At 47.9% G+C, this 54404-nt stretch overlaps 16 protein-coding genes across 16 annotated transcripts; 6 read left to right on the top strand and 10 right to left on the bottom strand.

Moving 5' to 3' along the window:
- Nucleotides 1-842: 842 nt before the first annotated feature.
- Nucleotides 843-2256, bottom strand: F5891DRAFT_1254088 (uncharacterized protein; the record flags this gene model as incomplete). Its single annotated transcript, XM_041369941.1, has 6 exons — nt 843-1010; nt 1123-1212; nt 1257-1375; nt 1427-1491; nt 1593-1798; nt 1999-2256. The coding sequence occupies 6 exons, from the start codon at nt 2254-2256 to the stop codon at nt 843-845; spliced, it is 906 nt and encodes a 301-aa protein (XP_041220635.1).
- Nucleotides 2257-2790: 534 nt separating this feature from the next.
- On the bottom strand, nt 2791-5455 carry F5891DRAFT_984514 (uncharacterized protein; the record flags this gene model as incomplete). Its single annotated transcript, XM_041377452.1, has 8 exons — nt 2791-3165; nt 3215-3441; nt 3494-3803; nt 3855-3970; nt 4024-4360; nt 4381-4420; nt 4606-4702; nt 4975-5455. The coding sequence occupies 8 exons, from the start codon at nt 5453-5455 to the stop codon at nt 2791-2793; spliced, it is 1983 nt and encodes a 660-aa protein (XP_041220634.1).
- Nucleotides 5456-6193: 738 nt separating this feature from the next.
- Nucleotides 6194-9160, top strand: F5891DRAFT_960655 (uncharacterized protein; the record flags this gene model as incomplete). The annotated part of the gene is made up of 4 exons (XM_041375756.1): nt 6194-6580; nt 6632-6853; nt 6971-8730; nt 8782-9160. The coding sequence occupies 4 exons, from the start codon at nt 6194-6196 to the stop codon at nt 9158-9160; spliced, it is 2748 nt and encodes a 915-aa protein (XP_041220633.1).
- Nucleotides 9161-11649: 2489 nt separating this feature from the next.
- F5891DRAFT_1254085 (uncharacterized protein) lies at nt 11650-13265 on the top strand (the record flags this gene model as incomplete). Its single annotated transcript, XM_041369940.1, has 12 exons — nt 11650-11747; nt 11802-11889; nt 11951-11984; nt 12029-12156; nt 12197-12232; nt 12284-12331; nt 12409-12602; nt 12653-12732; nt 12782-12847; nt 12906-12913; nt 13008-13043; nt 13100-13265. The coding sequence occupies 12 exons, from the start codon at nt 11650-11652 to the stop codon at nt 13226-13228; spliced, it is 945 nt and encodes a 314-aa protein (XP_041220632.1). The 3' UTR covers nt 13229-13265.
- Nucleotides 13266-13811: 546 nt separating this feature from the next.
- On the bottom strand, nt 13812-15514 carry F5891DRAFT_984512 (uncharacterized protein; the record flags this gene model as incomplete). Its single annotated transcript, XM_041377451.1, has 12 exons — nt 13812-13889; nt 13990-14044; nt 14099-14122; nt 14347-14468; nt 14576-14662; nt 14716-14730; nt 14847-14863; nt 14893-14930; nt 15038-15086; nt 15146-15201; nt 15378-15442; nt 15500-15514. The coding sequence occupies 12 exons, from the start codon at nt 15512-15514 to the stop codon at nt 13812-13814; spliced, it is 621 nt and encodes a 206-aa protein (XP_041220631.1).
- Nucleotides 15515-15799: 285 nt separating this feature from the next.
- On the top strand, nt 15800-17746 carry F5891DRAFT_984511 (uncharacterized protein; the record flags this gene model as incomplete). The annotated part of the gene is made up of 4 exons (XM_041377450.1): nt 15800-15907; nt 16009-16671; nt 16723-17361; nt 17606-17746. 4 exons carry the CDS (start codon nt 15800-15802, stop codon nt 17744-17746), a joined length of 1551 nt encoding a protein of 516 aa, XP_041220630.1.
- A 2805-nt stretch (nt 17747-20551) lies between these two features.
- F5891DRAFT_1115432 (uncharacterized protein) lies at nt 20552-21261 on the top strand. Its single transcript, XM_041363779.1, has 2 exons — nt 20552-20850; nt 20907-21261. The coding sequence occupies exons 1-2, from the start codon at nt 20602-20604 to the stop codon at nt 21069-21071; spliced, it is 414 nt and encodes a 137-aa protein (XP_041220629.1). The 5' UTR covers nt 20552-20601; the 3' UTR covers nt 21072-21261.
- A 369-nt stretch (nt 21262-21630) lies between these two features.
- On the bottom strand, nt 21631-22160 carry F5891DRAFT_1060040 (uncharacterized protein). Its single transcript, XM_041362855.1, has one exon. It carries the CDS (start codon nt 22011-22013, stop codon nt 21771-21773), a length of 243 nt encoding a protein of 80 aa, XP_041220628.1. The 5' UTR covers nt 22014-22160; the 3' UTR covers nt 21631-21770.
- Nucleotides 22161-27972: 5812 nt separating this feature from the next.
- F5891DRAFT_1194556 (uncharacterized protein) lies at nt 27973-28456 on the bottom strand (the record flags this gene model as incomplete). Its single annotated transcript, XM_041367950.1, has 3 exons — nt 27973-28001; nt 28049-28365; nt 28416-28456. The coding sequence occupies 3 exons, from the start codon at nt 28454-28456 to the stop codon at nt 27973-27975; spliced, it is 387 nt and encodes a 128-aa protein (XP_041220627.1).
- A 3407-nt stretch (nt 28457-31863) lies between these two features.
- Nucleotides 31864-34179, top strand: F5891DRAFT_1175777 (RNA dependent RNA polymerase-domain-containing protein). The gene is made up of 7 exons (XM_041365735.1): nt 31864-31908; nt 31969-32384; nt 32436-32477; nt 32531-32594; nt 32690-33038; nt 33093-33501; nt 33571-34179. The coding sequence occupies exons 2-7, from the start codon at nt 32007-32009 to the stop codon at nt 33808-33810; spliced, it is 1482 nt and encodes a 493-aa protein (XP_041220626.1). The 5' UTR covers nt 31864-31908; nt 31969-32006; the 3' UTR covers nt 33811-34179.
- A 2453-nt stretch (nt 34180-36632) lies between these two features.
- Nucleotides 36633-36809, bottom strand: F5891DRAFT_960668 (uncharacterized protein; the record flags this gene model as incomplete). The annotated part of the gene is made up of 1 exon (XM_041375757.1): nt 36633-36809. A coding segment is annotated over one exon (177 nt), but the record flags the coding sequence as incomplete, so codon positions are not given.
- A 1181-nt stretch (nt 36810-37990) lies between these two features.
- F5891DRAFT_1194554 (uncharacterized protein) lies at nt 37991-39500 on the top strand (the record flags this gene model as incomplete). Its single annotated transcript, XM_041367949.1, has 11 exons — nt 37991-38027; nt 38085-38262; nt 38312-38441; nt 38497-38603; nt 38652-38689; nt 38738-38831; nt 38886-38952; nt 39003-39131; nt 39181-39264; nt 39314-39338; nt 39370-39500. 11 exons carry the CDS (start codon nt 37991-37993, stop codon nt 39498-39500), a joined length of 1020 nt encoding a protein of 339 aa, XP_041220624.1.
- Nucleotides 39501-40263: 763 nt separating this feature from the next.
- On the bottom strand, nt 40264-40748 carry F5891DRAFT_1254064 (exocyst complex component Sec6; the record flags this gene model as incomplete). The annotated part of the gene is made up of 1 exon (XM_041369939.1): nt 40264-40748. The coding sequence occupies one exon, from the start codon at nt 40746-40748 to the stop codon at nt 40374-40376; it is 375 nt and encodes a 124-aa protein (XP_041220623.1). The 3' UTR covers nt 40264-40373.
- An 850-nt stretch (nt 40749-41598) lies between these two features.
- F5891DRAFT_934981 (uncharacterized protein) lies at nt 41599-41928 on the bottom strand (the record flags this gene model as incomplete). The annotated part of the gene is made up of 1 exon (XM_041374033.1): nt 41599-41928. A coding segment is annotated over one exon (330 nt), but the record flags the coding sequence as incomplete, so codon positions are not given.
- A 1353-nt stretch (nt 41929-43281) lies between these two features.
- On the bottom strand, nt 43282-45029 carry F5891DRAFT_984502 (uncharacterized protein; the record flags this gene model as incomplete). Its single annotated transcript, XM_041377449.1, has 4 exons — nt 43282-44366; nt 44415-44483; nt 44534-44578; nt 44663-45029. The coding sequence occupies 4 exons, from the start codon at nt 45027-45029 to the stop codon at nt 43282-43284; spliced, it is 1566 nt and encodes a 521-aa protein (XP_041220621.1).
- Nucleotides 45030-52723: 7694 nt separating this feature from the next.
- F5891DRAFT_984501 (uncharacterized protein) lies at nt 52724-53566 on the bottom strand (the record flags this gene model as incomplete). The annotated part of the gene is made up of 2 exons (XM_041377448.1): nt 52724-52968; nt 53026-53566. The coding sequence occupies 2 exons, from the start codon at nt 53564-53566 to the stop codon at nt 52724-52726; spliced, it is 786 nt and encodes a 261-aa protein (XP_041220620.1).
- Between the last annotated feature and the right edge of the window lie 838 nt (nt 53567-54404).

Here is a 54404-nt window from a genome sequence, read left to right as displayed (position 1 = left end):
AAATCTAGTGCGCGCCACAACTGAGCTTACAAGCTTAGAGCAAGGACGGCGCCATGAGGCAAGATGTTTGCTGCCCTGGTGTTCTTCCTTATTCCTCAGGATGCTTAAAAATTCGTCCTGCAACGACGCGATTCTTTAATTGATATGGCGTCAATTCCTAGCACTATTATTCTCAGGCCAATTATCTCAAATCAAATTCGGCGGGCATTGGAAGTCCTCCAACCCCATCAAGTTTCTCCTTTATACTTCTCGCCGAAACCAACCGGTTGAAGGCGCTGATCCTCCCAGCTTTGTCGTTGATCTCACTTGCTCGTACTCCTCCGAAGGGCTGTTGATCCACCACCGTACCAGTGTATTTCTCGTGGCAACAGACGTTGCCAGCAGCATCAGCTTGTTCGTGGCAGTCAGAAGAGCTTTGCGGTCTGTGACAAAGCTGGAAAGCAAGCTATCAGCCAATGCATGTCGCAGAGTTATGTGAACCTCATGCCGTATTCAACCTCGGAAAGACGCTCCGTGGCACCTTGGAGAGAACTACAGGCGCAGTAGGCCGTGGGCAGGCACCACTTTGGCCCGTGAAGCTCCACGGTGTCGTTCTTCCATACCAACGGACTCTGCCCACAAAATCTCATTCGCCAGACAGACGAGCCGCGCCCTCTCTAGCAATGCGCAGCCGCCTCTTTCAGCCACTGCTCGCGTGTAAGCAGCACCCGGCACTGCCGGAGCGCCCGGACACTAAATTTTATGGTCCCGTCCACCAGCTCGAGGTCTTCGTTTCTAGTTTCTGAAGCCCTGCTGGGGTCACTCATCGCCTCCGATTGCTCGAGCAGGCGTGCGCTGGTAATTTAGATCTCGTGCGACTTAGGAACGGCCTCGTGCGCCTTGTTGAGGACGACTTTGGCGCGCTCAGGGGTTTCTGGATGGGTAAGGGCGGGCCAGAGCTCGACGGAAAGTGGGACCACCTCCACGGGGGAGTATGCAGGTATCCGCAGCTGATTCTTCAAGGTTGACAGCTTCCCGAACGGAGTTAGAAAAATCCTCTAGTGCTGCGTGATGTGAATGGATTGCGGTAAATTCAACGAAAAAAGTATATACCTTTACGCAGGGCGGGTTTCTTCAATAAACGTCACGCCCAAGGTCGGCTGCTGTAGGCCGGGTCTTGACGCTCTGGCCGACGTGCTGATCAGCATTGGCAAGAATGACTTTGCATCCATCCTATAGGGGATACCGGAGACAGCGCAGGAGGTACCGCGGCTCACGTACGTGTAACCGTCCTGCCTCGAGCCGTACATCATCGCTCTTGGAACGCCTTTCGCAACCTGCTTTATGAGTTCCCTTGCAGCAACCGTAAGGCCAGCGCCTTCTCCCAAACGTGCAGCTGCAGTGCAGTGTTTAGGATTTGACTTGATGAGCGAGCCAAACGACATACAGGCAAGCTTTACGTCGCCTACTTCAGCCCCAACCTTGAGAACGACTAAGTGGTGCGAGGTAGCCCTTTAGATCGACAGAGGTAGCAGGGCCGGAGGCAGCGACTGTCCCAGAAATCCACGACGCAATGAGTGAGGTACGATGAGAACTACGAAAAGCAAACTTACTTGGTCGAGCTTTGAGGTCGTAGTGCCGTGGTCAGCAGGAGTCCCGATGACCCCCTCACCTTAGCCTGGGACTTGGTAAGCTCACGCGGAGGGTCCGCAACCTTGGACCCCGAGGGCAGGGCCTTACTTGAGGGGTCAGCAGCGCCTTCGAGATTTACCTTCTTTGCAGGGGCAGCACCTCGCAGGAATCGGCTGACGCGTGGCCTCTAAACCGCATTCAGCAGTCGAGCTTGGGACCGTCTCAATTCACTGCACTTAAGTTAGTCAGAGGCTTCGAAGTGAGGGCAGGCTTCAAAGATGGCAAGTAAAGTTCGACAGCAAGGGGCAAGCGCAAAAGGCCGCGTAGGCAGCTTCGGGGCGAACGGTCGTACCGAGCTTCACAACGTCGCCACGGCGTGAGGCTCACAACCAGCGCCTGACGAGTGCCAAGGAAACAGCCCCAAGAAAGTGGAGAAAGGGGCGCGACTCGAATCAAAGCTAAGCACTCACCCGTCTGCTTTATGCCCGTGGCCAGTGTTAAATTAGGTTGTACTTGAAGCAAAGTAGGTTTTTCCTTCACGCGGAGTTTAAATTGGTAAGCGTCTGGTTTGCAATAGATGATCGCCGTACTGATCGCCGGTCCAAACCCCGTCCTCAAACGCCGGTAATCCGATAAACGAGACATCCTCGAGGACGTTTATAGGGTGTCGTACGATGTCTATGGCCTGGCTTCAAGATCACCACTTTGTCAACATCAGCCTGGAATGTGCCGAAGTCGTGGATTCGCCGATGGAGAACACCAAAATGAACCTCGACGATAGCAACATTGATAATTTCGTTCGCATGCAGTGCAGGTTTTTCATATTTTACAGTGCTCTGTACTATCCACAATATATGCGACTGCCAAAATTTTTTGCTGTTGGTTACGGCCATCTCTCGCCTCCCATAGAAGCAGCCTACATCTAAAAGAGTCGAGTTACCGACAACGAGTTCGAAAGTTGTTCTGAACAACTCGGATTGGGTATAGCTCAGGGCATGCGTTCGTAAATGTCGTTTTGGCTCAACCGAGAGAAAAGTACCGCTCTGGGACTGCCGTTGTAGTAAAATGTTAGTTTTTTGAATCGGACACGATACAAATATGTAAAATAGCATCGAAATTTTCACAAGTGAGATACAACTATTAGCTAATGTGAATATATTATCGGTATACATGATGTATCTATTCAAAATCAAAATCAGATAGTTCGTCGTTGGCTTGCTGTTGCGAGCGCCCGCAAACGACGATGCTGTCTGTGAAGTCGTCTAAAATAACCTTTTCAGCGTCACTTAGCTGATCCAGGCCCAGAACAATCTTTGTGAATGTCGAATGCGTCATCTGGGGGGTAATCCTACCCTTTGTAAGTTGTATCAAGCCCTGCTCCATCAATGCAGACTCTGTAATGGCGCCGGCTGCGCCAATAGCATAACGTATTTGACGGCGTGGGCATTCGTCGAGAAAAGTGTGGAGCCGGAAGGGCGAACACCAGATGAGTTTCGTTAGGACATGAAGGATGAATGGGTTGGTGAATTTCGAGTGAATGACAAGCGCACCGTCCTGTCGAAATAGATTAAAAAAATGTTCTCGAAAATGAATAAAGACTTACTGCAAAAGTGTATTGATGCATGAACGCTAAGTTGTTATCTACGACGAGGCAGCGTATCCGATCGACACGAAAAGTATCTGGGGGGATAGTACAGCCCTGTGGTGGGAAGAGGGAATATCCCATCACGACAGCTTGTCGGATGATCGTTGCGAATGCAGTGCGAAATTTCGTCACTGCGCACCAAACGTTCGCGACGTCCTTTTCGTTAGCTGTCCATTGTGTTGCAACTAGTAGGATCAAATAGTTAGTATAAGTCAGTGTTCGCGTGTTAATTCATACCGAGAAGGGCTGGTATTCTAGATCTTACTTCGGAAATGACCTTTTTGACGATGCGCTTTTTGTCAGCCGCGAGAGATACCAGTGCGTCGTCGGAAAAGACGATGGATAATACGCGTTCCTTTGAGGCCGAGATCGCTTGTTTGCGCGTCTCGGGACTAATGTCAACGGCGGAACCTTCGATGGATTCCGGAGGTGCGACAGTCCCCGTCATCGTTGTGGGCGTCACAACAGGAATGACAAGGCGTGGTGTGGGGGGCAGACGTCGAGTTGCACGACGACGTGCTTTCGATGTCCTTGCAGGCCCTGTAGTCTAGTAATGTCAGGTCAATTTTCGATGATGCAGATACTAACATTGACTTACATGTATCACATGGGAGTTGGGGATCTCTCCCGTCGACATTGGCCGTAAGTGGTGGAGATCCGGTGGCAGGACTGAATGAGTCTGAAATTCCTCATCATCGCCGACCCAACTGGGCGCTATGGTGGAAGGGTAAGTGCTAGACATATGTTATGAGCGCAGGCAGACTTACCTAATGACGGAGCAACATATCCGGTCGAGGATCCAGCGCCAGACGCGAAGTCCTGCTGAGGATACGCGAAGTCCTGCTGAGGAGGCGCAAAGTCCTGCTGAGGAGGCGCAAAGTCCTGCTGAGGAGGCGCAAAGTCCTGCTGAGGAGGCGCAAAGTCCTGCTGAGGAGGCGCGAAGTCCTGCTGAGGAGGCGCGAAGTCCTGATGCTGATAGTGCGCGAGATCTTCATGCTGGTAAGCTGGCTCGCGCTGGTAGGGAGCGGACTGATGCTGATGCTGGGCGAAATCCTGATGATGATGTGCGAGATCTTCTTGCTGATGCTGGGCGAAGTCTTCATGCTGATCGTAAGTAGACTCACGCTGGTGGGGAGCGGACGTGTGCTGATGGTGCGCGGAGTCCTGTGGATGGTGCGGATGGTGGGTAGTGTGAGGATTGAATGGCAGCGGCTGATTTGAGGCGTGAGGGTTAAAAAAAGACATCGGTTCGCGCGGTTGCTCATCGACGAGATTCAATTGACTGTCCACGGGAGCATGAGATGGGTTGAGGCCCGAACCACGAGCAGGTTTCGCAAAGTTAGTCTTACCTTTGCGGGGCGGTGCATGTTTGCTGGCCATAAAGTAGAGGGAGTTGAGGATGCATGGGCGCAGAGAGCAGTCCAATTTGAATTCTACGAGAAGCGACTGTACACAAACAACACCCAAATAAACTACACGTCTTGTGACATGGGGCTGCGAACAGGATAAGGGTTAAAATGAAGGGGCACGATGTAAAAAGAACAGCTGCAGATGTGAAAAATGAATACAAATGAGAAAGGGGCCATGATGGATTTGCTAAACTGTAGCATGCATGTTACAATGCGTTCTTATCGATTGATCAGTCGAGCGCATAATGACCGGACACGTGTATACATACCTCAATTGGAAGTGCAGGGCTCATACAAATAACGGCGTACGGGAAGGGTGTGCGGACTGTGCTGCCGAATTGACCGAAACCTGTGAGTTATCTTCCTGATCTGCGGATACCAGATTATCTCTAATCGAAACCCCAGGCTCAGGCGATGGTGATCCCGATCCTTTGGCTCCAGGTTGCAAGAAATCCTTCTTGACACGTGCACCTAAGATCTTTGAGAACTGCTCAGCTTGTAGCGAGACAACGCGAAGAATCTCCATTTCATCCTCGTAGACAGCTTGAAGGTAATCTCTGTCGTCATTGACATCAGAACGGTCACGCTCAGAAAATAGCTTCCTAAAGATGTTTAAGTCTTCTTGAGCGAATCCGAGCCGTTCTTCGTTGTCGACATGCAGAGCATCCAGGAACTCAAGGAAGCGCTCGGTTTCCTCGATTTCCCATGCGGTCACCAACATGCGCTGGCGTGCAGTCTCACGAGCAGCAAGCTTTGCTTGATACCCTTTGTACAAGGTTGCAGGACGCATTTGCGTGAGGCCATTTTCCAATGTTCCGGCATGCTTTCAATAATTTAGTCTCTACAATTAAATAAAAGAAATACACGATACCTCGAGAAGTGAGTCAGAGGATACGTATGGTTTGCATTCTCGCCCGGTGACACGAGCTGCATAACGGACCTCAATTGGAGCCGGAGAGGGGGGGTACGGAATGAACTTGTTGCTCATTCTCTCGCGGATAAAGCCACGTCGAGAAGCGCGTGCAGGATTTGGAGGTGTAGACGGATTATAGAATAGGCTGTCCGTCTCCGATTTGGCAGCTGCAATCTGAGGTGTCTTTGACAGTGAGGATATGCTTCTTAGTGAAGCACATATGTCAGAATGCCTCGTATTGGGAGAGCTTTCTGACTTGAGACTGGAATCAAAAAGAGATGATCCAGGAGTGGTAGCACGTCCGCCTGACAGAGGTGAAGATGGAGGACTGCTTGATGGAGGAGGGCAACTACCGCCTCGAGAAACGGGGGAGGAACTGACTTGTGGAGAAGAGACTGTATGAATCATCATGTACAAAGGGTGGACTTGGGAGAACCTGCGGAAGGCTAACTGGGAAATCTGCAATTATATGAAGCGACCTGTTGGATTATCACAAGGTTGACATCAGCCGGCGGAGTCTAAAAGACTGAATCGATTTGCGCACTGCGTAACGCCTAGCACTCAGCAAAGGGCAGCAAATGTGCGTATACTTATCATTGTCACTCAATAGTGCTGATGATCAATGGACATACCTGTACCAGGTTTTGTCCCAACTGCAGTAAAGAGTTTCCTACAATCGAGGCCATTACCCTGCACTTGAATTCTCAGTCTACCTGTTGGCCGCACGAGGAACGTCCGCATCAATTCCCTGTTCCCCCTGGGTTGCGAGGTTCCCAATCGTCAAAACCTTCTACCACTACTGGTTATTGTCATCCGCACTCGGGATATGTCTTTGGTGTTGGCAAGAACCTGTTTGACAGGCTGCAAGACGATCAGTATAATTATCGGCGAGAAATAAATACGTATTACCCTTTCCATGATGAAGGAGAATGGGAGTTGGCAAAGTTCTTGGTTGAAAACTTAACTCAAGCTCAGATTGACAAGTTTTTAAAGTTAAAATGGGTAGGAGAGACTTTGAGTGCTGCTCGACAGGCCTGACTCCGTTGTTTCCAGTTTCACACTCGCCCAAAACCATCCTTCACCTCCAAGGAGCAACTTCTAGATTGGACCGATGCACTACCCTCCTTTGTGCCATGGAAAGTTTCGAACCTAGAGTTTACGGGCTACAAGACGACTTATCCCGTGCAACTTATTTGGCGCGATGCTCTAGAGGTTGTCAAACAACTTTTCAGCGATCCGGTTTTCGCCAATCACATTACCTTCCAGCCACACGTAGTCAATACAGGAAGTCAACGCGAGTATGGAGATTATATGAGTGCCAATATGGCATGGAAAATCCAGGTTAGTTTGGCCCTTTAAGTCTACTACTTGAAGTTAATTCTATATACCTAGGACTATCTGCCAGTAGGTGCTACGCAAGTACCTATCATCCTGGGATCCGATAAGACTCCTGTCACGCGGATTACTGGAGGGCTCGAGATGCACCCACTTTTCATCACCATCGGTAACATCGATTCGGAGGTTCGCTCCAAGGCCACCCTGCGAGCTTGGCGCTGTATCGCCTACATGCCTGTTAGCAAGTTTCGCGTGCATTCCGACTATCAGACCATTCTTCAGGCGCGGCTATGGCATAAGTGTGTTGATCTCGTCTGCGCCAACCTGAAGGTTGCAGCGAGTGATGGCTGTTTTATGCCTGATCCTTCCCGACATATTCGATACGTCTTTACACCACTCATCGCCCATGTATGTGACCTTCCTGAGGCCTCCATGATTGCTGCAGTCAGCAAGAATGTCTCTCCAATCACTATGGCGACACAAGACAAATTCGGTGACGGAATTCTCTATCCTCCTCGCACTGGGAAGCACACACTACAACTTATACACGAGATCGCCAAAGAGATTGATCCTTGGGATCTCGACAAATTTCAGAAGGCAGCAAAAGCTGCCCATCTGTCTGGGGTCCACATGCCATATTGGCTTGATTGGTCGTTTTCGTGTCCATCCGTCTTTCTCCCTGGCGAAGTTTTACATACCCTTCATAAGTTTTTTGCAGATCATCCACTCAAATGGATCAAGGAGATAGTAGGAAAAACCGAGCTCGACACCCGCTTCATCACTCAGCACAAACGGGTAGGGACGCACCACTTTACTAAAGGCATCACGCACGTCAACCAAATGACTGGGCGTGAGCATCGTGATATTCAACGCACCATTGTTGCTTCAATCTCAGGCGCTGCTCCACCTAGATTCGTTCGCGCAATCCGCGCTCTCATAGATTTTTTCTATTATGCTCAAAATCCAGTCCATTCTCCCGAATCCTTACAGTCGATGGTGCAGGCACTCTCCGATTTTCATGCATTCAAGGATGCTATCGTCGAGGCCGAGGCGAGGAGGGGGAAGAAGGGCGCCAAAGAAGACTTTTTCATCCCCAAGCTCGAGTTACTCCAAAGCTTCAGAGGCACGATTGAGAGACTGGGTACTTTGATGCAGTTTTCAGCCGACATGACGGAGCGCTTGCTCATCACTCACTGCAAGGATCTCTTTGCCCGAACAAGTCGACGAGTGAATGATTTCACGGAGCAGTGTGTACGGATTCTCAATCGCCAGGAGTCAATGGAATTGTTCAACCTGTACGCGCTAATCACTTCCCATGGCGCATCGCTCGTCAACGCCATAAACCTTGAAGATGAGGAAGTGACGACCGTCAACCCAGCACTCTCCTGGATTTCTCGTATACTCCCCGATGAAGCATATTCTGTCCATGGACCTCGACGAGTCCGTAATCATTTTCACAAGGGCATTCTTTCTGGAGATGCTCTCACTGCCTTCCATTTAACTTCAACACCAGATCTCAAGTCCCTGTCGCCCGTCGATATTCTCACCAAATACGCACTCGTTGATTTTGATCACGCAGTCTCCCAGTTCATCCAGCGTTCTTCCCTCTCCAGTGGCGAGAATACTCGCTGGGACCACAGACATGGACGCTTTTACGCGTGGAACAAATTTCGATTGCAACTTCACTCTGCCTTCCAACCTCGAGTGATCATGCCAAGCAGGGTGATCCAATCATACCCTCCCAGCGACCTATTTCCCCTCGGGAACTGTGATACCGTCCTTGTCGATGTTACGAGTGATGATGGCCAAATTAGTACGTATATTTTCTGCTGTCATATTCTAACACTAATGAGGTGATATTCAGCAAGTCGCGTCGCCCAAGTTCGACTTATTTTTCAGCCCAAGGTTCCACGTGCTTCCAACCTGGTTCTTCCAACATATCTTTCCAGTCCGCTCCTCTACATACAATATTTTGACTTCGTCGCCAATCCCAATGACCGTCCCGAACTCGCGATGTGGACAGTAGAGCGGTCATATGTGGTGGACCAACATGGCAAACGCTATAGGCGTGGTGGTGTGGTGTTGTTGATGGATGTTACACATGCTGTCAAACTGATACCAGAATACGGTGAGAAGGTCAACAAGGACATTTCTGCGACGACGTGTTTGGAGTCCTATGACCGGTTTTTTTTGAATAACTTTGCAGATAAAGAAAGTTATCATACGTTTAGTACGGAGTTCGCGTAGTATTGATCGTTAATAGTATTAGTAGCGCAGATTTGAATGCATGTCAATCGATTGCTGTGATTCTGAACTTTCTGAATGGCCCAATGATCAATACAAATGACCCTACTCGGTGTTTGGAAATGCAATTCCGAACCCTAGACTAGTATTTCAACTCAATCTCAATATAATAACATATAATGCAATACATACACCCGTTTAAAAATTATAACACTATCGATATCGAGTATTTACAGTGTACAACGGAAAAGTTTGTTCCACCAATCGAGTTGCTCCGATCACCAGGCCGTAAGCTCACCGTAAGCATCAAACTTCTTTCTGACAAGCGAAATTTCAAGGTCTTTTGCTGATGTAGTGCCAATCAGTAAACTGGTGAGACTCAGATATTCCTAGCCGAAATGCTCTTTCCTAGACATGACGTTATAAAACAATATAAAGCAATATAAAGTGATGTAAAGTAATATATACCTCTGGGCCTGGCCTGATTACATTGCTTTATATTGCTATATATTACTTTATATCGTAATATACAGGAAAGAAGCATTGCCCTTGGAAAAAAATGCAATATATAGTCATATCTTAGTTTCACCGGTTTACTGATGGCCCGCCCGCCCGCCCGCCCGCCGGCCGCCCCGCCGCCGCCCACCCGCCCCCCGCCTACGTTTCAAACGCGGTCCCCGTTATCAATCCGTCACGGTGGCTGTATTTTTCGACGGGGTGGGTCCGTTCGTCTGGATGACGTTTCAGTGACTCTCACTCGGGCGCATTTTGAGTCTGCTGCATACGTGCAGTGTAGCGCATTCAGACGTCTCCAACGTCATCGAGAGGCTGCTCAACAAGGCTCTCCCCTCCCAACTGCTGCCTCGTGGGTCATGTCCAGACTAAATGATGATCCTCGATGATTTTCTTACACTGATGCTTCTTACACAGAAAATTTGTCTGCTTTGTCTGCGCCCTTTCTCCGCGGCGTCGCACTGTGTATTGGTACTAAAAGACCAGGTGCGCGAAATAAAGGACGTAGTATCGATGCGATTCTTTCTCATTTTGCTTCTCGACGCACACAGCTCGCAAGCACGTCAAATGATACGCACATCACGTTTGACATCATTATCGTTCGGACGGCAGGCCAAGTACTGTCTCAATATCTCAGATCGCTGTCTTCGGTATCATGAATCCTTCATTTTTGTAGCATTGAATATGCTGCAGAGGCGACAAGCTCATCTGCAAACCCACTTTGCTGTGAGGAAATCAAACTTTGACTCTGATGATCGTAAGTTGACCAATGTCTCTCCTGATGTGCTCCGACGACTTGCCAGTCGACTCGAACAAGGGTGTAAGCTGTCAAATCTTGACATGGATGAATGGAATGCGCTGAAACTCCTGCATCAAGTCAATACCATGTCTACTCGTAGCTAGTCCTGGATCACAGGCTTCGAAAATGTTTGTGAGGAACGAGATACGCAACTACTATGGTTATTTTGGTCTGCCACACATTCACGTTCAATCCAAACCCAGCGTATAGTCCTATCTTTCAGATTATGTATGGGGGCTATTTCATTGATCTTTCAGAGCGCTTACCTCGCACACCGATCCATCGTCATTTCTTGAACTCTGAAGTTGAAGTCGGGGACTGGCGCTTCCCAGCACCGCTACCTTCGATTAATGATATTCGTGCAAGGCGCTCCGGGGAATTTTCGTTCAATAGCTGTCCAAAAGATCAGTCGGACGCTCGATATGTAATTAAGTTTGTCTTTCTGGGCCATACCGCTAAGCTGGGTTTGAATCTCCGTCAGGACCTAACGGCCGTACATGCACAGGCGGACCGCAGCCGGAAAAGAAAATCGACGCCGTAGCTTCAAGCTTCGGCTGCCAGACCGCGGCAGTACTTGCGACATCTAGCTGGAGCCTGGGAAAATATTTGTGAAAACGTGTGGTCTCGACCATCGTGCGATGATATACATACATGATTCCGACGAAAATGAACGTATAACATATTTACCATACAAAGTCCTTCGGACCGCACTTAAACCCTCCATTTTCACCTCGTACCAGCGGAGCAATCAGTAGTCCCAGGGAAATTTCTCATGAATGTTTATTCAAAAAGAAAGTTTCGCCACTAACCTCCGATTCCCACCACTTACCTCCTTATACTCGGCACTGGAGCAGTTGCAGATGCACTGGCCACGGGCATCAAGCAGACGGGTGAGTCCCTGGCTTTGATTCGAGGCGCGCCCCTTCCTCCACTTTCTTAAGGATGTTTCTTTGGCACTTGTCAGAGGCTGGTTGTGAGCTATGCGCGTCCGCGCTGGCTTGGTGACTGCCGTCTACAAAAAGTTTCGTGCTTTCTAGCGATGAGCAAGGGAGTCGGGCATCTGGAGATGTTGTCAACTTGATGCGAGTAGACTACAGGACCTACGCACCTATGGTTTGATTGCGGTCTCTGGACCACTCCAGGAAGGCAGATTGCACTGGCTTTTGTCGGAGTTGCGATCATGATCATCTCTATTCCGCTAAATACGGCAATTGCACGGATGCTAAAGATGCAGGAGCAACAGATGAAGAACCGCGATCTTTTGGCCAATATCAAAAGGTACGTCAGCCTCGTGTACGCAGAGAATTTCATCAAGGATCGTCATTCATGCAGCATCGAGCGTTATGAATATGTATTCATCCGCCACGTTCTGCACGTGCGCAATGATCTAGAGCTGAAGATGTTGAAGAAAATTGGTATCGTAACGGCACGCATTGATTTCAAGGCAAAGTAGCCCATATTCATCCTTGCGCATCCATCAGGCCCTCAATACGACGCTTTGGGGCAGCATTCCTCGTGCGTCCCTTACCTTTGACTCGTTACTCACAACTAACAGACAGATCTCTCAGTAATCGTGACGTTTAGTTCTTTTGCTACCGCATCTGTGTTCTCGTCACGACCACTCACAGCCGGCGTCATCTTCCCTGCGATCTCACTGTTTATGCTTCTCCAATTTCCACTTGCTATGGTGAATCATAATCGTTCAACAATCGTTGACTGCGTCACAGTTTAGTCAAGTCACGTCGAACGTCGTCGAAGCCCTCGTTTCCGTCAAACATCTGTAAGGTTTCCTGCACGCTGAGGAGCTGCAGCAGAATGCCCTCGTGAAGGTGCAGAAAAGCAGTCTGGACGTCGGTGACGAGGTTGGCAATTCTCTAACTACTTATGATTGTTTTCACATTTGTGACAGGTGCTTTCAATCAAAAATGGCGAATTTTAGTGGAACAGACAAGATACATCAGCTGCTCTGGAAGATATAAACTTGACGGTACACAAGGGGGAACTCGTGGGTGTACTTGGTAGTGTGGGCAGCGGGAAGAGTAGCTTGTTGTCAGCGATTATCGGGGACGTGCGAAAGACAGAGGATGAGGTGGCTTTGTTCGGCAATGTAGCTTACGCTGCTCAGACTCCTTGGTGCGTCGCATATGCAGGATTTTCTAGCACGTTCACTCACAAGCGAATAGGATTCTTTCTGCGTTGGTTCAAGGTGATATACTTTTTTCACATGAGTACGATGAGGCGCTTTATAACCTTGTTATCGAAGGTGTGTACACGATTAACTGTGTTAGGTTTGGACTGACCCTTCTCTGCAGCTTGTGCTTTGAAGCCCAACTTAGATTTTCTCCTACAGGGTGATCTGACGGAGGTCGGTGAAAAGGGTGTGTTTCTGATTATCCTTTTGGCGACCCAATAATGCTTATGGCGTCCGTTCTATAGCCATTACTGTAAGTACTTCGGGATAGTAACGTATCAGCCAAAGGTAATTGATCTCTCAGCTCAGCGGTGCATCCTGCAGGGTTCTCCTTGGTGATGTTTTAGCTGCCATCTATTCCCACGTTGCCCGACACGTCTTTGGTGAGTAAGAGCATCCGGTCTCAGACTTCTTTCTTTTTAATGATACTATGTAACAGATCATGGGTCCTCAAGGCTTACTCGCAACCAAAGCGCGCGTTCTTGTCACTAACAGCATCTCGTATCTCAAGTATTTCGATCAATTTGTTTACCTGCGCCGCGGTATGATCTTGGAGAGTGGAAAATAACAAATAACTAATCAATACTTCAAGATCAAATTTTATTAAAGTAATTTATATTAGGATTAAGGGGAAGGTCACGGCAACGTTATTGCGATTATGGCCCACATCACAGACATGTCCGGAATATGGTGGGTACACATAGAGTTGAAACTGAGCGTTTCAAAGTTTCGATTTAGACAACGCATTAAACGTGACGTAACACGTCCGTGTCAGTTATTCTCACGACTGATTCTAAGTTGCTAACATCCACGAGAGCCAAGGAATTCCTCACTAAAGAGCTGTTTATTAAGAAAAATGTGGTACGAGGGACATGCACCCTCAACGTCTAACGTTGACGGGGTCGCCGCGCACCGACGATTCGGACGAACGCCTTGCATGAAGCTGCAAAGCATAATTGTTGCCACGCGACACAGCTACCTCCTATACAGGTCAAAATGACCCTTTCCTTACCTGTTGCACATGACGCGTAGTAGTACCTGGCGATTTTTAATTAGTGCTTCGGAAAAGAAAAAGAAAGTCGTTACTAGCAAGGGTCGGTGATACATGAGCTTGTCAAGATGACAGAAGAAAGTGGTAACCTACTCGTTAATCACGCCCACAAAGTGATCGAACAGGAAGTTTCCAATGCGAGTCTCGTGGCGGACGAGGAGCTCAGACGCGGTCCGTCCTATGATAAGTTAAGTTAGAAGAGACACAATTATACGTGCGACATAAGTTCACACTTTGGTCCCAGTAGATTTAAGGATCTTAACACAACTTTGGCTCACGTAAATAGGGAACGTCGCGTCAATGAATGTGATATCCTTCCATGTTACACTCGTACTATCAGTACACGATCTGTCGAAAATTTTAAAAATACAAACTTGATGACAGCACCGTTTCTTTAGCTCTTGAAACAAGCTGCACAAAGAATGCAGTTTCAGATGGTTACATAGAATGTCAGGTAGGGAGCTTCATCGCCGAGAAAACTCGACATAATTGTGTTCTCAAATAAGCGTTCGCTACAGACGCCGCTCGACCGCCTGCGCCGAGTGAACCAACTGACAAACCGTGCAATCCTTCGCAGTGATCATCTCTACAGCCAGACGTAAGCTCACTCTTTGCGTTGGCGAAAGTCGACGAACCTCCAGGCGATGTTCTTGGCGCCGCTGACGATAGCCAAACAGTCATCTCCGTTAACGACATAGCTGTTTTTGAAAAGCAACTCGGTGTCTGCAGCCGAAAATCCCTCCCTGCATACGTTCAGCTAAATAAAAACCAAATCAAGAGCTCAGTAACGCGCGTATGAATGGACACGACTATTCAAGAGTTTAAACAAAGTGTAATACACCATCGACACAGCATCAGACTCACGGCATTGTCAGAACCGGCCAGGATGATGATATTGTTCAAGATGTATATATTGCTTGATTCTGCAATACCAAAATTCCATGCGACAGGCTGCGGGAGACGATTGAAAATTAGCCAGGGAGCTCTCAAAAACGCATATTTACCTTATCTTCGTATCTCTGACGATCTCATTTGTAAAACATTTAAACAGTCAACCGTGAGGTATGTTTATCTGCTGCACAATATCCCACCACTAGTTTATTTCAGCACAACCAAAGAGTCGGAGGACTCTTACCTGTTGGCCACGTCCATCTACCCAACCCAGTCAGGGTCAGCATTACCGCGGAGCATGACGTTGTTTCCTCCAGTGAACAAGAACCTGATGAAATTATGGGATACGAAATGTTGAAACATGTTATTTGTGAGGGTGAAAACGCAATTGGGGACCGCACGCTGTAAGTCGTGTTAGCCTCGAACACAACTGACGCGTCAGACGTGTAGTCAGAAATTGCGACCATCAGGGCACGTATATTATCTGCATCTTCGGTATGTGGGACAATAAATATCGACCATGCGCCTGCAATGGCAGCATACCCAAGAAGAACAGAGAATGAGCGGCGTTCTTGCGACCATCATCCTGAAAATCCGAGCTGAGCTGAGGCGTCATAGGTTCTGGCGTAGAATGAGGGTATTATGTATGCGAGCCTCGATCGTTGTAGCCTTAGTAGGCACGGTATGGCTTGGAGCCCGGGATGAGGATTATGACATGGCATGCGTTGGGCATGCGAGGTTCCAACTTCCCGCAATCCAAATGGTCACGGTTTACAAGACGACTTCAGGCTGCTCCTGCTGATCGTCTGTCGAGAAAATGTTCGTGAGGTCATTGAAAAGCTAGTAGAGCATGTTTAGCATCAAGGTTTGCGAATGAAAGATTCTGAACAGACGGACCTCGAGAATAGGCATGATGTGTTCAGCTAGTTTCCATCGTGCTGTCGTGAGCCGACGTGTTTCTGCCATGAAAATCAGCCATGAGAGCACAATACTTATAATAAATCGCACTGAAAAGTAGACTTTGACATTTTTAGATGCCAGAATCGAAGGTCACGTATTCCACACGTGACGCTAAAACCGTCGTAAAACGCTCGAAGGCCAAAAGTTTAAAGCACTAAACATTGACACTGTTGCTGACTGGGTCTCGGGTCTGTATCAAAGTCTGAAAGTTTTCAGTTAGCACTCACTCGGTGATCCATGGCCCGGACTAAGCAAACGGCTCGTAGATCTAATGGCGGGAAGGCTCAAGGTCGTGTGTCAATCACGGATCCTGGAAAGCTGAAGATCAGAATACCAGCGCGGACAGTACGCGCTCATGTCGATGTATCTTCACCACATGAGGTGAAAAATGATGTACATGACGTTTATGATAACCTCAACGTATTCTAACTAACGTGTCTACGCAGTTCTGTGTCCTCTGTCGAGACGGCAGTGAAAACCTTGTCATCTTCACTTGCGACGAGTGCCCACGCGTCATTTGCACTCGTTGCATTGATGTTCCTTCAAATTATATCGAGGAATTGAAAAAAATGGACGTCAAATTTCGCTGCGTCCTTTGTCACACAGCGTTGATGAAGAAATTAAACGACCAGACACCGTACTATGCGAGTATTCTTACATCATATCCCCAGTCTTTTACTCACTATATACTTCAGGGATTTTTCAGGGACGCACAGCCCGTTCTCCCGTTCTTTCTGCCTGTTCGTGTGCAATTAGAGACATCCAAGCGTTCCGAGATATCTGCCTCGCATATCCTTATTATCCACTTTAAACTGGTTGACCACGTGACTACTGGGAGCCCGGTTGACATCATCCACCAATTTTTGGCGCCGTATTTTCCATATGGTGGTCTCCGCAAGCTCGACGTAGTCTTTGATCTAGGCACTTCTTCGAAAGTCAAAGGTTACAACGAACAATGCATGGAGCTCGCCAAGGACGTCGTCGAACAGGACCATTACAAGTCCGTATGTATTGTGATTACGACCCATACAGACGATGACCGCGGTGATCCGTTCATTGGCCGTAAAAAAGGAGACAAAAGCGGATACGTCTCTGCTTCTGTTCCTGAGGTAAGCTCCCTCTTGTTCGACCAATGATACGCTCAATATTTTCCCTGTCAGTTCTTGAACGTTCTCTTCAAGCCGTGGCAGGACGCAATCACACGCGCTAAAGACACGACGATGTTCTTCATGGGCTGCGGAGCCATCGTCAATAATACCGAATCATTTCGCGATCTGCGTCTGTCCGTTCTCAACTCCAAACTTTCATCTGCAATTGCATTCACAGCCCCGCACTTCCAACCGTCATTCACATGTCATTTGGTAGTCGCTTTTGCTGAGCATGTCCTCATCGAAGGTTTTCCCCTCCGTGAAGCATTCCCCGAGATTCTCGGTCACTCATACCGACTGGGAATGCACACAGACATAATTCTTATGACAAGATCTGAAACCAACGGCGCAGCAACGCTGCAATGCACCCGATATGCATGGTCCCACGCTACAGCTCGTCCATGGGGATCACTGCTTCCACTCCAATGCCCGCAATGCGGCTGCATAACCAAATGGAATTTCAGTCGTGACTCGAACAAGTCTATTTTTGTCTGTTCCTACAAGGATTGTGGTCGCGGTCGTGGCACGAAAAACCTTCCTCCCAAGAGGTACATCCTTCAGTGCCCAGAGGGCGCCAAGCGGCTCATCCCAGGGAAAAGGCACAATGCTGGATGGCTGGAGGTGCCTCTAGACTTTTCCCAACCTAACAAGGTAACCAAATTTTCAGACATGTAATAATAACATAATTCCAAATCTCTTCGCAACGCTCCACTCTTTAGATTCAAATTTCTGCCGGACTATCTCATTCTGTGACCTGGCGTCCGCTACAGATACAGCGCATGCAGCCTTCGTCGTAACACCAGAAAGCTCTCCAGTACTCATAGCTAAACACCCGGTTCTCGTTCTTGATCATCAGATATGCAATTAGTAACCAAGAGTATAAAATTATAAATAGGCGCTATTTGAGACGCGCAAGGGCCTTATACTGTTTGAGAAGTCGCTGGGACGATCCCCAACTAGACAGTCCCTCATCCTGCTCCGACTCAAGGCATACCGACCTTCTGCAAAGACCACGAAACTTCAAAAGGGGGTTTGAGGCCTAGGTAGAAAGTAAGAAATCCCAGAAAGTGAATGGTACGCGTTATCACCGTGGGCGTTGATGTGATCCGGTAGATATCCCATGGTTTGTTCTATGTGATCACATTCTTGGCATAGTGAGTAATTGTGACGCACATCTAACATCTCCCGGTACTGGAAGAACCAGTCCTCCAACAGTCCATTCTCCTCTTGCGCCTGGCCGCCCGCCCGCTGCAGGTCTGAAAGGCTGATAGTATCTGAAAACTTCGTATGAATCACAAGAAGTCCCTCTGGTGTCCAGGACGCGTTGTTCTGTTGGTTCCCTTTTTCATCACACGCGCCACCAAAATTTCACAAATCTCATTAGAATTGCACACTGCTGTAAGGGTGGAAACCCGCCAGGATATCAGCGGGAAACACTAAACGAATCAAGCCCATGGTGATAAATAGTGAATTTCCGAGTGTGATATAAAAGAGCAGATGGTGGTAAGTAGGTAACTAGTTAGATGGGGTGACGCTTACAGGGGCGCGCCCTTGACACCAATAAGATAAGATTCGGCGATGCTGAGCGGTCACATTTAGCAGCAGCAGGAATTTGGTTCTTGAACTCATTTCAGATTCGACAAGAATCCGAAACGAGTTTAAGGACCTCAGAATTGAATTGAAGTAAAATAGAAGCCCACCTTATGAGTCCCAACCACGGTTTGATGGTTCCCGGCATCCACTGATAGTTTCCTGCAGGGCCCGACTGAGCCGACTTCTCAAACAGGCGCCGTTCGAAGATCGACAGACATTCCAGGTCAACGTCCGTGTCGATCAAGTTGGTGCTTCTGCCGGTCTGCTTCAAAAGGGTCGTCCATGCGGCTTCAAGAATGGATTATTCCCGCACGTTCTATTGGTCCGAAAGGTCAGCAAGATCATCTATGCAGGCAGACGGCAAATACCACACCTCTTGCTCAAGGTGCTGTCTAGCTGCCCAATCATCAAACTTAGTCATCCGCTCTTTCTCCTCTTGTCTCCCCTCAGCTTCCTTTCCCTCTCGTTCTTCCTCTTCTCGCCTAAAACAAACTCAACATTGCATCACCTTGAATCAATGCAAGACTTACGTCCGCATCCCTCTCATTGATAAGAGGGAACGAAGGTTCCTCCTACAGTCATGAGTTAAAAGGGAGTGATCAGCGATGCTTACAATAATATCGTCTTGTCCACTAGGGACCTTCTTGCGTATGCATTTGATGTCGAGCTCGAGTTTTCGCATAAACTGTTAGCGGTGAGATAGTCCAGAAGAAATGTGTGGGAGTGCAAGTGTTTGATTCAGAGTCCGAAGTAAGGTGCTCATGCGCTCATGTTTGGGTTTTGTAGATTAGTAAGCTGCACCGCGTTGATGTCACAAACGTATTGACATGGCCCATCCTGAGTCCAAGCGATTGCCCACACGGATTCGTGCCCTGTCTTGATTGGTGCGAGGTTTGTCTCTCCGCTCTCTACATCCCGTTGTCTTGCAGTCCCATCGTCAGACCCGCTCAAGACTGGGCCAGGTGAAATTGACGCGGCCCTGCCGCGCCTGCCGCGGTCGTGACGCGCCTGTGACGCGGCACTGACGCGGCATATGTGACGCGGCACTGTAACAAATTCCTATGTACAAATCATGTTTACACAACTTCATATCGCATTCCAAACACTTTGAATCATCGTTAATGATCAACATATGAGTGTCTGCCTGCGTACAGGCTCTATAGTGCTGTATTCACCTCTCACCAAATTTACAGTGCTTGTCCTCTGCATTCATACTACTAGTATGCATCTTGCCGTCAGTCCTATATTGTTGCATTACCTCTAATTCGTTCATCTATGTTGGTTTTCAGATGCAGTGTCAAATGTTGTCTCACTGTGTCAAGCTTCGACCTCACCCTGCCAAGTTTGATCCACTCTCTATACCCTACACCAACACGTCGAGCCCCAACCATGGCATGTCAGAAGCCTCGTTTAGGCTGCGTCAAGCACTACTCACACCACGACAAGTTCTCCCAAATATCTTCGCAGTCTCTGTACTAATATCAACATCCACACTCTATGCCGCGTCGAGACCTACTACAGTGCCGCGTCAACCATAGCACATACCGCGTCAGTGCCGCGTCAAACAAGTTGTGCCGCGTCAGTTGCCGCGTCAAACCTCCTCCATGCCGCGTCAGTGCCGCGTCACAGGCGCGTCACGCCGCGTCAAACCTCGTCACTGCCGCGTCACGCCGCGTCAAACCTCGTCACTGCCGCGTCAAACTTCATTCATGCCGCGTCACAAGTAGCACATGCCGCGTCAAACCTCACCACCTCAACTGTCACACTGTCCGTATAACTTAGGTACATTTTACTTTACATCTGTCATAATAATTGATATTCTAACAGTGTTCCTTTTCATCCTGACAGAATTAGACGTCGTACACTGTAATTGTCCATAGGCAGTAATAAATTTATTTTACTAAGCATTCTTTCGTTGTCTCCTCTGGGCTCGAGAAACAACCGTTATTATCGCGCTTTTGTAAATCGTATCATGGCCTTTGTGAGTTCTTTAAAATACGGAGTAAACTTGTTATAACCATCTTTTAGCAATTAATCAAACATATATTCAACTTTTTCTATCCCAACGAGACAGAGAATCAAAATTATCCAGATCGGCCGGGTCCGCTGCTGAGTTTTGGGGACCTCATACCCTGCTATGACCGTTCAGGTGCGTCATCCGACATATTCTCCTTGTGAACTCAGATTTGACAAATAGAACTGCCTTTGGTGCATGCTTTCACTCTCGTGGTTGCTCACCGAAAGGCCAGTGATTTTGAAAAACGCATCGAAGCTCGAAACGAAGAATGGAACGATAGCATGCTGTTGAAGATGGCTTGGGCTGATCTCATGATAAGCTATCCTACCAATAGCTTCGTGGCTGATGTCGACCTCGAGTGTCTGACCGCACTAGAAGGAAGGATGTTCGAGGATTCCGAAGAAGCAGGACCTGCAGGCAACCAGCAGTGGGGTTTGGATGCTGGCCAACATCACAGGCGATGGAAATTGTATCTCGGAATTCCTGATGGATGGGTTTCTGCAAGAGATTATAGCGAGAGTGAACTTGAAGTGAGGAAGACATTACCTGCTCCGTTCGATAGATATCTAACTTATGTGATTGACAGCGCGGCCCCTTATTCAGTGATAACTCTGATGCTACATCTTTGGAGTCTGCAGACGAGCTATCCGAAGCTGTAGTTCCTTGTCTGCCGGCCGAAGAATGTCCGCCCGTTAAACGTCGATGTGCTCCACAGGCTCGAAGGGTCCAGAGAGGGAGGAAAAGAAAATAGTCATTGGCTTATGTATACCTAGTTGTACATGGCTCTGAGGCAAATAAAATAACAAAAGAGTGGTCGTGAACTCATCCAACTTGATCTGGAAGTTGAATATAGAATATAGGAATGGCGCGTCAGTGGTCGCGTCAAGGATCGTTAGTGCCGCGTCAAGGTTCGTCAGTGCCGCGTCACATGCGCGTCACGCCGCGTCACGGCCGCGTCACGACCGCGGCAGGCGCGGCAGGACCGCGTCAAAATAGCTACGCCCCTCACTGACCGTCTCCACTCCAGCAGACAAAAAGCACTCCCTTCAAGTTTGTATGCCCCATCCATTTCACGATGACTTTGCATGTGTCCATCTCCCACAACCTCACTCCGCCATCCTCACTCCCGCTGACCACTTTCTTCCCGTCCGGAGATAATGCTATGGTCCATACCACCAGTCGTCTCCTATCTATTTTCCACTCTTCCATACCCGCAGCGAGCCGTCCAATGAACAAGTCAATATCCATTGTCCGCCTGGTAGATGTATGGCACCGTAGACCCAACTGTTGTGTCCCTCAAATTTCTGGCGAAGCATTATCCTCTAGGTCTCCTGTCTTCCAACGATGGGTGAAGACATCTGGGCGGAGCTCTGTTTCAGCTTTCATCTGACAAAGTCCAAAATTATCACTTACAATGATATGTTCTTCGGCAGGTCACGATGCGTTAATATCAAGACACGGCGAGCGTTAGGTCAAAAGTGCACTGGAAGTTTGAGCTGGCATGTCGTCGTGTTCGCTTCAGAGCTTCTAGCAGGTTGTGAAGCGCCCAAGCCTCGTTCCTGATCAACCTCGCCGTCCTAACTCCCATGTTCATTGTCTGTCCATAAACCAAATTGCGCCTCACTACCCTTGCTACACCCATCGTTCCGAATACGCAACTGAAATACAATATCAACACTGTCAACGAATACATTATAAAGCGTATACCAGTCCGCGACTTTGCGTCTGGTGCTGTTGCTGTGTTTTTGACTGGTTCTACTGGTTATCTTGGGGCTTTTGTGTTGTGTGATCTCCAGCGCCCTGATAGGATTTGGAAGGTCATCTTTCTCGTGCGTGCGCCCAATACTGAACAAGGTGCGGCGCGCCTTAGAGAAGGGTCCAGTCACCGGGACGTTTGTGATGAGCAGTGGCTCACCTCGGGTAGATTCGAGGTGGTGGTTGGAGACGTTGGCCTTGGTTTGTTTAGTATGGGCGAGTCTGATCACCAGTCGCTGCTGAGGCGGACGTCATCTTGCACAGTGGCAGCCTGTGAGCTACTCTATTTTCTCACATGCATACGGTGATGTATTGCGCAGGTGCACTGGCTATACCCACAGGAAAGGCTTCGTGCACCAAACGTGATTGGTACCTTGACTGCTGCAGAACTCGCCTCGACGAAAAAGCAGAAGCTGCTTGTTTTCGTTTCATCAACATCAGAGATTGACATGACTGAAGGACAAGACCAGGTATAGACATATTGATAGGGAGTTTAATGTTGCATCTTTCTTATCTCGTCCTTCGTAATTTAGGGTCGCGCATCAACGACTCGGACGAACGCCTTGCCTGCAGCTGCAAAGCATAATTGTTCCTACGCGACACCGTTACCTGCGGGCTTCACGAAAGATACTATTGGCGCTACGCTTAACCTTGGAGTTGCCAAAGAATACCAGAGATCTGATAGACGAGATTTTCATACTAGGGAAAATAATTGGAAAGTGCTTATTTCATCACTGCGTCCTCTTTCTCACTTCCGACTCAGGTGCTTTTAGCACCGATATTGCAATAATTCAGGCAGTTGGATTCATGCACACGCGATGTATCGGACTACGATAAGTTTGTTCAAGTGAATTCTAGACTAAGTGCGGTTCGCCACAGCTCCAAGGTTGGTATATCACCACGGACTCAGACAAGAGCGAACAAGACGCTTAAAACCCTCGTGGATGGCACCTGAGAAAAACGCAGATTACATCTGGGAAGCATTTGACATGAATCTAGACTTTACTCATATCATAGCAGCGCCAGAACTTCATATCAATCCTTTTATTACGACACAATCCTGGCAACAATCTATGTATCTGTTTTTGCCAACGAATGCGATGGTTTCCGATCGGATATGTTATCACATGAACACAAAGTACTTTAGTTAGAGTGAATTAAATTTTGACTATGGACCAGATGCGTGTTAAGAAGAGGGTGCACTGAAAAGGAGGATGACTTACGGCGAGTTGAGCAACTGGCTTGTTTTGCAGCGTGGTTCCGATCATCCACAGGGTTTGCATTCTGAGTGCGTCGCTCGTAGTGGATGCTAGGATGAGGTTGTGTAGGTATTGCGATATCCCCAGTTTCGTTAGGTCTGTGTCATACCATTTGTTAGATTGAACATCAATCAATCGACAGCACTAGTATCCAGTTGCCTATCAATTGCTGGCACCATTGCGCTATGCTTGAAATCAGGAGACCAGGAACGTCTTGATGAAATAATGTACTGGAGTTTCGCTTACTTGAAGATCACCCCTCGAGTGTAGATGCCAAGGTGTTTACTGGCTGAGTGTACTTTATCCATTACAGGTCAGAATATCAATTCGATGAAACAGTGGCTATCGCTAGTGACTCCGGTATTTCTCAATGCTCTAGTTCAATTGGCAAGAGGAATTATGCCAATGCAACCTACTTGGAAGAATCAATAATATTGTTGCCTTTCCTGAGGAGAAACCGCCCCCCACAAGGCGCGTGAAGCTGGCAGTCGGTTTGCCTTCATCCGCATCAGTGACGCCCGTTACATCCCCTGCTGTGACCTGTCGGTCTTGTCGAAGGAGGGCCATTTGTATTCAGTTTATCTCGTGGAAACTGGTCAGACGAAGGCGTTTGTAATACAGTGGCTGAAATCATTGGAGCGTACTAAGAATAGACGCGCACCTGTGTTATATGATGTGGGTGATAAACTTCAGTCCCAGCTGAAGTCCGCCTTGTTACATAATACGACGAGCCAGATGTTCTGTGAGTAGTATTTGTTATTTGTTATGTATGTACTACCGTGACATAAGTCTACAAACATACTACACCAACCTTAGCTAGTGTAGCTGTCCTTGTTTTGACCGGGCCTAGTCTCTCCACTATCCTCGTGGTTTGCCTTATTACCGCTATCACCTCCATGTACATTGTATCCATCACCTGCGTCCGCCTTGGCCGACCGTTCATACTGCTTCTCCTTTCCCGCACAGCTCGTATAGTCGACTCGACAATTATCTTTAACTGATGTCTTCATTGCTCACACCCAGTCTTAAGCCGCCTCGAGTATTCGCACTCAAACTGCGTGTTGTTCGTTGGCCGTTCCGCTCGCGAGTCAGCTCCTGCCTTTCCATTCTTCCTACCTTCGACTTCTTCAAAGAGGTGCCACCCGGGGACTTTTTAGATGACATGGATGTGATATTAGATGCTCGGGTATGTATCTTATTGCGTTATTCCTGCTAAACATGTAGATTTGATTTCGTCATGCCACAACCACCACACCGCTTCTACCCAGACACACCATTCCAACCCTCGAGCACCTTCCAAGTTCCATATACCAACCACACTCTCCAGCATTACTCCAGCATCCAACTGCATCCACCGCCCGCGCACCCTCCAGCACCCCGCTATGTTCCCACCATCTTTTACGGCACAGTCGCTGACCTCGTCACCGGTCGTCTATGCTCTCACTCTCACTGTGTAGTCTCATGCGCTGGCAAGTATATTCTCCCTTCTCTTGTTTTATTTTACCAAGGACATTAAATAGACTGCTCCATCATCCCATCTGTCCACTTGGCACATCCGATCTATCGCACATGTTTTTAGGACTCTCCGTCACGTATCTCACTCAACAACCCATCCATCTGCAGAGGCCACGATCTCTGATTTTCTCAACACCCACTGCCTCCAACCGCTTCTTGCCTCCGTTTTGTCGCTGTGCCGTTTTCCCTTATTGCTCCTCATCATCTTCGAGCATCTCCTGCCATGTTCACAACTATTCATTTATCATTTAGCCTGCTGTGGCTACTGACGCTTTCTCATAGGCCGTCGCTGCCTTGGCTGATCCAACTTACCACACACTTTTGTACCCGCTGTTTAGTGACGACAAGTCAGCCGGCTGGTTCATCCGTATTTGCGTACGCTTTCCAATGTATTGTGGTCATCATACTGGTGAGAAACTCGCATTATAATCCTACCACTACTCACCAGCCAGGCTCCGAGATCCTTCGAGTCTTGTGAGAATCAAGTTACAAATGCCCACCATGATGGCGAACGCACGTAGGCAGAATGGTTACGAGTCTAGGTTCTATTCTGGGCATTAGGAACTTCTTGGTTGCCGGCCACATGCTCTGGACTCTGCATTGGCGCCTTTAAGGACCTCACTTCACATGATCAATATAAACTCATTCGATTATTCTCTTGAAATGCAGCACTGAAGACTAATAGTAGTGCGTTCCAACTCTCAAGTCTTCCAGATTTCAGACTTCGGCTTTCTGGATTCTGAGATGATATGGAAATCCATCACTGAAGTAGACCGCGACAGACGTGCGTGTATCAGTCAAATGTCAGTAACCAGTATTCAATTCCAAATCTAGTTGATTTTCTGTTATCGATGGCTTATGTCGTCCCTCGGCGTCATTCAGCGTTCCATTTGTCCTCAATATGCACCAGCACTAACTACTGGTAAGAAACCATGGTTATTTTTGTCAGTTTATGACAACTCGAGCAAGACACGTCAGAACTCTGGAAGCGACAGGTAACAAAATTCCATGGAGGACCAAGAAAGCGAAGAAAGGTCACGGTAGCACTGACGGCATCTCGAGATGACTCGGATGCCCGCGAATGCAGTCACTCGTTCGGAAGAAAGGAAAACAACATTGCGCCGGGAGGAGTCAGACTACAATGTAGAAATGGTTGTTTAGCGACAAAGAAGATATACAGTCGTCGAAACAATATATGGAAGACCTGATTTGCAGACCGGGAGTACGATGATACCGCCTGACCGTGACTTTGTCAATGTGTATATTATAAATATAAGCATGCTCGACTCCATGGTTCGTTTGGAGCACTGGGAGGTTCCAGTTATTAGCAGTTGATCCTCATTCACCGTTTGGTAACACCGCAACAGCGGTCACGGTTGTTGTATTTCCGGAGACAACTTGGATCCGGGTCTGACATTGGTATTGACGAGCTCTGGTGCGTGGTCTGGTCCGATATCCTTCATCGTTGTGTACTCAACTGACATAGTATCTATTAGGGGGGTCGTTGATCCTGTACGCACATACCCTCAATCAATGATAATCGATAAAGTCTTACACTGCCTTTCCAGCGTGATAGTCCAGCTTTGGATTTGTCTGATCGTCAACCGGTCACGCATTCATGTTTGGCACGGTGTCAGACTCACGGACCTCTCATCACAGATCGACAGTATTGGATTGATGGACTGATGACGTGCAGCAAAATGGCATCAGAATTCAACCGAGGAAACAGATGGTTCTAAAAGTTGTTCCGTCTTTTGCTGTGTTCAGTCATCCCTCTGTTTGGGGATCCAAGCGCTAGATGGTGGTATATCTCACCCAGAACAGTTCGACCTGTAATTTAGTAAAACCTTTCTTAGCGAGATGGGTGTTGCGGTCATAGCATCAACATACCTCTTGTACATCCAAATGTAAGTGCTGGAAATATTTATAGGTTATCGATATTGTCATGCTCACCCCAATCATACGTCACTCCAACAGAGGCGGCAACTGCGGAATCACAGTAAAGGTTAGATCGAGACATCCGAGTCAGCGTTAACAGCCGACTGTTACGAACCTACAAAATAGCTAGAAATGCGCCACGAAGTGATCTACAGCCACCAACTGAGACTACAGTCATCTTGTTGGAGGATGGATCTGAGGGTGCGGCGGACTTGGTGGACGTCACGTATGTCGATGACATTTGTGCTAGATATACCACCATCTAGTACTTGGATCCCCAAACAGAGGGATGATTGAACACAGCAAAAGACGGAACAACTTTTAGAACCATCTGTTTCCGCTGGGTGCGACACTGCGACCACTATATTTCAGCTTCGCATGCATGATAACTGTGTGGATGTTTGACGGACCGGGTAAAATCAGTGGGAGACAAGGATGAATCGATGACGTTTGATACTAATTTTACTCAGGCTGGACAAGTATACTTGAGAGAAGAAAGGAAGACTTGGAAAGGCGGATTCGGGTAAGCCTCCGTAAGTAAGATGAAAGCTAATTTGCTTTCGTGTTGTGGTGGGGAAGGTCTGATTGTGTCAGACTGCATCTGCAGTCTGAAGCGTAGCGTTCTGACTCCGGTGTTTGAAGTTATAAAAGAAAAATGGTTGGACGCAGAGGGGACAGACCCTCTAAGTCCGGGATGAAAGGGACCGCGAAGGAACGAGACCAACTCAAAAACACGCTGGTGAGATCGAGGGAGGTGGGTAGGTAACTAAAACTTTGACTGAGGAAACGGAAGACGATACTAGTAGGGAAACGATGCAAAGAAGAATCTGGAGGATTTTTTGAGATATGTAAAACGAACCCCAGATCAATGTTATTGGTGGAACCCCTCGTATATCCCAACTAGAAATGTACGCGTATCGGCATATACATATCTTCTAGGATTGAATATTGACCTTGGACGTCAGTGGCTAGTTGATTATATCATTCCACCATGCTCATGATCAGGGAATCACAAGATCACAACTGATATGAATCCTCTAGATTCCTCGCTATATAGAATCGTTAGCATGATATATATTAATCAATACATATCACACGACAGCCGCTTCAACTGACCACCTAACCAAGGGGAAGCAAACTAGCATCTACAACACCAATCTCGTCCGCTGCATCATCAGAATCATCCTAGGAATGCATGATGGGTGTCATAAAACCTACAGACAGTTAACTTAACTCGCACGGACATGAAGACAAGACTTACCAGTCTGAGCTGATTTCAAGATTCCGAATGGTTTGACCAAATTCAAGAACGCAACGATGCGGTTCGTTTTTGCAGTGAGCTCGACAATGACGCTGTTCTCGCTCACATCGACGATCTTTGCTCCAAATTGGTCGGATAAGACGGAGATGGATTGGAGGTGCTGATGTTTAAGGCGGAGGGCCTCGGATGGCGTCAATGGGGGTGGATTATACGGCTCTGTGTGAGAGTTAGGGTGGGCACCACGCTCGAAATTGTGAGCGAGCGTGGTTTCTTTTTCAAGTTCGGTCTCCCGATGAGGTGACCCCGTGGGACCCCGCCTTGGTTGAGTCCATGAGAGGGTCCACCCACGAGTTGATCCTCTAAGTACTCGGGACCAAGGATAGACACTTTGACTCTACGAGGAGTCATTTACGTGTGATAACACCCGGGCGACATCCTTCCCTATTTCAGCTGCATAGTAACCACCACAAACATGGAGTTGGTTGGTCTGCAACGTGACTAGATCTCTCCGAATGCCCGGGAAATGTTTACAGGCTGTGTGGAGCATGAGCTTATTATATCTATGAGTTAACGAAGATTTATATATAGTATACTAGCTGTTCCGCCTACATTATACGACCTTTGCCGTACGTCTGACCATGACCCGTTTTTGACCATGTTTCAAAACGGGTTGTGCTTTGCTTCAGTCATGATGCATGATCTTCTCCCAAAATGGTGTACTACTACTAGGAACATTAACAGACATTTCGAGGTACGATGTTTTGAAACTCTCAAGTACTAGAGGGTAAGTAGATTCAGAGATTCAGAGCCTCGGGTACGACGTTCGCGAGCAAATTTCAAACCCAGCACGGTCAACCTTTGACAAGCTACAGTCCGTACCACGAAAATTGTGTCAGATGTGTTTCAGATACAACATGATAGCATTTGGCGGAGTCATCACTAGTCAAGACTCAAGACTCCTAATATCTGGTAAGCTTTTTCCCAATGACGATCCACTTAGCACTAGTAAGTATTGTCCCTGACGGTCAGACCACTTGCTGCACGCTTCTAGGTTACTATGTAGCAACATAATACGGCGGTTGCTTTTGCGGAATCAACAAGCACCTCCTGGAGAACAACGATCCAACGACAATTCCTTTCTGAAAGCAAGAACCTGGTGAGTCTTCCTGATAAGCGGATTCAATTGCTATGTCATAAAATGCAGCAGGAATATTCTGAAGTCTATGGGACCCCGCAGGAGAGATACCACGCGAGGGGCATGATTTAGAGACTAATTCAATACATTTGACAGGTCACACATCATCATAGAGGATGTCACTCGCGTGGACCACACGCCTTCTTTCAGGATGCGACAATGGAGTGGGACACATCAATCTGGTAGCAGGTCGGTCATCGATTCATCCCTGGAATGGCCACACTGACATCAACGACATTGCCATTCATCCCGCTGGCATCCTCTTTGCTTCTGTATCTGGCTCCCATGTCCGTCTCTGGCGGCTCTCAGATCGACGGACCATCGCCATCTTCCGGCATTCATCCATCGCAAGATGTGTCACATTCTCTGTGGACGGCAAGCATATCCTCAGCGGAGGTGATGACAAGATCTTAGAAAGGGCCGTACAACATTCAAAGGCGAGTTTCCATTTCTGACTCTCATTACGCAATTCGAGAATCCTTCGTACAGATCCTTGACATCACAACAGCCCGCGATGCATGTCTAACTGGGGATTTGTCTATCGCTGAAGAGCTCCTCACCCAAGAGATCCACACCAACGCCAACGACTTCATTTCATATGCCAATCGTTCGTTCGTTATGGCCCGGAAGCACAAGTTGGACAGCTCCCTTGAGGATGCAATCAAGGTGAGATGGAACCACCCATCATTGTCATCTTATGGAAGGCTAACATTCATCCGTGACATAGTCAATCAACATCAAACCATCATTAATCGGTTTTATCTCGAAAGGCATCGCCCTCTGCAGAAAAGGTCATGTCCGAGAAGCAAGGGTAGCATTCGACGTTGCGTCCATGTTCACGAACCAAAATTCAGAAACCAAGCAATCTCTTCTTTTGATCAAGGTACATTTAATCTGTCTCCCATGCTATCCGCTTCATCCGGTATTCCAGGCCATCGCACTCTTCAATGCTGCTCATCAAAGACCTGGCTGACGCTTATGTCGATCCTCTTGCGCGTTGTGTCGTGGAAGTGAGTGTCATGCGGCCACACTCGGTCATCGATCCTGATATTCTCAACTTACACAATAGACATACGTGTTCAACTCGGAATCAAAGCTTTCGATAGCGCGCATCACGACGAAGCCGCTGATCACTACACTTCCGCTGTTAACTCAAACGCTTTCTCACCGAAATACATTCATTTCGCATACCAAGACTTGACCGTGGTGCGTCAAGACGATGCATACATAATGTTTTTCATACCCTAGTGCTTTGTCCAGCTCTTTGGCTGGGACCTGGAATCCCTGTTGCTCATTGGGTCCTTGAAGCACATAAACACCTGATGGATGCCATTGATGAATCTGCGAAGGCAAACTGCCTCGATTGGTCCAATGGCGAGTTTTAGTGATGTCACCCGAGGCCATCATACTCACCTGCATTTGACTCAGAATTCAAGCAAAAATGTAGCGTGCTATGTGCTGCCAACGGAGATTCCGCCCTCGCTGCAAATGATTATGACAAGGCTATCTACCTATACTCAAGGTGCGATGGGAACTATTGTCCCCTAACCGATGCTCATTGTAGCGACACACAGGTCATCGAACTCGACCCTTTGTCTTATCTTGGATACAATTTGAAGCACGCGGCGCTTTATGGTGAAGCGATTGAAACCTTCCACACGATGCTCTCGATATTGGACAATGCACCTGATGTTCAGACACGAAGTAAGTTTCTGATAACGCATTCGTAAACATGTTTAACTCTTTCTCCAGAGCTGCGCCAGCAGTATCTCAGATCTTCTGAAGTAGAACGCGCCATCCGACGGGTCATTGGTGCCCGACTCAACAACGCTCCGCTGCGTGTACTCGACACCAACACCGGTCTCTTATGCAATCGAGAGACGCAGATAGACACCTTCCAAACGAGCACGCAATATAAGGCGCTTGTGTCATCAACAATCACGCATGTAGACTTGCACGTTGAGCACATCGAAGAAGTGGTAAAGAGATACCTGCAATATGCTATGCTATCACACAGGTGGGAAGGGAAGGAACCGCTGCTGCGGGATATCCAATGAAGAAGCTGCGGTTGTTCTGCGAAACTGCTCGTGATGCGGGGTATAGCTGGGCATGGAGCGATACATGCTGCATCGACAAGAGCAACAATGTCGAAGTCCAAGAATCGGTCAACTCCACGTTCGTATGGTATCATCATTCCGCGCTCACGATTGTCTACCTGTCTGATGTTCCGCCTTCGTCAAAGTCTGGCGCGCTGGCAAAGATGCGTGGATGGACGGTTTAGGAATTCATCGCTTCCAAAGTCATTATCTTTTATCAGAACAATTGGACTCTTTATCATAAGGATCGTACTCCCAACCACAAGGATTCCGTCGAAATCATGCAGGAGATAAAGGACGCGACGGGCATAGACCAACCAACCATACAGCCTTCCATTCCAGTATGCATAACGCCCGAGAAAAATTTCATTGGACGTCAACCCGCGTTACCACGCGTCAGGAAGACATACTCGTCGTTTGGCGTCTTTGGCGTCCGTCTGCCTGTAGATTATGGTGAGAAGCAAGACGAGGCTCTCGGGCGGCTCCTGCAGGAGATCGTGGCTCGGTCGGGCGACATCAGTAGCCTTGATTGGGTCGGAAAATCATCAGAGTTCGACAGCTGTCTACCAGTGAGCCGTCTCGTGTAATTGGACCGAGCCGCTTATCCAGAGACACATTTGTAAATTTAGCCCACAATGACGTCCCCACCGGTATTTTGAAGGAACTCATGGCTGATGGACTGCACAATGAAGTGCGCCAGCTCACTGAATGGGATGGCCACGATTCAATGCTCGTAGTTTGGCGAGCTGTTGAGCGTGCTGACCGTGTTGTGATTTGCAGGCGGCGGCGGCGGCGCATTGCTGGCCAGCTCCGTGCACTCGGCCTTGGCGAATTTCGGCCCAACGAGGAGCTGGGTGATGAGATTGATGATGATGATGGTGATGTCGTATTGGACCAGCCACCGACTACCTCGGATCCCCGAAGTCGCAATCCCCATAGCGGCCAACCAACCTCCCTACATGAATTTGTCCTCGAGCTTCTCCAGGCAGGATTTTACCCCTTAAAGTTCGACCCGCTCTTTAGCAAGAGCGCGGTGATCCTGAAAGTGAAACCCATATGGATACCATCACAGGACCCGTTCTAGTAAGCACTTTAGGTGTGGAGGAATCCCACGAGACTGCCCTCGGACGTCCAGAAGGTAAGAAACCTGTTTTTCGTAAGATTGCCTCCGAGTCATCAAACATAGGTCAGGCCACTGCCGTCAGTCACCCTAAGTTGACAAGTTACTTCGATGTCATTATATTTCCGGTGCAAGGTGAGCGATCACTGGCGAGCTACTTGGGTGGTGGAGGTCGGCACTTTCTCCTCATGCTTATTTTCGAGACATTTGCTCACAAGTCCACTTTGTAGATTGTGACGGGGGTGAGCTTCTTTTGCTTCTTATTTTCTTGAGCGATTGTTTTTTCGAAGATACGGTCGTGTTGGTCTGGTCTAAAGATCTCGTTGAAAACTTTAACGGCGCTCCGCTATGTGAGACACCCGTGGATCTGAGGAACGATTTCGAAGAAGACATCAAACACCTTCTTGATTTTGACCAACGAGTATCCAAGCTCTCAGACAAAGAGGCTCAAATAGCTTTTCAAAAGGTTTTACTGCTCGAGCTGGTGGAGACGAAGTACAAACTGTATTCTGGCTTTCATGATGCAGTTGTGTATCAAGATGGCTATGACAGTACAACAGCCGTTCGACTTGCATACATGTAAGTACTTTAAGTTGTGTCGTTACCATGCTCGCTTTATAATATGTGGTGAAGGTTTACAACGTGCCTGGATGCAAAGAAGACTGGGCTACGAGTCAAACACGATGTTTTCGAGGCACACCGCAAATTTTACGGGAGCCGCAAACCATATTACAAAGTGGTGGCTCTAAAAAAGAACGACTCTCCCAGAGAGGACCTACCGCCAGTGAAGCGAATTTCATCATCACCTTCCATCCTCGATGACCTCGTGGACAAGGGAAATCGCCTCCGTGACGAGTTTGTCGAGAAGTACTCAAGCCTCCGCAGTTCCTCGCCCTGTGCTTTGGACCATGATACCCATCTCACCTCTCCTTATACATCTGCATCTTACATGGCAACACAAGCGGTGCATGTTGGTTTCCAAGGATTACAAGTCAACCTGATTGTTGCCAAAATGCATGTCGAAAAGGCATACCAAGACTGGGTACGCGCCATTGCAATGCGAAACAGTGTTTCGAGCCCTAGGCGTTCTTCTGATCCTAGGGAACAACAGATCCTAAAAGTTGTGCAATACTTTGCGCAGCGGCCGTTGTTCCAAGACGTACTCTCTTTTTCCGAGGAAGAAATCAAGACTATTATGGCATCTTATGCTTACACTCGTAACCAGTCATTCGGGTTCTCTGTTGCCTTCAGAGAGCTTTGCGTCATCAAAGTGCGAGTACAAGGCGGAGTCCCTTTCGAGGATAAATTTGCACAGGCTCTTTCGCAGGCACAGGATGACACAGACGATTGAGGTTTTCTGTTTTTCATGACGGTATATCGATCGGCGTATCTGATTGAACCAGTTGTCTTGTTTACATCCCATAAGTACTTCAATACACGTTGCATCTATCCTTATGATACGTGGCGCCAATGAACTTGTCTGACAGCCAGTGCACCTTCGTTGTCAATCAAAGAGTAAAAGCCAAGAATGTAATTGGGCAAGCCTTGCTTCGCGATTGTAAAATCGGACAACCAAGCACAACCCGGTACTACTGCATCTGTGATTATCTTGATCTACCTCCTGGGATCCATGCGAAGGTTAGGACTGGTAGAGTGTATTTGATCAACGTATTTCTTATAGCCGGCGTACTTGAAGTTGCCGCGCATTTGACGTAGTAAGAACCTGTAGTTTTTTTGCATGCATCATGCATCTGAAATATCATTGTGTACTGCATTTCTGCTGCGTCAGGCCTCGTGATAGCTATCAATGAGTAATATATCAGCGTAGTGCTTTGGCCATATAATGCTGGCCATAATACAAAAGATCGACATGAATAGAATTAAGGCATTGACATTTCAGCATCTTTTAGGACCCCTCTGATCGGTCTGTGTATCACCTGCCTGAAGGTCCGACATATGATAGCCTATCACATGCGATGGCGTTCAAATGTTCAATATCAATCTCCATGGTCCCGAGGAAGAAAGCATTGAAAGATAGCCGCCATCCGACAAAGAATGTATAATAGTGTAGTTGGTCTGGGATAGACGATTAATGTAAATTTTTACCTGAATGAAGTGTTATGCTGCAATAACAAGCCCTCGTTCCGGCCCGCGCTTCACCTTGTTGAACGACATTTAGAATTGTGCCAATGAAACGTGCCAAGTGAGGACATTCATCCACAGTGATACCATGGAAAGTTTCTCTTCCAAGCTTGCAATGGGACCTGAATGCGGAACGCAAAACCTCGGGAGCAAGTGTCTGGGAATTTCGTACAATATCCGGACCTTTACCTTCTGCTCTGTATAATTTGCATTGGATCCATGTGTTAGTTGAGCGGGCACGTGAAAATCCTCAACTGTTGAGTTGAAGAACTCGCTAGTATCACGGTGGCGTACATATGCGGACCATTTGGTGGCGTGGCCGACTTCCGTGACCTGGGAATCGGAAACAATGAGGAACTTCATCACACATTACGAGGTTCGGGACTGACCCGAGAAGATGACTATATCTCAAGTTAGTGGGCTTATATCCCTCACAAACATTCAACACATTTGTCTTAAAGAGCTCTGGAACTCACTGCCTTGGCTGGGTATTGTTGGGTACGACGCTACTAGTAGTGGCGAGCCCCACTGACGACTCATCAATGCGACTCGGACGAGCTACCGGCTGGCTTTTGCATCATTCCTCACTGACCGACCGAAGTCAGAGATGTCCTATGGTAGACTGTTTGTAGAATCGTGTCGGTTCTGTGGAAGTGATGGTGTTGCTGGGACTTTGGAGACCAACATGGACAGGTGTGAATGTTTGCGCAAACTTGTGTTTGAGACGAGCGATCTTGCCAAAGTAAGTTCCTAGTATATGACCTGCTCTCCAATGTTAATTTTAACGGGTTGTACAGGATCCATAAGTAGTATCGGCTAACGACGCTAAGGACACGCAGTTGACGATTACTCCGACTCACAGTGATGTACAACACGAGGTGTCCCTCAAAATAGGACCACTGAGTGAAAATGTGCGGGACAAAGATACAAGCAAAGAACGTATGGTGGTCCAGGTTCTCCTTCCCCAGATCCAAGCGGATGCCATCCCCTCGCCGACGATTTACGAACGTTTGGGAACAAAAGCAGAAGCCTGAACAATGCAGTATACCTGTATCTAATCGTAGGTCACCGATTGCTTCCTAAGCCACACGTTGCTTATTAGATGCTAGGTGACTGCTGAATCGTATGAGACAATTGCTTTCCCCTGCGCGCGAGCTAGAAGACGAAGCTAACGATGGCGGATATTGGAACTGGTCATATTGGGATCCTGATACGAAACAGTATAGCTTCCAGTTGTTCCGTTTGACTTGTTGATGTTGCGTACTAACCAGTGCAATCTCCTTTTCTTGTTATGGTTTTGTTCTTCTACGTCCCGAATTGTTTGGATCAACTTCATCCTGATAAATTTAGCTTTCATCTCATGCCGTCTTCAGAGGTGTATGCCGCATGAGATCTCGTGATATTATTCTGATCCAAGAAATTTCGATTCACATTCTGGACGGTAAATGACCTGTCAGCACCAAATTTACCACTCGTGTAAACTTCCCCTTGCTCCAGGATCTCGTGGAACTTCTTAGGGCAAGAAATATGACGATCTAAGTTGGTTATATACACATCAGTGAGCCAAGTGAGTCACGGCCCTGAAGTTTGCACCCTGTAATTGATGTATTAAATCCAACTCTTTCATAGTCACCACCATCACGCCTACCAAGACGACTTAATATACACCAGAAACTTTGAACACATGGTTTCTATTACGATGGCCCCCGAGTCTTCGGCACAACTTTGACCAGCCATAAGACCTCGACAACGGAGATTTTCAGGAGAGCTATGAAACATAAACGGTGTTGTGACAACACACTTGAAACACCATCAGTGACAATATCGGACTCTATTCATGGGACCTTGGCCTGTCCATCGGTGGTGATACAACTTGATTTTATGTCATTAGAGTTGACTTGGTATTCAGCCTAGGTCAAGAATGAGGTTCTTCACGCAATTCATTCGGTGTGTTATTGCTGGAAATAATGAAATAGTAAACAATGTGGGCATTATTTGGGTGTCTAGTGTGTATGTGTGGAATCGATACATTCAGGGCCGTCGCCGTCTAAACATAACCTCGGCCTTCCGACTGGGAGAGCAATTCATCAGAAACCACTCATCTGGGGGACGCTCGCCTTCAACTTTTTCCAATTTAATATCATAGTTTAGCACAAGATAAGCCATCATGGCCTTCATCACACTAGAAGCAAGCAACCGGGGCTGACAAAACCAGTGAATGAGAACTCAAAACCATAGATCGGGCAAATTTAGCGTACCAAGCATGATGTGCATACCCAAAAGGAATATAGCTTGCACTTGTGGAAGCTAGCAGGCTTTATGGGTCTTCTCCATTGTCCTCGCGCCGCTGTGAAAACCGGAAAGGTTGAAACTCAGATGCGCTTTCGAAGTATTCCTTGTCGAGGTGCATGGGTAGCGACAACGACGTGAGTTCCGCTGGGTATCACGGTACCATCCGAGAATTCGAATTGCCGCATTGCTTTGCACATCATAGGGAATAGTACTAGACGCAAACTCACAGAATTTCTTTTTACAAGACGAGCCACGCAGAAAGCACTTGTCATTACATAATAATTCCATCAGTAAATCATGAGTTCACTTCCTGCCGACAAATGTCTGTACTGAAGTATTAGTAACAGTCACTTCCTCGTGTTGATTATCTTGGATCGCGTCGCTCCCTCCTCGATCTCCTCCCTGAATTATCGGCAGTCTCATCACAGTTTCGGAGTCTCTCCGCCCCTCCGTTCAAAACTATGCATGTGAGAGCTTTTGAAGTCGGCGCAGGTATCGGACGTGTCACATCAGATGTCCTCAACGATCCCGTGGCAAAGCCAGCGAGTCCGGTTTAGAAATCAACGACAGCGGGCATAGGCTTTTATGGAAGGGTATCGCTGATCGAACGAAGAGCGTCACCTTCTTCAAAGGTGCCCTACAATCTTTTGACCCAGTCGCATTAGGGACACCTCTGGATCGTGTGGGTTATCTGCCGCACGATAGTGATGACGAAATGAAAACAGGATTCGACAGGATATGGTACCAATGGTGCCTGGGCCACTTGAAAGATGATGATCTTGTGCAGTTCCCAGTGCAGAGGGGAAGCTCTACGTGATGTAAGGAAGGAGAATATATGCGGCGGGCAAAATGAGCCGGCAACCATTTTCGACGAGCAAGACTCTACTTTCACTCGGTTTGTAAGAAGCGATTTTGTAGCACAAAATGTTGACTTCACTTCATAGGTCAGACCTCGCATTCAAAAATATTTTCCGGGATGCTAGTCTCAAAATCATCCGAGAGCAAATGCCACACGGGGTTCCAAAAGGGCTGTATCCAGGGATACTTTGTCCCTATCAGCGGAGGTATCGATTCCTGCGCTATAGTGGGTATATTCCATGTGTCGCCTCGTGGCTGAGGCTGCACACAAGGGAGGTATTGTCATTCATCTGCTAGATTTGGCGTTTTGGCTAAAATGATCGCTTCAATCAGACAAGCAACTTATTCTTGATACAAGACGAATGGTCGGAGAGCCGGAAGACTCGGTTCATACCCCTTTGGACCCGCATGAGTTCTGCAACAAGATCTTCCACACGTGTTGCGTGGGCACCAAGAACTCTAGCGCAGAAACGAGAAAGAGGGTCAAGGACCTCTCAGAAGCGATCGGAAGGTATGTAGACACTTTAGTCCTCGAGACGCTCGACTAAAAATAAATCCAGCTACCATATGGACTTGAACACAGACACTCTTGTCACCTCTGTCCGTGACCTGTTCGCGTTCGTTACTGGTATGCGACCTCGGTTCAGAGCCCATGGCAGATGTGGCGCAGAGAATTTGGCGCTGCAGGACGTCTAGGTAAGTACTATGAATCGGGATCTAGATATTCATTGATGACTGCTGTCAGGCACAGTTACGGATGCTCCTTGCTTATCTCTTCGCTCAACTACTTCCTTGGGTTCGAGGCAGACAGGGTGCACTCCTCGTCCTTGGCAGTGCAAACGTTGATGAAAGGTATGTCGACTGGCTGGAATAGTGACAATTGACTGACTTAGGGTTCAGTCTCCACGGATATTTCACAAAATACGATTGTTCAGCAGGTCAGCCTATCTCGAAAGAAATGCCAACTGAACTAACATTAATACCAGCTGATATCAATCCTATTGCGGGCATCAGTAAGACTGATCTCAAGAAGTTCATTGCCTACGCTCGTGATGCGTTTGAAATTCCCATCTTGGACGAGTTAGTACAGCTGTGTTACTACTAGGATCGGCACTTTTTCCTGATATTCTGCAGTTTTTTGATCGCCATGCCGACCGCTGAGCTAGAGCCAATTTCGGAGACACATGTCCAAACGTATGAGGTGAATATTCACTCGAAAATGTTCTCTCAATGGTGCTGATCACTCGATAGGTGGACATGGGCATGACGTACGATGAACTATCAGTCTTTGGTCGTTTCCGCAAAGTGGAGAAGTGTGGACCATACGGCATGTTCACGAAGCTGGTGCACAAGTGGGGCTCATTCCTGTCTCCCGTTCAAGTATGTCATCATTCAAGGTTAAGTGCAATCCGCTGATTACGTCTTCTAGATCGTAGAGAAAGTCAAGCATTTCGTCTTTGAATGTGCGCGCAACCGTCATAAGATGACAACCCTGACACCGGCGTACCATGCAGTAGGTATATCCATCTTCACAGACTGATATAAGACTGACGTTGTCGTAGGAATCCTACAGCCCAAATGACAACAGTATGTCACGCTCAAAACTCTACATCACAAGTTGCCCAGACTAATTTGCGTCCTTTTCACTATCCCTTAAGGTTCCCGTGGCAGTTTAAGAAGATAGATGAAGTAGCTGCAGTCCTACCTGATCGCTCCAACTCGGCTGCAGATAAGACCAAGACTGACTGAATAACGTAGAGATCAAGTCCATGTACTTAGACGACATAAGGCCTTAAGGCTCTAAGCCACAATGAAACGATGCTTTGTATTCCAATATGGCGGATATCATGCGAGTACAATACAGTGCGATGGACAGGGAAACCGAAAGGAAATGAATAACAATGTCAACTCAGATTATGTCCGCAAGAAACATGATAGCGTGCTTTGAACCGTTATCTTCTTCATGATCGCCGGCTCCGGAGCTGAGGTGGAAGAATGAGCATCGCTGCGATTAGCATAATTTATAGAATCACTTACGATCAGTTAGGCCTTTTACTTTTCGCTTGATGCTATCCATGACTTCGATCGAAATCTCCTCGAACTTTCATCAATCTTTCCACGAACGGTATACATGGCCCGTGTACTTTCGCGAAAGCCAGGCTTTTAGACGCTTCCAACATCACTAAAATCAAGTCCACCACCTCAAAGTATGGCTCGAGCTCTTTGGTGGGTTTGAACGCGCTGAAAAAGGAGAACACAGTACTGATGTCCTCTTTGATGCGCTCCGTTGCTGCTGCTATGCGTAGTTTTGACGAGTGCAGTAAGATAAGGATAAGTAACCAGGGAGGCGCCAAGCAGATCTTCAACAAGAAGCTCGAGGAGCGATGGATTGATATAAGATTGATCGGCCATGTAATTCCGCATCGTAAGCACGATCTGTTCCATGATACCGTCGTACCGTGTTGGGTGGAAAAGTCACTTCGTCGCAGGCTTCAAGTCGTTGAGGATAATATTAATAAATGTCTGGATGCATTTCTTCGCAACATCCAATTTTCCATCAATGCCGTCATTCAGTAATTCTCTAAAACAAGGGGCTCGAGTCGTCCCAAAAGCGCCTCGGTGTTATCGGCGGACTTGAGATCTGGTCGTTGGCAAGTACCCCACAACACGAGCAAGGATAGCTCCTTGACCACTCTCTGTCGCTGCATCGATTTGTTGGTTCACCATCTGGAACAGGATAACTGCGCCCTGCGTACCAAAGAGTCCGTCGCTGTCCACCCCAGGCGGATCCGAGCGCGTGATGAACTCCCGAATCTCTGTCTTCATTAGTAGGTTCGCAGACCATTCATCGAGCTTCTTGACGATCAATTTCAAGTAGTTCTCGATAAGGTTCTGCTGCTCGCCGCCGACCAATGGTGGATCAAGGAGCTCCGGAACTACATTCAACTCTGTCATGCTCTTCTTGTACTCCTTAATCCAGGCATGAAGATCGTGCATGATGCTAGCGTCAGGCTATGATTAGATGATGCGCTGAAGGGCACCCTTGGCAGCACTTAAGCGCCCGTCTCACGATCTATCAGGTGGGGTTTCTATGTTGCAGCAAACCCACCTGTGAGGTATGCCTCTCCATAGAGGCTCCCTGTAATTGCCGCAAGAGGTCCATGCCCTTTCCTTAGTGTACTGCCTCCGTACTCCCAGAGGTTCGCGAGGGTAGGTATAAACCACGCGAGGCCATGCGGCACCCTCGCTGTTTAAAATAGTTAGTTTATATGTTTTATCACACATGTTTCGAACACAGTGAATCTCAATACTATCATGATGGTGCGACAGACAATATATTTGGTGTGAAAGGGACAGAGACATTAACAACTCAAAGAAGACATGGACGTGAAACGGACACGATAAGAGATCCAAACCACGAAGAAGAAAATACACTCGTTATCCCTCTCAATGCTGTGCCATATCAATGATTAGTACATGCCGTGACGGGAGGCTCGTGAGGATGTAATGGAGGTTTGCGAGGGTCGAGTAGGCGCTCCTGAGGGTCACATTAATTTGTGAACATCAGAGGGAGGCTCGAGAGGCTCACAGATCATGTTTGTTCCTGCAGCTGCGAACTGAAAAGCTCATCTATTTCTCCTTCGTCCTCGGTAGTGGCATTGCTGACTGCGTCTTCATCATGAATAGTGCCGTCCTTAATAGTGGTGATCTCTGGGACAAGGTCGCTATGATCGGGTTCAATGACCGGTGAACGTTGCTGAATCGCCTTCAACCTCCAGGAGGGTGGCGCAAGTGGGACTTCTACGAACACACGGAGTCTGCGCCGATTAGATGATGTGGCGCCAGATTTTGAAGAGGAAGCGTTGGCCAGACGGGTCAGGCCAAACCGATCAATCCGTCCATTGGCAAACCCTCGTCGCCCACGAGTGTGAAGAGAATTTGCTATGGGCGCTTCTCCAACAATGACGGGGACACGTGAGGTCGTAAGACTTTTGCGAGCGTCTGTTGCAACCGATTTAACGGTGAGGGCGTCATTCTTGAGGGCATTCGCAAGTTTGAAGCGCTCATGGATAGTGAGGTCGTGGATACCCTTGCTCTTTGCAAGGGTTGAACGCCTCTCGCCGGGCATAAGGACGTCTTCTGGGTAGTTTTCGAGGATACAGCCACGACGGGCTAGAACGGTAGGTAGGGTCTTCCACGGGAAGTTTCCCCCTCGTCCTTCGAGGGTCCCTGTAACATATTTAGCTGTTCTACACTATGATCTGACTGTGACACTTACCGAGAAGCGCCGTCAACCCTCCAACGATGCAAGGTATACCTTCGAGGAGCCTCCATCCCTCAGGATCACGGACCTCTCGCTTCTCCAACCATTTGTCCAGCACCTCCTGCGCGTCCACCTTGTAGCGCGATGCCATACGCTCGAGCATGTAGTCGAGCTGGGTAAAATCCATGAATCCAATGAAGGTATAGAAAGAGGGAGGCGTGTAGAGGAACGACATCGATAACACATTGAGAAGATGTGTGCCCATCGATAATTGATTCCGTTGATGATCGATGGCCTTGTTGACAATCAACGGACGAAGTAATGGAACACCAAATGCCCTCATATATTATGGGCACGCTGTGTAGTCAGAGGCACGGTAGTGAAGTGGTAGTGGTGTTGTGATTTTGGCAGACTCTTAAGTTCGATCCTTCGACTATGCATTCTTTCATCTGTTAATTGAATTTTTTTATAAATTTTATACCCCACCTTCGACGGTTTGTGCTCATTTTCGCTGATGTCAACACTTAGTTTGTTTTGGTCTCACCGAAACCTCCTGCTTCCCTCATCTTGATGGGACCCTACTAGACCGGACGAACCACCTAGTGACTCATAAGTCAATTTTCACTCTCTTCCTGCCCACCCAACACTTAAACTCGCATTTGTCGCTCAACACAAACAGTTCAAACACGAATTCAAGAAGTTGTCAAAGAACATGGGCGACACGCTCGACAAGGAGAAGGGCTGGTATGATTCCTTTCATTCATCCCACAGCATCTTACACTAATCCGAATCTTTTGAAGCACCTGATTTCAAACGAAACACTTCAACTGACCTCATCCGTCAATGAGCCGTCCAACATGAACATTTCCTTCCCGAGAGGCTTCCCTGGCTCATTCTCAGCAACCCCATCTTCATCCTACACCTCTGGCGAAGGCTCCACCCCCACCCACTCTGTAATAATAGTATTCATACATTTGAACCATGTACCACAGTTCAGAGCAATTCAATTTATTTGCATTCCATGCCCCACGCGAACCTCCAGGATACAGTGGGATTGGGATTCTTGGACGAAAAATTTATCATCAGGGACGAGAACTCAGGAGGCAGCTTGCAAGTTGCGGGCATAACATTGGCTGGGCGTGATATACAAGAATTCACTAAAACAGTTTTTCAGAAGGAGGTACTACATCCAATCTGAGGCAATGCACGAGGTAACAAAATGACAGTCATTACACTAAAAGGGCGAGAGAGAAATGTTAGTAGGTATCAGCGGCGGTCTGCCCATCTATTATTATCCCCATAGTACCTCCGGTCATGACTGCGCATGTCTTGATAGTAGGAGTCTGACGGATACCTAGGGTCATCATAGCGGTCGTCATATCCTTCAGCAGGCGAGCCGTAACGAGAAGGATAGCCTGGATGATTGAATCCCATGGGTGCACGACCGTACCGAGCTTCTTCAATATTACGGGTGCGTGGAAGGCCATGTGGATTGAGGATGCCAGAAGGATGAGGATGGGTGCGAGGGGGACCATTGCGATCATAGAGTGTGTCATGTGCATCACGATAGTGAGCATCATCGTGTGAGTAGGAGGGTCCCTCACGAGGGCGCACAGAGTGATCACGAGGGTGTACAGAGCGATCTCGCAATGGCACAGAAGGCTCACGAGGATGAGGCAGAGGCTCTCGCAGTGGCACGGAAGGCTCACGAGGATGGAGCAGAGGCTCTCGCAGTGGCACGGAAGGCTCGCGAGGACGAAGCAGAGGCTCTCGCAGTGGCACGGAAGGCTCACGAGGATGACTGGGAAGCTCGTGCATGTGTAAAGAAGCCTCACGTGGGATGGGAGCCTCACGTGAAAACAATGGAGAACGTGCATAGTGTTCGGCTCCCTCGATATGAATATCAGTCTGAAGCGGCTCAGGCTGTGGAAGGGGCATCTGCCCAGCAGGACGTGAAGATGGATGGTTGATAGATCGAGCTTGGGAATTTCCATTCTCCTCGTTGCTAGGTGTGAAAGGGGAAGACGTTGTCTGGATCGTACTGTTTGAGGGTTGGGGTGGCTCAGAGCTCTGAGGTTGTGAAGCCACACTGGGCGTGACTTCCGGTTGCCCGGAGACATTGTCCTCTGTAGTAGAGGCCAGTGTAATCGGGGTAGGGTTCACTGGCTGAGCTGCAGCATCGAGCTGAGGGTCTGCAAGCGTGGTAGCACCTTTTCCAGCATCCGCTGTAACCTCCGAGTCAATTCGACCTGGAGCATCCTCCTCTTCCGAATCGACCGTATACATCCTTCGGTGTACACGGTGCATGGCTGTCCGTGATTCCTTTGCCACACGTTTTGGTTTTGGGAGTGCTGTAGTAAACAAGTCAGTGACGAGTAAATCCAAAAACAGATACGTACCCTTGAATTTTGGCTGCACTTTGGAAGTACCGTCCCGGATGCGAATTGCAGGTCGAACTGGCTGGGCAGCTGAATAAGATGGTGAGCGAGGAAAGACATATGACACGTGTAGCACAAACCTTCATTGCCAGATGAGCGTTCTTCGTCAACTGAAGAAGACCCCACTGTTAACGGTGACAGCGGACCCCCCTTCAATGGAGAGGCATCGGAAGGAGATGGTTTCAGTGGTTTCGCCTTGAAACGCACACCTTCCTTCTTTGGTTCAATGATAGCCTCTGAGGAAGCACGCTTCTTGGACGTCCGGGAGGAATTTCCTGACTTTAATTTCCGTTTATTCCCGCGTAAATCATCTTCATATTCAGTGTCTGGTTCCTCTGCTGTTGCGTCCTTCGAGCCTTCCGAAGCTGATGTGAGTTCGATGACTTCCTGCATGGCAGCCTTAGAAGCCATTGGCACAGCTGACTTAACAGCGGCCTGAAAGGGACGAGCGGGAGGGGGAGTTTGTTGGTTGGTAATGGGCCTAGCAACGACCTTAAAGGGACGAGAAGGAGGGGGTGGCCTAGCAATGCCGTTGGCAACGAACTTAACGGGATGAGCAGAAAGGCGAGGATACATGACCCCCTCTGGATGCTCAAAATCACGAGCTTTTGATGCCTTATTTTTTTTGAGTCTGGTCTGTGCGGCGCTTGTCCCCACGCGATCCGGGCCACTATAATCTGTATGCCGATCAGCAAACATGCGACGAGCACATGGGTACTCCCAGGTGGACGGAGGAGCTTCCCCGATGATAACTGGCATTTTTGATTCGATCAAGGACACTACGAAAACATTGTTAAAATTGGGCTACTGAATAGAGACAAAACTTACTGTGTGTATGGGAAGACTTAACCACGCGCATAGTGCCAGCCTTGTAAGCATCAACAAGTGCTGCAACCTCTTTATACGTCAATACACCTATCCCCTTGTTGTTTTTGGACGTCGGATCATGAGATTCACCCGGCATGAGGCACTTGTGCGCAGGGTACCCTTCAATGTTCAGGCCGCCAGATGCTAAGGAGCTTGGCATCGTTTTCCAGGGGAAATTCTTATCAGATGCAAACTTCCCGCCAAGGTCAGCTAAACGAGCATGTCAGACTGAACCGAAAAGAACTAGAATAGCTACTTACTGACTCGTTTCGCGATTTCTCTCTTGAGCCACCGGAGAGATTCCTCACGACCCTCAACTTCAGTTGAAGGAATCGGGTCAGCATCCTTAGAAGAGGCTTCTTCGTCATCTTCAGGCAAGTCATCGAAGGCATCTTCTACCACTGCCAGTGAACTTTTATTACTGTTTGGAAGATGAGTAAGAAAAAGATAATGGTAAGACGCAGAATGAGACTTACTAGACATGAGCTTTGAGGTGACCGATGATGGTGTCACCATCAGCTCGGCATCGCATACTCCAGAACTAGCAAACCAGCATTAGCGATCAAAGTGTTGAATATCACTCTCAAGATACTTACGTCTGCAGCGCCTGGTGTAGTATGAACTTGACCGAGGGAGGCATCTTGATTGACAATTCCACCACAGATGACCATTGCGGTCTCAAACCCAAATTTAGCAGCAGTGCCATCAGCCTATAATGAAAGACAATCAGGGCACAGCGAGCAGCGAGACGCCAGGGAAGTATACTTACGATGCTAAACATCCTTCGGTAGTATTTTTGAAACTCTTGTCCACGCTGAGAGACTGTTTGAGGGGTGGCGGATAGGATCGTTACCTCATCGTGGACGGAGAGAATATCTTTGTATGTGTCTGGAAAAGCCTCTTTGAAGAGGTCATAGCATTTCGTCCGAATCGACATACCTAAAATTCACGATGGAACCGTAAGTACCGCATCAACATATATGATCATAACTTACCCGGAGAGCCTCCATCTGCCGGAAGCTTAAGTCCAACTCGTGCAAGTTCTTGCTCTGTGTGATCCTTGAAGTAACTGCGAGCGTATAGATTCCAGAAGTTAGTGCTGACTGTCGTCCGACCTCGACTTTTCAAAAACCAGTTGATGACTTGCTGTACGGGAATTGATGTCGACCCTGAGAGCTCGAGGAATGATTGCTCAATCTCGACGAAAGCAGCTTCGAGGATTGAACTGGTGTCAGCAGACTTCCGTCCAGGGACAAATGACTGGCCTGATGTCGAGGCAGGCGCATCTTTGCTGTCCCGAGGATTAGAGAGCAAGTCATCGACATTTCCAGTATCGATGAAAGCACCACGCTCATGCAGGGAGGCACGAGGAGGGGGGCCAGCATCCTTCAGCGGTGTTGGTGGGATGATATTGGTAATCATAGGTGCGATCTGGCTAGAACTTCCTCCAACACTTTGAGGTACCGGAGGGTCACAAGAGGGTGCATGTAAGGAGGGTGGCTGGTTAGCAAAATCCGAGCCAACATCAGAAGACATAAAATGTTCCTGCGTCTCCATGAGCAGTGCCGTGAACGATGCATCATCCATCACTCCAAAGGAATGAGATTGCTGCGCCAACCATCCGCTGGATTGTGCCTCTATGGGATTGTAAAACATGTCCTGTAGAGGTGCAGGACGTGGAGGCTCGGGAGCATGGGGATGTGGAGATGTATGTCGAATATTGCCCTGAGGAAGAGCAGACGATGCATCACCTCCCACAACACTGTTATCGTGGATAGGATGCGGAGGTGCAGATTCTGGGGGCGCTGAGGGACTGGTTAGAGTGTTGGGTGAGAATGAGCTTTCCTGATGCCGGATGGCGGCCTCTTTGACTATGCCAACATCGCGCTGCGTAGCCTTGATCCTACTCCGAAGTCTGGTAGGAGTTAACTCCACTAGAGGGCTCTTGGAACGACGCCCTCCACCATACTGTTCCTGAATATAATCTCCGCCAGGAGAAAGATGCATAGATTGAGACGAGGTGCTATAACTTTGAGGGGGTGGCACGTTTGGTTCGAGGGGGAATGAGTAGTCATTGAATGTATGAGTCATAGCTGTGGGATTGTCAGATGCGCTGCAAGGTTGCTGTAGGATGAACATACAGAGTTGAGCACCGTTGATATTTGATGGTGAAAATTGAGAGCAGAAAAGGGCAAGAATGCTGAGTGGGTAGCGGGTAGTGTGTTAGTAAAGGAGAATTGAACAAAGTGAGGAGCAACTGGACGTACCACCGAAAAAAAAAATCGAAGCGGGTGAAAAAAATTGGTAGACACTGGATGTATGTCAGTATGGTTTCAAAGATCAATGCTGTAACGACTTACATCGGTCTGGAGGGACTGTACGTTCAAAGCTGCTGATGGTCTGAGTGTTGATTCAGAGATGAAGGATATTGCCAGAGCGGAAGTGCACAATCTAGCCTTCAGAGACGGTCAGATTTTGAGGAAGGTGAAGGGGGGAGGAACAGTAGAACCTACCTCGATCTTAAGAGCAAGCATTTTAATTTTATTGCAAGGAGTTTAAATTCCTGCGCGCAGGGAGTTTTAATCCTACATGAATGGAATGATTCCATTGAGATACATGTTATGCTAAAGTCAGTAAAACCAGCGGACATTTGAAATAGGGATGCACCTATGCTGTAATAGAGGCTCGCAGATATCGTGGCTAGAGGGGGAGAGGCGCCACGGTAACCTTCAATGCAGGGGGTCTGGTGGTCTGCAGACGAGTAGGAAACTTAAGACCAATCACAATGCTGAAACGTATCATACTACTTACGATATGAAAGAAGCAAGGATCTTTGATAGAACAATTTAAATTTTCACTGACGCAAATGCTGTAATGGAGGCCCGCGCACAATGTTAGAGGCTCACGAGGGTGATGTTGAGGGTGATGTTGAGGGTGATGTGTCAACGCTGAGCGCTGAGCCTCGGGGGCCTCCGAGAGTGTTTAGAGCCAATCACATTGTGAATACAATTCGTGCTACAGTTGAAAGACAAATGCAGCGCCTTACAGTGCTCCAATATCATTTGAAACAAGCTCAGATAACTCTCATGGAGTGCGCTTTCACCTTAGTATAAGAGAACTAAGGAGTATGGGCAGTGAAATATGCTGCAATACAACCAGTAGCAATTAATGTGTGATGTCGTACTAAGTACTTTACATTGCTTTGTAGTACTTTACACTGAACCAATGGGTCGTAGAGCAAAATACTTCACACTTGAGGAGAAAAACGCTGCCTTACACCAACAGAAGATTTCATACTCAAGGACAGAACGGTGACTCCCTCTATTGATCTTTCTGTGCTGATTGTTTAACAAACTACAGGGGAAAAGCTGCTCGACGAATGCAAAATGCTCGTGCTAATGCCAAACTCCGTGGACGGAAGAGGACCAATACTTCTGGATCCCTCAGCAATACAAAACCACTTCCCCAATCTCTCATCGCACTGGCAGCGCTTCCCTTGCCCGACTCATTTCTGTTCCAACAAGCATATTCTGGGTCGGAGTTGATTGACGAGTCCGATGTATTCCAGTGGGACAAACCACCACCGTACGATTCCCCTCCTCCTCCAAATTCACCACATGAGGCTCGCTTTACCCGCAATCTTGTGGATGTCATGCATGGCAGACAGTGTCGTTTGGAAGAAGAGACCCGGGCACGCTATGCTCAAATGTTCGCAGCAGCGAATGTAGACGTCATCCTGCAGGAAATTCAGGCAGCGGAAAGAAAATTGATGGGTAACTGGAATAAGCTCAATGAGTATGTATCGTGCATGCAGGGTTGTGAAAGGCACAGGGTAATGGCAAAGTGTTATGTGCAATGGCAGGCAAGGAAGATTTTCAACTATCGTCGAGAGGCAGACTTGATAATTTGTGGCCGGAACCCATACAAGTAGTTGTATGGGCATATATATTACACACGATATAGTTATAATCTAGCTGCACGGTATAGAAAGAACAAGAGCTCGTAGATGATGCCGAAGGTGGCGCATATCATCCTCACAGAGTCCTGTTACATGACGTCCTCGGAAGACAGCGGCAATTGCTGCCAATACCCATACTCCACAGTCATAACTGTTGGTCTGGACAGGCGTGATCTCAAAAGAAAGTTCAGATGTATGTACCGAAAGACTCAAAATTGCTACTAACTTTCAATGGTCGCGCTATCCATCCGTCAAGTTCTGTTGTGACATGATGATGCTGCTGGCGTGCAATAGCAAGGAGGCGAGCAATCAGCTTCATGACATCCTTGGAGTACATGAGCCTCGCGTAAAATCCCTGACATAAGTAAACTTACCTTGATATCATTTTTCCAAGGTTTTTTCTCGGCTAGACTATTGAAGAGGTGCAATTCCTTGCTGGAGAAGCGAATGACACACAGCACCCAATGGCCAATATTGGAGGGACGATGAATAGGAAGAATCCAGATATCTTTCTCCCAGTAACACGTGTATGATATGTTACGCCACAGAATGTCATCTGATGCATTATATCGAATGCGAGGGAGGTCGTGGGATGTTAACAAAGCGCAGTGGCCAGTGACGACACTTTTCAGTTCAGAAAACAGTAAAACGACGCACCCATTGATACAAGTATCATTAAGACATGCTGTAGGTGAGGCGAGCAAGGCAATGTCCTTCAGCTCGAAGGTTTGATGAGGGTATCCATCTCGTGATGGTTGATCCCTTCTGGAAGCTATTCCTGGGACAATGACACACTCCTCCTTACGTGGGACGTAGGAGTCATCCATCAGTACACCCTAGAGTCAGATTAACATCAAAACGGTTCCTAACGACAGACTGATGTACCTCGGGGGCTTCCCACACAATGACAGCATGAGTGTCATTGACATAATCCATCGAATCGAAGTCTTCAATCTCTTCTCCACCCAAATCACCCTCAAGGACGTCAGCGAGAGCGGTATGCTCAGATTCTGCTGCTGGCAGGTCATGAGGCTCAGCAAACTGTACATCGGTTAGTTCTCCCTCAGGATCGGGTACTTCCAGCAATGTTGTGCTGAGCCAGTGCATGTTCGGTGTTTGGGCACTGCCTGAAAGAGTGATGGCGATCTCTAGCGCATCCTTGGCACGGGACGTGAAGCGAAGGGAAGAGGCTAATGGGTTCGCCCAGCGGGTTTGAAGTCTGAGTAATTGGTTGTGACGCTGTCTCAGCAAGACAGATATAAGTTCGCCTGTCTATGTGTTGAAAGCGAAATCCTACTGTAACAATGAAGAGAACCTACATCCTGGTGTGCGGAGTGCAAGTTCGAGTGCAGCAAGTTCATCTCCAAAGAAACGACAAAGATTGTCCGCCTCAATACCGAGTCGCTTCTGTTCTTCTCGGCAGCGCTCGCGTTTCAGAAGTGCACGGATGCCATCTCTAACGTCAGCATCTTCCAACCATCGAGGAACCTGTCCCTGTTGACGGCGTAATCCACACATCCTCCATCAGACTGGGATCACCACGCAGCTCTGCAAGTTTGGTCGGGAGAGGACTAGGTAAAGGAATACCCCAAGAAGGATCATATGATGCTTCTAAGCGTTCACAGTAAGTATTAAACTTCCTGAGTGCAGTTAACAGGGCTGGTTGGCGTTTCGCAATGGCCTTTCGGGTTTGTTGATGTAGTTTTGTGCCTGAATGACATCAGTTAATTGATTGCAAATCACGGGTAGGGATGATTTACCTAATGCCTGCTGAGCACCACCGACCGCACGATCAAGTTTATCCCATTCGAAAAAGCTTGCGATTGCCCGTTTGCGAATGTTCATTTTCAAGTCACGCACCATCAGAAGAAGCCGGACAAAGTCCAAATTGATGCCTTCTAGTTCAGGGAATTGGTCATGAATATTGAGGGATGCATATAGAATTTCGACTTTGGCCATAAGGCGATCATGACCTTTTTCAAGAGCCTCGAGAGCCCCGAGAGTGTCTTTCGAGGCAGCTCCTTTCTCAAGCATCAGCCTGGTAGATTGTAGGGCTGTATTAGAGGTATCGAGGTCGGCCTGTAGGGTCAAAACGGTATCTAGCTCCTTCTTAAGGCGAGCAGGGGCGTCTATGAACAAATTTAATGCATAGTGTATTCAAGATCAACTGAAAACACTTACGTGCACGGACTGAGAGCTGCGAACTTCGTTGTTGGGACCATTCTGACTCGAGATCCTTGATGGAAAGTTCACACTGATCCAGAACCTCTTGAGCAGCAGTTCCTTGGTCGTTAATACCACGCTTTAGGCGTCGTCGTATCCAATCACCCAAGTCGGATTGCATTTCGGATCCTATAGCTGCAGCCTGACGATCAATCAACCAGAGACGGCGCTGACGCTGACATCATGCAATAAGACTTGAATCAGTAACAAGAACAAGAGCAAAAAAGCCGTACCGATGACGACCTTTCAACACCAATTAGGCGTACGAAGCGAGACCAGAGCCTCTCGGTTCCTTCTCCATCTGAAAGACCAAGCCCAATGCACATCCGTGGGTTGTGCACTAGCTGGCATGCCCACTCATGCCCGTATGCATGCATGGCAGTGGTTGCTAAGCGCAAACGTGAGACAATACTGCTAGGGAGAATGTCGTACTACAAATGATGAGTAAATAAACCTAAATGGAGACCAGATGAACTTACCTTGCTAAGGGATCGGGCAAGGACACACCCGACATCATACAAAGCTACGACTGTGGCATGAGGTGGGATCAACGAGAACAAATGTTCCAGGAGGGCCACGGAGTATTTTTGCTGTTCTCCTGGAGAGTCAATATTAGCAAAAAACAGAGGAATGTCATGACGGCATATGAGCGCCATGATGCCAGTATCATCGAAGCTATCCATTGCCGCCTTCTGTTTTTTCCCATCAGCTGCTTCATATGCCGTTTCACATTGGTCGATAGCCTCATCGGGAACAAGGGGTACAGGTGACTTGGCAGGCCTTTTACGTTGAGCCTCTATGTGGCGGCCAATGTGATCGACGTACTCTTTGGGAAGGAAATAAGTGGGGTCATAGAAGTGGGGGCAATCCCCTGCTGCGCGCCGATGGCGGTGGTGGAAGTTGCCATCCGTGGCAGTGTGAATATCTCCTCCTTCAGCAGTAGGTTTCCCAAACATTGTCCCAGCAAAACATGCAGGACACCGTTGAATAAGTATGGGTGCACACCGACCTCTACGTAGGGTAGACAAAGTTGAGGTGTAATCCTCTGCTTGAGAACGAAGGGTCGCCACCCGGTTACGGCTATTCTGCACAGCTTCTTCGACTCGACGTTCTATTTGAACTTGAAGAATGTCATACCACTGTACGGCATAGCCCAGGCCTCGACGAAAAGGATCCTGTATAATTTCCCCCTTGCGTAACAAATCAGCCTAGATACATGCCATCACGAATTACTTACTCGGGCATCTGCCATAATGAAACCTCTTCGAGAGTAGTGAGTTTTGAGAGCCGATGCCAAGGCATTGATGGCATCACAAGACCGTTCGAAAAGTGCCCGATAGAATGATAGCAATTCGACGGAGACAGCCATACAAGGCTGTGAGGGAGCAGTCGGAAACAGACCATGGTGAAGCAGCACTTGGGGAAGCATGGAACATCTACAACTGAGGACATCAATAGACGTAAATCCTGAATGTGTGTGTTCATTCATTAACATGGTGTATACTCAAAGATAAGAAGACTTACTGTCGAAAAATAAACACGCAATTGTTGTTCGCTTTTGAGGGCACAAACGTGTGGCGCATGCAGAGATGACCTCGGGGGTAATCTCCAGTGCTGTCGCTAGCGTTCGCGCAGAATATTTGAGATGTGGTTCAACAAGGAAGGGTATCAACGTTTTCCAACTGCTATACAATGAGTCTGTGGCCTTGTCAGGTAAAATGCGACGTTTAATATGAGATTCTTGCGCAAGTATGTCGGAAGAAGGTTCTGATGGTATTTTGAAGTCTGGATCAGGAATTTCGGCCAAGGCGTCAGTCTGACTAGTATCAGAGATAGTTTCAACTGCATCTACAGCATGAACTTTGGTCTGTTTGTGCTCTGGTTTCATCAGTTGTTGCATACGAGCTAGCAGTTGACGGCGTTTGGCTTGCGCGCCAGGTAACTCAACGTGTGTCTGAGATTTTTTCTTATCTCTGGATTTCTTCGGGCTGACGAAATGGTGGCCTAGTCCAGATGATACACATTGAGCTCCACGAGTAGGAGCGAGAGCACTGGTTGAGACCATGGTGAAAGGGAGAGAGTGAGTGGCAAGGAAGACTCACTAACAACACAAACTTAGTGATAGACACCGTGACGAGGTTTTGATTCCTGTGGCGCGAGGGCCCCAAGAGCATATAGAGGCCAATGCGCCCTGGGAATGCTGGAGGTGCGCAATAACGAATGGAGGATAGGTTTGAGCGGCACGGACGGCACGCGAGCCACGCCAGGAGGCGCTGGATGTAATGTATGAGGCACGTTATTAATAGAATGGTGGGAGGGCGCACCTCAGAGGTAAGTTTCCCACAACATAGAAACCCTACCTCAAAGGTCTCTATTGATACCGAGAAGTAATGCCTGAGGTGCTGAAGGGTCGCATTCAGAGTACGATGATACTCTGAGATATAGAACGCATGCATCTTGTAGCTCGGCGGAAAGAATGGTACCACATCGCTTTCGATGCGGATGAGGTCTTGATATACTATCCAACTAAGACCACCGAGAAAGGCGCTAGGGTCGTGCTGATGTCGTGTATATGCGTCGTCAAAATTGACCTTATGTAATAGAGTCCGATATGGTTTTGGTAACTAGTGTACGGTCAAATAGAGGGGTGTAAATTTACAGGCGTAAATTTACACCTGTAAATTAGCGTTAATCAGCATGTGAATCTCGAAGGGCATTTTGGGGGTGTAAATTTGGGTGAATTTGGAGTTTGCCAATCCGATGGGCGTCTCCGTGGTGAATCTGTGAATCTCGCAAAGTATCTGCACTAGGGCTAGGGCATAACATTCGCAACCATGAATTGTGAAACGAGAAATAAGCTACAGTTACTATCTCTTTATCTTCAAAATCTCCCCGAAACCATT

The sequence above is a fragment of the Suillus fuscotomentosus genome (assembly GCF_016647785.1).
Source record: "Suillus fuscotomentosus strain FC203 chromosome Unknown F5891scaffold_71, whole genome shotgun sequence".
Taxonomy (NCBI): Eukaryota; Fungi; Basidiomycota; class Agaricomycetes; order Boletales; family Suillaceae; genus Suillus; species Suillus fuscotomentosus.
Note: the sequence above shows the minus strand (reverse complement) of the source record. Positions and strands in the feature narration are given on the sequence as shown.

Coding starts and splice junctions, on each gene's coding strand:
- F5891DRAFT_1115432 (XM_041363779.1), top strand. CDS start 20,602: ATGCTGTTGAAGATGGCTTGGGCTGATCTCATGATAAGCTATCCTACC. Junction 20,851..20,906: donor ATAGCGAGAGTGAACTTGAA/GTGAGGAAGACA, acceptor TGTGATTGACAG/CGCGGCCCCTTATTCAGTGA.
- F5891DRAFT_1060040 (XM_041362855.1), bottom strand. CDS start 22,013: ATGTATTCGTTGACAGTGTTGATATTGTATTTCAGTTGCGTATTCGGA.
- F5891DRAFT_1175777 (XM_041365735.1), top strand. CDS start 32,007: ATGGCTGATGGACTGCACAATGAAGTGCGCCAGCTCACTGAATGGGAT. Junction 32,478..32,530: donor TGCCCTCGGACGTCCAGAAG/GTAAGAAACCTG, acceptor AACATAGGTCAG/GCCACTGCCGTCAGTCACCC. Junction 32,595..32,689: donor CATTATATTTCCGGTGCAAG/GTGAGCGATCAC, acceptor TCCACTTTGTAG/ATTGTGACGGGGGTGAGCTT.